The following is a 72,089-nucleotide window of genomic DNA, read 5'->3' on the forward strand; positions in this document are numbered from 1 at the left end:
GCTCATTATGATATGCATTACCGAGTGGGCCCAGTGATACCTCTCCGTCATCCGGAGTGACAAATCCCAGTCTTGATCCATGTCAACCCAACAGACACTTTCGGAGATACCCGTAGTATACCTTTATAGTCACCCAGTTACGTTGTGACGTTTGGTATACCCAAAGCACTCCTACGGTATCCGGGAGTTACACGATCTCATGGTCTAAGGAAAAGATACTTGACATTGGAAAACTCTAGCAAACGAACTATACGATCTTGTGCTATGTTTAGGATTGGGTCTTGTCCATCACATCATTCTCCTAATGATGTGATCTCATTATCAATGACATCCAATGTCCATAGTCAGGAAACCATGACTATCTATTGATCAACGAGCTAGTCAACTAGAGGCTTACTAGGGACATGTTGGTGTCTATTATTCACACATGTATTACGATTTCCGGATAACACAATTATAGCATGAATAAAGACAATTATCATGAACAAGGAAATATAATAATAATGCTTTTATTATTGCCTCTAGGGCATATTTCCAACAGTCTCCCACTTGCACTAGAGTCAATAATCTAGTTACATTGTGATGAATCGAACACCCATGGAATTCTGGTGTTGATCATGTTTTGCTCTAGGGAGAGGTTTAGTCAACGGATCTGCTACATTCAGGTTCGTATGTACTTTACAAATATCTATGTCTCCATTTTGAACATTTTCACGAATGGAGTTGAAGCGACGCCTGATGTGCCTTGTCTTCTTGTGAAACCTGGGCTCCTTGGCAAGAGCAATAGCTCCAGTGTTGTCACAGAAGAGCTTGATCGGCCCCGACGCATTGGGTATGACTCCTAGGTCGGTGATGAACTCCTTCACCCAAATTGCTTCATGCGCTGCCTCCGAGGCTGCCATGTACTCTGCTTCACATGTAGATCCCGCCACGATGCTCTGCTTGCAACTGCACCAGCTTACTGCCCCACCATTCAAAATATACACGTATCTGGTTTGTGACTTAGAGTCATCCAGATCTGTGTCGAAGCTAGCGTCGACGTAACCCTTTACGACGAGCTCTTCGTCACCTCCATAAACGAGAAACATTTCCTTAGTCCTTTTCAGGTACTTCAGGATATTCTTGACCGCTGTCCAGTGTTCCTTGCCGGGATTACTTTGGTACCTTCCTACCAAACTTACGGCAAGGTTTACATCAGGTCTGGTACACAGCATGGCATACATAATAGAACCTATGGTTGAGGCATAGGGGATGACACTCATCTCTTCTATATCTTCTGCCGTGGTCGGACATTGAGCCGAGCTCAATTTCACACCTTGCAACACAGGCAAGAACCCCTTCTTAGACTGATCCATATTGAACTTCTTCAATATCTTATCAAGGTATGTGCTTTGCAAAAGACCTATGAGGCGTCTTGATCTGTCTCTATAGATCTTGATGCCTAATATATAAGCAGCTTCTCCAAGGTCCTTCATTGAAAAACTCTTATTCAAGTAGGCCTTAATGTTGTCCAAGAGTTCTATATCATTTCCCATCAAAAGTATGTCATCTACATATAATATGAGAAATGCTACAGAGCTCCCACTCACTTTCTTGTAAACATAGGCTTCTCCATAAGTCTGCGTAAACCCAAACGCTTTGATCATCTCATCAAAGCGAATGTTCCAACTCCGAGATGCTTGCACCAGCCCATAAATCGAGTGTTGGAGCTTGCACACCTTGTCAGCATTCTTAGGATCGACAAAACCTTCCGGCTGCATCATATACAATTCTTCCTTAAGGAAACCATTAAGGAATGCCGTTTTGATGTCCATTTGCCATATTTCATAATCATAGAATGCGGCAATCGCTAACATGATTCGGACGGACTTCAGCTTCGCTACCGGTGAGAAAGTCTCATCGTAGTCAACCCCTTGAACTTGTCGATAACCCTTAGCGACAAGCCGAGCTTTATAGATGGTCACATTACCATCCGTGTCTGTCTTCTTCTTAAAGATCCATTTATTTTCTATGGCTCGCCGCTCAACGGGCAAGTCAGTCAAAGTCCATACTTCGTTTTCATACATGAATCCTATCTCGGATTTCATGGCTTCTAGCCATTTGTCGGAATCTGGGCCCGCCATCACTTCTTCATAGTTCGAAGGTTCACCGTTGTCTAACAACATGATATCCAAGACAGGGTTGCCGTACCACTCTGGTGCGGAACGTGGCCTTGTGGACCTTCGAATTTCAGTAGGAGCTTGATCAGAAGTATCTTGATCATCATCATTAACTTCCTCTCTAGTCGATGCAGGCACCTCAGGAACATTTTCTTGAGTTGCGCCATTTTCCGGTTCAAGAGGTAATACTTCATCAAGTTCCACTTTCCTCCCACTTACTTCTTTCGAGAGAAACTCTTTCTCTAGAAAGGACCCATTCTTGGCAACAAAGATCTTGCCTTCGGATCTGAGGTAGAAGGTATACCCAATAGTTTCTTTAGGGTATCCTATGAAGACGCATTTTTCCGACTTGGGTTCGAGCTTTTCAGGTTGAAGTTTCCTGACATAAGCATCGCATCCCCAAACTTTTAGAAACGACAGCTTAGGTTTCTTCCCAAACCATAATTCAAACGGTGTCGTCTCAACGGATTTCGACGGAGCCCTATTTAAAGTGAATGCGGCAGTCTCTAAAGCATACCCCCAAAAAGATAGCGGTAAATCAGCAAGAGACATCATAGATCGCACCATATCTAATAGAGTGCGATTACGACGTTCGGACACACCATTACGCTGAGGTGTTCTAGGCGGCGTGAGCTGTGAAACTATTCCACATTTTCTTAAGTGTGTGCCAAACTCGTGACTCAAGTATTCTCCTCCACGATCTGATCGTAGGAACTTGATTTTTCTGTCATGTTAATTCTCAACCTCACTCTGAAATTCCTTGAACTTTTCAAAGGTCTCAGACTTGTGTTTCATTAAGTAGACATACCCATATCTACTCAAGTCATCAGTGAGGGTGAGAACATAACGATAGCCACCGCGAGCCTCAACACTCATTGGACCGCACACATCAGTATGTATGATTTCCAATAAGTTGGTCGCTCGCTCCATTGTTCCTGAGAACGGAGTCTTGGTCATTTTACCCATGAGGCATGGTTCGCACGTGTCAAATGATTCATAATCAAGAGACTCTAAAAGTCCATCAGCATGGATCTTCTTCATGCGTTTGACACCTATGTGACCAAGGCGGCAGTGCCACAAGTATGTGGGACTATCATTATCAATCTTACATCTTTTGGTACTCACACTATGAATATGTGTAGCATTACGCTCGAGATTCATTAAGAATAAACCATTTACCATCGGAGCATGACCATAAAACATATCTCTCATATAAATAGAACAACCATTATTCTCGGATTTAAATGAGTAGCCATCTCGTATTAAACAAGATCCTGATACAATGTTCATGCTCAAACTTGGCACTAAATAACAATTATTGAGGTTCAAAACTAATCCCATAGGTAAATGTAGAGGTAGCGTGCCGACGGCGATCACATCGACCTTGGAACCATTCCCGACGCGCATCGTCACCTCGTCCTTCGCCAGTCTCCGCTTATTCCGCAGCTCCTGCTTTGAGTTACAAATGTGAGCAACTGCACCGGTATCAAATACCCAGGAGCTACTACGAGTACTGGTAAGGTACACATCAATTACATGTATATCACATATACCTTTCGTTTTGCCGGCCTTCTTGTCCGCTAAGTATTTGGGGCAGTTCCGCTTCCAGTGACCACTTTCCTTGCAATAAAAGCACTCAGTCTCGGGCTTGGGTCCATTCTTTGGCTTCTTCCTGGGAGCTTGCTTGCCGGGCACGACAACTCCCTTGCCGTCTTTCTTGAAGGTTTTCTTACCCTTGCCTTTCTTGAACTTAGTGGTTTTATTCACCATCAACACTTGATGTTCCTTTTTGACTTCCACCTCTGCTAATTTCAGCATTGCAAATACTTCAGGAATGGTCTTTCCCATCCCCTGCATATTGAAGTTCATCACAAAGCTCTTGTAGCTCGGTGGAAGCGACTGGAGGATTCTGTCAATGACCGCGTCATCCGGGAGATTAACTCCCAGATGAGTCAAGCGGTTATGTAACCCAGACATAGTGAGTATGTGCTCACTGACAGAACTGTTTTCCTCCATCTTACAGCTGAAGAATTTGTCAGAGACTTCATATCTCTCGACCCGGGCATGAGCTTGGAAAACCATTTTCAGCTCTTCGAACATCTCATATGCTCCGTGTCTCTCAAAACGTTTTTGGAGCCCCGGCTCTAAGCTGTAAATCATGCGGCACTGAACAAGGGAGTAGTCATCGGTACGTGCCTGCCAAGCGTTCATAACGTCTTGTTCTGCAGGGAGAACAAGTGCGTCACCTAGCGGTGCTTGTAGGACATAATCTTTCTTGGCAGCTATGAGGATGATCCTCAGGTTCCGGACCTAGTCCGTGTAGTTGCTGCCATCGTCTTTCAGCTTGGTTTTCTCTAGGAACGCGTTGAAGTTGAGGACTACGTTGGCCATTTGATCTACAAGACATATTGTAAATATTTTAGACTAAGTTCATGATAATTAAGTTCATCTAATCAAATTATAATGAACACCCACTTAGATAGACATCCCTCCAGTCATCTAAGTATAACATGATCCAAGTTAACTAGGCCGTGTCCGATCATCACGTGAGACGGACTAGTCAACGTCGGTGAACATCTTCATGTTGATCGTATCTTCTATACGACTCATGCTCGACCTTTCGGTCTTCTGTGTTCCGAGGCCATGTCTGTACATGCTAGGCTCGTCAAGTCAACCTAAGTGTTTTGCATGTGTAAATCTGTCTTACACCCGTTGTATGTGAACGTTCGAATCTATCACACCCGATCATCACGTGGTGCTTCGAAACAACGAACTGTCGCAACGGTGCACAGTTAGGGGGAACACTTTCTTGAAATTATTATGAGGGATCATCTTATTTACTATCGTCGTTCTAAGCAAACAAGATGCAAAAACATGATAAACATCACATGCAATCAAATAATAATAGTGACATGATATGGCCAATATCACATAGCTCCTTTGATCTCCATCTTGGGGCTCCATGATCATCTTGTCACCGGCATGACACCATGATCTCCATCATCATGATCTCCATCATTGTGTCTCCATGAAGTTCCTCGCCAACTATTACTTCTACTACTATGGCTAACGTGTTTAGCAATAAATTAAAGTAATTTACATGGCGTTTCTCAATGACACGCAGGTCATACAAAAAATAAAGACAACTCCTATGGCTCCTGCCGGTTGTCATACTCATCGACATGCAAGTCGTGATTCCTATTACAATAGCATGAACATCTCATACATCACATATATATCATTCATCATTCATCACAACTTTGGCCATATCATATCACAAAGCACTTGCTGCAAAAACAAGTTAGACGTCCTCTAATTGTTGTTGCAAGTTTTACGTGGCTGAAGTAGGGTTCTAGCAAGAGCGTTTTCTTACCTACGTGAAAGCCACAACGTGATTTGTCAACTTCTATTTACCCTTAATAAGGACCCTTTTCATCAAATCCGCTCCAACTAAAGTGGGAGAGACAGACACCCGCCAGCCACCTTATGCAACTAGTGCATGTTTGTCGGTGGAACCGGTCTCACGTAAGCGTACGTGTAAGGTTGGTCCGGGCCGCTTCATCCCACAATACCGTTGAAGCAAGATAAGACTAGTAGCGGCAAGAAAGTTGACAACATCAACGCCCACAACAAATTGTGTTCTACTCGTGCAAGAGAACTACGCATAGACCTAGCTCATGATGCCACTATAGGGGAACGTTGCAGAAAACAAAAATTTTCCTACGGTTTCACCAAGATCCATATAGGAGTTCATCTAGCAACGAATGATTGGATTGCATCTACATACCTTTGCAGATCAAGCGCGGAAGCGTTCAAAGAACGGGGATGAGGAAGGCGTACTCGACGTGATCCAAATCACCGGAGATCCTAGCGCCGAACGGACGGCACCTCCGCATTCAACACACGTACGGTCAGCGTAACGTCTCCTTCTTCTTGATCCAGCAAGGGGAAAGGAGAGGTTGAGGGAGATGGCTCCAACAGCAGCACGACGGCGTGGTGTTGATGGAGCTGCAGTACTCCGGCAGGGCTTCGCCAAGCACTATGGAGGAGGAGGAGGATGTGTTGGAGAGGGAGAGGGAGGCACCAAAGGCCAGGGTCAGAAGTCCTCCATCTCCCCACTATATATAGGAGGGCCAAGGGGGGGGCGCCAGCCCTAGGAGATCTAATCTCCTAGGGGGTGCGGCCAAGGGGAGGAATCCCTCCTCCCCATGGCACCTAGGAGGTGCCTTCCCCTCCTAGGACTCTTCCTTTAGGGTTTCCCCCACCCTAGGCGCATGGGCCTCTTGGGGCTGGTGCCCTTGGCCCATGTAGGCCAAGGCGCACCCCCTACAGCCCATATGGCCCCCCGGGACAGGTGGCCCCACCCGGTGGACCCCCGGGACCCTTCCGGTGGTCCCGGTACAATACCGGTGACCCCGAAACTTGTCCCGATGCCCGAAATAGCACTTCCTATATATGATTCTTTACCTCCGGACCATTCCGGAACTCCTCGTGATGTCCGGGATCTCATCCGGGACTCCGAACAACATTTGGGTTACTGCATATACATATCCCTACAACCCTAGCGTCACTGAACCTTAAGTGTGTAGACCCTACGGGTTCGGGAGACATGTAGACATGACCGAGACGACTCTCTGGTCAATAACCAACAGCGGGATCTGGATACCCATGTTGGCTCCCACATGCTCCTCGATGATCTCATCGGATGAACCACGATGTCGAGGATTCAAGCAACCCCGTATACAATTCCCTTTGTCAATCGGTATGTTACTTGCCCGAGATTCGATCGTCGGTATCCCAATACCTCGTTCAATCTCGTTACCGGCAAGTCACTTTACTCGTACTGTAATGCATGATCCCGTGACCAGACACTTGGTCACTTTGAGCTCATTATGATGATGCATTACCGAGTGGGCCCAGTGATACCTCTCCGTCATCCGGAGTGACAAATCCCAGTCTTGATCCATGTCAACCCAACAGACACTTTCGGAGATACCCGTAGTATACCTTTATAGTCACCCAGTTACGTTGTGACGTTTGGTATACCCAAAGCACTCCTACGGTATCCGGGAGTTACACGATCTCATGGTCTAAGGAAAAGATACTTGACATTGGAAAACTCTAGCAAACGAACTATACGATCTTGTGCTATGTTTAGGATTGGGTCTTGTCCATCACATCATTCTCCTAATGATGTGATCTCGTTATCAATGACATCCAATGTCCATAGTCAGGAAACCATGACTATATGTTGATCAACGAGCTAGTCAACTAGAGGCTTACTAGGGACATGTTGGTGTCTATTATTCACACATGTATTATGATTTCCGGATAACACAATTATAGCATGAATAAAGACAATTATCATGAACAAGGAAATATAATAATAATGCTTTTATTATTGCCTCTAGGGCATATTTCCAACATCACCGTATGTGCATGCTACGGGAATCACAAACTTTAACACAAGCATTTCTCAAATTCACAACTACTCAACTAGCATGACTCTAATATCACCATCCTCATATCTCAAAACAATTATCAAGCATCAATTTCTTCTTAGTATTCAACACACTCATACGAAAGTTTTATTATTAATCTTGCATACCAAGCATATTAGGATTTTAAGAAAATTACCATGCTATTAAGACTCTCAAAATAATCTAAGTGAAGCATGAGAGATCAATAGTTTCTATAAAAAAAAATCCACCACCGTGCTCTAAAAGATATAAGTGAAGCACTAGAGCAAAACTATAAAGCTCAAAAGATATAAGTGAAGTACATAGAGTATTCTATCAAATTCCAAATCATGTATGGCTCTCTCAAAAGGTGTGTACAGCAAGGATGATTGTGGTAAAATAATAAGTAAAGACTCAAATCATAAAATACGCTCCAAGCAAAACACACATCATGTGGTGAATAAAAATATAGCTCCAAGTAAAGTTACCGATAGAAGTAGAGGAAAGAGGGGATGCCTTCCGGGGCATCCCCAAGCTTTGGCTTTTAGGTGTCCTTAGATTATCTTTGGGGTGCCATGGTCATACCCAAGATTAGGCTCTTGCCACTCCTTGTTCCATAATCCATCAAATCTTCACCCAAAACTTGAAAACTTCACAACACAAAACTTAAGGTAGAAAACTCGTGAGCTCCGTTAGCGAAAGAAAACAAAAGACCACTTTAAGGTACTGTAATGAACTAATTATTTATTTATATTGGTGTTAAACCTACTGTATTCCAACTTCGCTATGGATTATAAACTATTTTACTAGCCATAGATTCATCAAAATAAGCAAACAACACACGAAAAACAAAATCTGTCAAAACCAGAAAAGTCTGTAGTAATCTGTAGCTAGCGCAAGATCTGGAACCCCAAAAATTCTAAAATAACTTGCTGGACGTGAGTAATTTATCTATTAATCATATGCAAAAATAATTAACTAAATAGCACTTTCCAAATAAAAATGACAGCAGTTCTCGTGAGCGCTAAAGTTTCTGTTTTTTACAGCAAGTTCAACAAGACTTTCCCCAAGTCTTCCGAACGGTTCTAGTTGGCACAAACACTAATTAAACACAAAAAACACAACCAAAACAGAGGCTAGATAATTTATTTATTACTAAACATGAGAAAAAAGCAAGGAATAAAAATAAAATTGGGTTGCCTCCCAACAAGCGCTATCATTTAACGCCCCTAGCTAGGCATAACAAGCAAGAATGGATCTAGGTATTGCCATCTTTGGTAGGCAATCCATAAGTGGCTCTCATGATAGATTAATATGGTAATTTTATTTTCTTTCTAGGGAAGTGTTCCATGCCCTTTTTAATGGAAATTGAAATCTAATATTCCCTTCCTTCATATCAATAATTGCACCAACCGTTCTAAGGAAAGGTCTACCAAAAATAATAGGGCAAGAAGGATTGCAATCTATATCAAGAACGATAAAATCTACAGGCACATAATTCCTATTAGCAACAATCAGAACATCATTAATTCTTCCCATAGGTTTCTTAATAGTGAAATCCGCAAGATGCAAGTTCAGAGAGCAATCATCAAAATCACGGAAATCTAGTAAATCACACAAAGTTTTGGGAATAGTAGAGACACTAGCACCCAAATCACACAAAGCATAAATCTCATAATTTTTAATTTTAATTTTAATAGTTGGTTCCCACTCATCATAAAGTTTTCTAGGGATAGAAACTTCCATTTCAAGTTTTTCTTCATAAGATTGCATCAAGGCATCAATGATATGTTTAGTAAACGCTTTATTTTGACTATAAGCGTGAGGAGAATTTAGCACGGATTGCAACAAGGAAATACAATCAAGCAAAGAGCAATTTTCATAGTTAAATTCCTTGAAATACATAATAGTGGGTTTAGCAACATCTAGGGTTTTAATTTCTTCAATCCCACTTTTATCAAATTTAGCATCAAGATCAACAAATTCCGAATTCTTAGAACGCCTTCTAGGTAAAGGTGGATCATATTCGGTCCCATCATTATCAAGATTCATATTGCAAAACAAAGATTTAATAGGGGACACATCAATAACTTTTAGATCTTCATCATTATTTTCATAGGAACTAGAAGAACACGCTTTTATAAAGGCATCTTTCTTAGCACGCATCCTAGCGGTTCTTTCTTTGCACTCGTCAATGGAAATTCTCATGGATTTGAGAGACTCATTGATATCATGCTTAGGTGGAATAGATCTAAGTTTCAAAGAATCAACATCAAGAGCAATTCTATCAACGTTCCTAGCCAAATCATCAATCTTAAGTAATTTTTCTTCGATCATAGCATTAAAATTCTTTTGCGAAGAAATAAATTCTTTAATATTAGATTCAAAATCAGAGGGCATATTATTATAATTTCCATAAGAATTGTTGTAGGAATTACCATAATTATTAGAGGTATTACTAGGGTAAGGCCTAGGATTGAAATTTCCTCTATACACGTTGTTACCAAAATTGTTCCTACCAACAAAATTCACATCCATTGATTAATTATTATTCTCAACCAAAGTAGACAAGGGCACATCATTAGGATCAGAAGAAACACTCTAGTTAGCAAATAATTTCATAAGCTCATTGTGTTGGAAATGATTCCAAGGTTGATATGATCACCATCGCACACTCCCTCTACCTTCGGGATTAGTGTTGAACCTAAACAAATGTTATTTGGTGTTAGCGTTGAGCATGAACATGATTAGATCGTGTTTATTGCAATACGTTTATTCATTTAAGTCGGAGAATAATTGTTGTTCTGTTTACATGAATAAAACCTTCTATGGTCATACAACCAATGTGAATGGTTTATTGAATCTCGATTGTAGTGATACACATATTCATAATATTGATGCCAAAAGATGCAAAGTTGATAATGATAGTGCAATATACTTGTAGCACTGCCGTTTAGGTCATATTGGTGTAAAGCGCATGAAGAAACTCCATGCAGATGGACTTTTTGAATCACTTGATTATGAATCATTTGATACTTGCGAACCATGCATCATAGGCAAGATGACTAAAAATCCATTCTTCGGAACAATGGAGCGAGCTAATGACTTATTGGAAATAATACATACCGATGTATGCGGTCCGATGAGTGTTGAAGCATGCAGCAAGTATCATTATTTTCTCACCTTCACAGATGATTTGAGTGTGTATGGATATATCTACTTGATGAAACACAAGTCTGAAACGTTTGAAAAGTTCAAAGAATTTTAGAGTGAATTAGAGAATCATCGTAACAAGAAAATAAAGTTTCTACGATCTGATCGTGGAGGCAAATATTTGAGTTACGAGTTTGGCCTTCATATAAAACAATGTCGAATAGTTTCACAACTCACGCCACCTGGAACACCACAGCGTAATGGTGTGTCCGAACGTTGTAACCATACTTTATTAAATATGGTGTGTTCTATGATGTCTCTTACCAATTTGCCACTATCGTTTTGGGGTTATGCATTAGAGACATCCGCATTCACATAGGGCACCGTCTAAATCCGTTGAGATGACATTGTATGAACTATTGTTTGGCAAGAAACCTAAACTGTCATTTCTTAAAAGCTTGGGGAAGCAATGCTTATGTCAAAAGGTTTCAGCCTAATAAGCTCGAACTCAAAGCGGAGAAGTGTGTCTTCATAGGATACCCTAAGGAAACAATTGGGTACACCTTCTACCACAGATCCGAAGGCAAGATCTTTGTTGCCAAGAATGGAACATTTCTAGAGGAGTTTCTCTCGAAAAAAGTGAGTGGGAGGAAAGTATTACTTGATGAGGTAATCGTACCTTCTCTCGAATTGAAAAGTAGCACAACAGAGAAATCCGTTCCCGTGATGCCTACACCAACTAGAGAGGAAGCAAATGATAATGATCATCAAACTTCAGATCAAGTTGCTACTGAACCTCGTAGGTTAACCAGAGCACGATCCGCACCAGGGTGGTACGGTAATCCTGTTCTGGAAGTCATGTTATTAGACCAAGGTGAACCTACGAACTATGAAGAAGCTATGATGAGCCCAGATTCCGACAGATGGCTTGAGGCCATCAAATCCGAGATAGGATCCATGTATGAGAACAAAGTATGGACTTTGGTGGACTTGCCCGATGATCGGCAAGCCATAGAGAATAAATGGATCTTCAAGAAGAAGACTCACGCTGATGGTATGTTAATGTCTACAAAGCTCGACTTGTCGCGAAAGGTTTTCGATAAGTTCAAGGGTTTGGCTACGATGAGACCTTCTCACCCGTAGCGATGCTTAAGTCATTCTGAATCATGTTAGCAAATGCCACATTTTATAATTATGAAATTTGGCAAATGGACGTCAAAATTGCATTTCTTAATGAATTTCTTAAAGAAGAGTTGTATATGATGCAACCAGAAGATTTTGTCAATCCTAAAGGTTCTAACAAAGTGTTTATTGTCTCCATGGTACAGGAGGTCAGCTGACAACCCAAGCTCTCCAAGTCCCAACAACCATATCTTCTGCTGCACACAGGAGGTTGTCCTGCGGGTTGATTAGAACGAAGTGTAGGGGGTATTTGCAAAAAAGCATGCGCTGACCGGATTGGGCCCGAGCACTCCAGTTGTCGAGCTCTGATTGGTTCAGGACCAAAGTTACACATTGGGTGTAAGCTATAGGACTGATTAGGATCATTTTGCAAGTTTTAGGACCAAATCATCACATCCTATCCTAAGCAAGTTTTAGGACCCCCAGTGCTTTTAACTCGTTTTAACCCAAACGGACGCGCGGAACGTAATGTGTTTTAACCCAAACGAACGCGCGGAACAGAATGCGTCGGCACCTTGGAGTTGCCCTTGTACTGTGTGGTAGAGTCTATTTTGTCTCGCACCTTAGCGTGGAAATGAACAAAACTGGCCCTTTTTCGAAAGTTCAACATAAAATGGCCTCATTCTGAAAATATTTCACAAAGTGGCCCTTTTGCATGACGCCCGGGCCTATGGCGTTATGCTAGATAGCATGACGCCCTGGACTAGGGCGTCATGCTATTTGGCATGACACCATAGCCCGGGGCGCCATGCTACATGTCACAACCATGACGCCTTAGGCCGGGGCGTCATGCTCTTTAGCACGACACCCTAGCCCCGGACGTCATGCAAAAGAGGGCCATTTTGTGAAATGTTTTTAGATTGAGGCCATTTTGTGTTTAACTATCGAAAATGGCCAGTTTTGTTCATTTTCACCACCTTAGCAGCCAGCATACAAAAGCCCAGGATCAGCGTGTGCCTTTTTTCTGCCTGTGGGGATTGCATTAGCCTCTGTGATCACGAGGCTGGGTTCTGTACTGGACAAAACATAAGCAACCAACAAGACAAGACAGCAATCCATAGCTCACATGCACTCAAGGACTCTTGGCTCTTCCTCCTTGGATAGAGGCAATCACAGCCTCAGAAGATCGATCCAAACTGGTACACGTGAACACAGGATTGATTGTACACTTGAGAGTCACAAGAGCTATAAACCATAGTAGCCGGAAACGGGGAATGGTAGGCCGTCCCTCGATCCTGATTCATCGACCCGGAATCGGATTCGGGAACGAGGTCGGATTCAGTACGATTCGATGAAGATTCGGCGTCTCCGCAGTCGGCTCCTCGATTCAGGTTCGAGGATCCAACAGCAAAAACGCAAGGCATAATTTACTCACGCCGTCGTTTCTTTTCTCAAGAACTCCTCGTTCTTCCTCCAGTCCATTAATTGCAAGGGATCCATTAACAGCAAGGAATGTTGACCGTCACGAAGTCGTCGTTCTTCAGGAACTGTGTTCCTCGATCCATGGTACCGTACCGGGTTCATCGTACCCAAACGGATTGGATCGCGTCCCCGCTATAAAAAAGTCATTCGAGAGATGTATACCCTCGTTGTATCCTATTTTTTCAGCCACCGACTCTCGTCCCTCGTTCCCGTTCCTCGTTCCCACCGTACCAGAAACATGGCAACTATGCTATAAACTGTCTGAAGAAAACAAGGGCCGAGCAAAAGGAGTTGCAACAAATGGCTGCATTCATGCAACAGAGGATATCGCATCCGATGCATCTACCTATGCAGCCTTTACTCAGCAACAGTAACAGTACAACATTAGCATAATACAAGATCTCAGCATTGATCCTAAGTATTTCATTGCTACCTCATTTCGAAAGAAAAATAAATTAATCAGTACCTCATTTGTTTCTAAGATCAGCGATTAGTGACCCTAGATAAGTACTCCTAGATTCCAGCCAAGGCAGCACGGCCAGGCGCGAGACTGGCAAAAAAAGTTATCACATTGCATGCCCATCCATTACAAGGTGTCCAATTCTTGAAGCAGCTCTTCCATGTTGGGTCTTTGCTCAGGGTTTTCACTCGTGCAGACCAATGCAATCTTTGCCAGTTTAGCCGCTTCGGTTGCCGAGTAACATCCTTTCATGTTGCCATCGATGAGGTCATGGACGTTTCCTGACTCGAAGGGCAGCTGCATCGTTTTACTTTTACCCGTCAGTATCTGAAACACAATTACCCCGAAAGCGTAAACATCGCTCTTCTCCGAGAACCGGCCGACGGTGGTGTACTCAGGGGCAAGGTACCCCATGGCGGCGCTCGCCTTGAGGGTCGAGAAGACCAGGTCGTCCACAAGGAGCTTGTGCAGGCCGGAACCAGAAATCAGGGGCTTGTAGGTGTAATCCACCAGAACTTTGTCCGCCGATATGTTTTGGTGAACCAAAGGGGGCTTGTTTGCTCTAGTACTGTGCAGATATCCAATTCCTGTAAAGTAAACATCGATAAGTAACCTTGCTTTTGCAAAAGCTAGAACAATTTGAGTAACAACTGCAAATTACAAGTATCAAAAGTTATTCATCAGTTTGGAGACACAGCCGACTCAACTACTAAACCTGCCCCCACTTACTAGTATATCGAACCTCTTTGGAAGCTGGTTGGGTGGGGTTACTTCAAAATTTAAGTCGCATATCGAGTGTGAGTTTGTGCTTTACTTTGGGCATTATTAAATTTCCGTAATAAGTGTGTTTTAAGAAAAATGCAAAGATACCAAAAATAATTGGAAGACAATTTCCTCATTTTCAAAAAAAAAACTTTCAGAGCTACATGATGAACTTGTACGTGGTCCTTACTTCACCATGTGGAAGCATAGGAGTTTATTGCATTTGGATGCAACCGATGAAAGACGGTACTCACTCCGTTCTTAAATACAAGTCTTTTTAGAAATTCCAATATGAACTACATATGGAGTAAAATAAGTGAATCTTTTTTTTTAGAAAAGGAGGATGACCCCCGGCCTCTACATCTGAACGATGCATGCGGCCACTTTATTAAGTATTCTCATAAGACCTTACAAAGTCATACAACAGCAAGACTAAAGCCACCGTCTAAGCAACAACTGTCGCTACACCTATCCAATTGATGAAGGGGCGCTGATAGTCTGGGCCTAATACCAAACAAACATCACAACCAAACCTAAACATCTAAAACATGAGGTCCCAACCAGGACGCCTGCCTGGTATGGGGCACCTACCAGTCCAGCGCACTCCTCAACCAGGACGCCTGCCGGGTATGAGGCCGCCGCAGCCACCTTCCACAAGTCCATCTTCAGAGTTGTACTGTTGCATCTACCGTGCCAGGTCTCTCTGCCATCGACACCACCACGACGCCAGACAGCGCCGTCCACCTGCGCGAGTCCATCCTCCCACATCAAACTCCGAATCTGCACTGCACCATGCTGTCAAGATCCGTCGCCATCAATGTGTAGGATGAAGCACCGCTCCACCAAAGAAGTCGTCCGCTGGTCCCGCGAAGCCGACTGCACCTCCAAGAATGCCGCCCCAAAGGGGGTTACGACACATGAATGCCGCCAAAATCCGATCAGCTGATCTAGGGTTTCCCCCGGAGGTAATGAGTGGAGTTGGGAGCTTCACCTTGATGATGCCTTCATGAAGGAAACGATGATAAGGGCATCGTCATCACCGGCTCCGGCCATCAACCGAAGACCAGGTTTTCACCCGGATCCGTCCCAAGAAATCCACCAAACAACCTGTGCACCGTCTCGACCGCCTTCAAAGCCCCAGATCCAGCCGCCTAGATCCGGCGACCAACCGCAACAACAGTGCCACCATGGGATCCCTGGCACACCGGCCACTTCCTGAGTGTGCCACCACTAGAGCCTAGGAGAAGGGCTCCCACCCCGCCTCGCCAAGCCGCGAGAGCCGCCGAGAAGGATCCCGCGCGTTCGTCACCGTCTCTGATCCGAACCAATCCAAAGCAAATCGCCGTCACAGATCCGCCTTGGACATGGACTGCACCACGCCATGCCGCCGCGGGAAGCCCTAGCTTCACCAGCCGCCACCCTCCAGGGCCGCCGCCCCAGGATCCAGACAGAACCTCACCGCTGCCACCGGCCAAGTTCCGCCACCGCCGACCGGCCACTGCGACCTCCGCCGCCATGCCGCCGACGGATCTGAGCGAGGATAGCCATCCTCCCCGAGGACACACGCCGCAGCCTCTTCTCCACGTACTCGCACGAGAAGCCACCGTGGCCGCATCCCCACCCCTCGCCGGATGCTGCGCACGTGCCGCCCCGCCGCCACGAGGAGACCTGCACGCAGCCGCCACACAGCTCGGCGTCGACCCATCAGCAGCCGCGCCATGGGCCCGCCGCCGTCAAGATCGTCACCGCCACGCCGCCAGGATCCGAGCGCCCCGGCACCTCCGCTCGGCCTGGCCGCTCCCGCAGGCCACGGACGCGAGGAGGGGAGAAGGCCCCCGCCGCCAGCCACCGCGGGGGCTTTGCCCCGGCGGCGGCGGGGAAGGGAAGGAGGAGGAGGGCTAGCGGCAAGGGGTGGCGGCGCCGCCCTTGTCGCCCGCGGGAGGAGCGACGCGGGGGCTTGGTTTACATCAAAATAAGTGAATCTACACTCTAAACTACGTCTATATACATCCGTATGTAGTTTATATTGAAATCTCTAAAAAGACTTATATTTAGGAACGGAGGGAGTAGCACGGGTTAGATTCAACCGGTTTGGATGATGGCATATGTTTCTAATTTATAGTGATCTAGGAGGTCTTATATTTCTTTACCTGATCTAAAAGATGTTATATTTCTTTACAGAGGGAGTACTTAGGATGATTTTGAGTGTTCTAGATGATGGTACTTATGTTCTACTCTTAGCATAAAAAAAAAGTCTTACGTTATGGGACGGAGGGAGTAATAAATATGGCTATGTGCATCACCATGATGATGATGGAGAGGGAAGGGGTTTTCCTCCTTTCTAAAGAAAAGCAAGCAGGGCTATGAGTACCTACAGCTACACAGTTCCGAATGTGACTACCGGAAACATGTGAACAACCAGGACAGTCCTAGTAGAGTATTGATGAACTGAGAAACTGATTGGGCATGTATGCATTCTGCCAAATGATGCATGCCAGCCTTGTGCTTCTCAGGCAGGGTTTTTTGACAGTACAGTACGAATGCAGAAATATTTGGTCGTTAGCACGCTAGCCCTAGCACTCTAGCAGTGTTTGATAACTGATAGCTAGACAGTGACAGAGAGGGACATACCTTTAGCAATGCCCTTGATGATGGACACCCTCGTGGACCACTCAAGGACGCGGCCGCCATGCCCGAGAGCACCGCCGCCGCCGTCTTCTCCTGCGACGTCCAAGAAGTGCGACAGGCTCCCGTTGGGCACGAAGTCGTGCACCAGGAAGCACTCTCCCCTGGCCCTGGAGCAGCAGAACCCCCTCAGCCCCACGATGTTGTCGTGCTGGAGCTCGGCGAGCAGCTTGAGGCCCTTGAGGAACTCCGCCTCCTCCTGCTTGCAGCAGGTCTTGCCCAGCCGGGTGACCACGACGGGCGTGCCGTCGCGCAGCGTGCCCCTGTACGTGGCCGCGAAGCTGCTTCCGGCGCCACCCTTGGACTTGGAGTTTTTCTTTCCCAGGAGATTCAGCTCCGAGAAGTACTGCGTCGCCGACTCCACCTCCTCCATGTTGAACCGGAGGCTCGGGGACACCTCCTGCGAGAACCCCACGCCGCTCCGCCCGTCGGCCAGCGGGTCCCAGCCGTTGGAGTACTCCAGACTCACCAGCGTTGACGACGCGCTCTTGCGGAACGATTCCTTGCTCTCCTCGCCCTCTGTGCTGCACCGGCCGCCCACGGTGGTCATCGGAGGTGCGCCTGCGGCCGTCCTCTGCTTGCGCCACCTGTGCCACGACAAGGCCAAGAGACCGGCCGCTGTCGCCGCCAGAAGGATCACCGCGACAACGACGACGGCCGCCAGCGCCTTGGTGGAAGGGGGGCAGTGGGTGCCGCTGCAATGCCCGCGGGCCCCGTCCGGCGTGATCTGCGGCGCGATACCAGCGCTGAACGGCTGGGGCCTGTCGGGGTCGATGAGGTCCGCCGGAGTGCACGGACGGAGATCGGGGAGCCCGATGCCGCACAGATCACTGTTGTTCCCGTACTGGAATCCACCCTCCAGCTTGGCCAGTTCTGGGAAGCGACCAAATCAAACTGACTCCTTACTGACTGAGACTGAGCGGAGCAGGCATTAATTGTTCAAAGAATGGACTCGTAGATTACTTACCGGAGGGCACGCTGCCGGTGAGCGAGTTGTTCCTAACATCGAGAGCGGCGAGCTGAGGCAGCCTGGCCAGCCTCACTGGGATGGAGCCGAAGAGGTGGTTGAAGCTCAAGTCCAGCCGCCTCAGCTCCGGCAGGTCGCCGAGGCTGGCAGGGATGGCGCCGTTCAGGTGGTTGGACTGCAGAGCCAACACGGTGAGCCTGTTCGGTAGCCCCAGCTGCGTGGGGATGCTCCCGGTCAGCTGATTGTAGCACAGCTGCAGCACTTTTTTTTTGTTTTCGACACATCAACATTAACAGCAGTTAGAGGGGGCAAACAAACCAAGAAGTGCAGTAAATCAATCGATGACCAAATCATATAGCACTATAGCAGTACTAGATATCAGCCAAGAAGCGTCAATCAAATCCAAGAACTCGTTTTAGGATCATGGGACGCTAGGCAGCAGAGGAGACTGGACTGGAATACAACGGAACGAATCGAATCAATCCAAGCAATAATGTAGCCGCGGCAATGGCAGAGTCCACGCCCCACGGCGCCACATGCAACTAGCTAGGCAAGCAAGAATCGAAAAGGGAAGACGCGGAGCTCTGACTTGGCTCACCTTGCAGCGAGGCCATGGCGCCGATCTCGGCCGGGATGGGCCCGGACAAGTTGTTGACGTTGAGGTAGACATCGGTGAGCCGTGTGAGCCTGGCGAGCTCCCGGGGCACGCCGCCGCGGAGCGCGTTGTAGTGGAGGTACAGGCCGGTGAGCGCGCGGAGGCCGGCAACGGCCGGGGAGAGCGTCCCGGCCAGGCCCTTCCCCTGCAGCGAGACGTTGGCGACGGCGCCGCTGCCGTCGCACGCGACGCCCTCGAACCCGCCCCGGGCGCAAGGGTCCCGCCCGGGCGCCCACGACGGCAGCAGGCGCCCCGTCGGGTCCAGCGCCGCCTTGAGCTCCAGCAGCGCCCGCACTTCTCCGTCGTCCGCCGCGGAGGCCAGGCCCAACAGAGAGCGGCACACGACTGCCAATGCCGCGAGGGCTACGAGGCGGGCGGAGGCCATTGCCGGCCGCGCAGGTGCTCTCGCGGAGAGGGGAGGGAGGGGAGGGTGGAGGAGACAAGAGCGTGCAGGGGTGAGGGGTCCGAGGAGATGAGTGAACAAGTAAAATAGGCCGAAATCACTGTTCTGACCTTATCAGCATTTATAGTCACAAACTGAACTCGATGAGAAAATATTTTGTGATTTGACCATTTTAAAAACGCCAGGATCCGCGGCATTTCCACCTAACATAGAAACGCCAAACAAGCTAGCGTTTCAAGCCAACATGCAAACGCCGAGGCAGCTAGCGTTTCTGACCTGGCCCACAGTCAGTCTGAACCCGCTGTTTTCGCTGACGTGGCACGCTTAAAACGCCAAGGTCCTTGGCGTTTCTGACCAGGATTAAGTAACACGCGCGGGCTGCGAGGGCCTAACCCAGCCCACTCCCCCGGTCGAGCAGTTCCTTCTCGATGACGAACTGGCGGCCGCCCCCTCCCTCTTCTTCACCAAATCTTCCCCAGATCTGCTATTTTAATCATCAAAACAAGGAGATCGGAGCATTCCCGAGTTGCTTGAGGTATTCTCCTCCCAATCCTCCATTTATTTTCAGTCAAGATTGGCTATTGTAGATGTATTTTTTCAAACATGGTGGAACCCTAAGATGAGTTATTAATGATTTGTTTGATGAATATTTTGGTTACATTATGTTTAGAAAGAAGACATATACTCCTTGTGTTTAAGTATTCTTAGTTAACTTGTTTATTATTGGATTTAGAGAGAGACCATTTTTTGGATTAGGTTGAGCCTATTATTTGTTAATAATTAGTTGTGATAGATTCTTTAGGATAAAATAGGTTGAAAAGAATTGGTGTTGGTAATGTATCTTTGGGATAATTTGTAGTAGTTCTCACACGATTTTGTATATGATGTGGTCATAATTTTAAGCATATATTATAATAAATCCATTGACCTTATTTTGTAGGATGTTTGAGCCGGATAAATATCCCGGCCTTGATGATTATTACGAGGAGAAGCATCGTGCTGTGCTAGTGGAAAGAGGGGAGGTAATTATGTATCTACATTGTTGATTCTCATATTGTGAGTAGTTTAGAGAAGTATATAAATTGTGCGTGTGTTATTTGTAGGTTCCTCCAGTACTTCGTTTGAGAGGCCACAACCCACGTGAGTCCTTGAGGTATGACCGTCGCTACGAGCCTTATTTTAGAAGAATGGATCTTCTCTAGTTTGTGCTCAACTTTAAAGGCACACCACCATGGCTGAACTCGACGGCCATTACCACCCTTACGGACCGTTGGAGACCGGAGATGCACTCTTTTCACCTTGCTCTTGGTGAGATGACCGTTACTTTGGAGGATATTGCGATGATCTCCGGTCTTCCGATCGAGGGCAGGGCTCTTACCGGGAAGGTGAGGTCTGAGGGGTGGCGACAAAGGGTTGCAGGTTTGGTTGGTGTTGAACCTCCCCCGTGGATTCATGAAACAAAGAAGGATCCTAGGCCATCTGGTGTTTTGTTCTCGTGGCTACAAGAACATTTTTACGAGTGCCCAGAGAATGCCAGTCCGGCTGTTGTGGAGAGGTACGCCAGGGCTTGCTTATGGAATCTTTTAACCCAAGTGGCGTTTCCTGACGGCACGGGAGACACAGCCTCGTGGATGTTCTCGGACCCTCTTCGTAACTGGGATGTCAAGTGGAGTTGGGGGTCGGCGGCACTAGCCTTCTTGTACCGTCAGGTAATGATAATTTGATGCATTCTCATTATATGAAAGAATTTTTTTCCTGTGATTGTTTAATGTGTGTACAAATGTGCAGTTGGACGGAGCATGTATGAGGAGTAAGCCGAAATCTTGTCTTGGTGGTTTTGTTTGGGCCCTACAGATTTGGATGTGGGAGCGTATCCCTGTGGGCCGTAACTTCACCATTGCTCCGGAAGAACCTTGGGAGTGGCCTTTTGATGGGGATGAGGAGCGATATCCCACTATCGCATACACTTGGGCTAATGTCCAAGTGTCGAGTATCGCCGCCATGGGCGGTATAAGGCATACATAAGGAAGCTTGACATGCTTACTTACAACCAGGTAATTATCAAATCCCTTGCCATCATTACAGTTTTTTTTGTTGTGCATGAGCTAGTGACATGTTGTGATGTAGGTTAACTGGAGGCCGTACATGGTACTTAGGCAGTTCCCTTTGAGCAATATGTGCCTTCGTGACCAACATCTTTGGCGTGTGCGTTGCCCCATGATATGCTTTTTTGCGGTGGAGTGGCATCTTCCACATCGTGTTTCGAAGCAATTTGGAGTACAACAACGCACCCCGCCGGAGTATGTTAAGACAAGTGTGGTGCTACATAGGTGAGAGTTTCTTGTACCATATGTTGATCAATGTGTAACCACGGAAAAATGAAAATGATGCCGATACTTCTCATACTTTGTAGGACGAGCCGGCAACACAACAAGAATGTCATTAATTGGGAGGATCACCATCTTATGTGGGTAGACATGTGGAATGCTCAGAGGAATGCCCGAGTTGAAGATGATCACACACCTGACAATGACGAGGGGGCATATTTAAGGCATTTGGAGTGGCTTCACAAAGAGTACAGAGTTATCCTTAAGGGTGCTTGGACTCGTGTCGATTGCTTGGAAGTAATGCCAAGTGAGGCTGCTAATGGTGCATTCAACAACTCTATTAGGGAGACCATTGGAGCGCACCTAGATTATGGCCCTCTGCATGACCGAGTGGTATGTCTTTTTGTCTCTTTTTTGAACATGTGACATTTCTTCATGAGTGGTGTGTCACTTAAATTTTATTCAGGGCACGGAGCTATGGAGATGTATCAATGATAGTAATGTGGTGCTTGGCCGCGCACCTGGTAGAGAAACAGACATTTGTAGGATCTAGAAGTAGATGTGTCTAGAGGGGGGGGGGGTGATTAGACACTTAGTGCTAAAGTTGCAATTTTTAAGCCTTTTTCGGTTTAAGTGGAGTTTAGGCACAATTTCAACACACACAATACATATCAAGCAAGCATGCAAAAAGTATATGAGCAGCGGAATGTAAAGCATGCAACTTGCAAGAATATAAAGAGAAGGGTTTGGAGAAATCAAACGCAATTGGAGACACAAATGTTTTTCCCGTGGTTTGGATAGGTGGTGCTATCCTACATCCACGTTGATGGAGACTTCAACCCACGAAGGGTAACGGTTGCGCGAGTCCACATAGGGCTCCACCCAAGGGTAACGGTTGCGCGAGTCCACGCAGGGCTCCACCCACGAAGGGTCCATGAAGAAGCAACCACCCACAAAGGGTCCACGAAGAAGCAACCTTGTCTATCCCACCATGGCCATCGCCCACACAGGACTTGCCTCACTAGCGGTAGATCTTCACAAAGTAGGCGATCTCCTTGCCCTTACAAACTCCTTGGTTCAACTCCACAATCTTGTCGGAGGCTCCCAAGTGACACCTAGCCAATCTAGGAGACACCACTCTCCAAGAAGTAACAAATGGTGTGTAGGTAATGAACTCCTTGCTCTTGTGCTTCAAATGATAGTCTCCCCAACACTCAACTCTCTCTCATAGGATTTGGATTTGGTGGAAAGAGGATTTGAGTGGAAAGCAACTTGGGAAGGCTAGAGATCAAGATTCATATGGTAGGAATGGAATGTCTTGGTCTCAACACATGAGTAGGTGGTTCTTTCTCAGAACATATGAGTTGGAATGATGTGTGTGTTCTGATGGCTCTCTCATCGAATGAGAAGAAGGTGGAGGGGTATATATATAGCCTCCACACAAAATCCAACCGTTACACAGTTTTCCAATCTCGGTGGGGCCGAATCAATAAACTCGGTCGGACCGAAAATGAAAACCTAGTGACCGTTAGTGATTTCGGTGGGACCGACTGGATCAACTCGGTGGGACCGATGTGCTAGGGTTAGGGTAAATCCAAAACTCGGTTTGACCGATTACTCAAACTCGGTGGGACCGATTTGGGTAATAAGTGAAACTGAGATTTGGTCAAGCAAACTCGGTGGGACCGATTTGGGTAATAAGTGAAACTGAGATTTGGTCAAGCAAACTCGGTGGGACTGATTGCATATCTCGGTGGGACCGAGAATATTGCAATGGGTAACAGAGAGTTTGCAAGCCCATCTCGGTGAGACCGAGATCCCATCGGTGAGACCGAACTGATTAGGGTTTGGCAGTGGCTTATGACAAGTGAAACTCGATGGCGCCGGGTAGGAAGAATCGGTAGGACCGAGTTTGGCTTAGGGTTTAGGTCATATGTGGAAGTGGGAAAGTAGCTGAGGATTTTGGAGCATACCATTAAGCACATGAAGCAAGAGGCTCATTAAGTAACACCTCATCCCTCCTTGATAGTATTGGCTTTTCCTATGGACTCAATGTGATCTTGGATCACTAAAATGTAAAATGAAGAGTCTTGAGCTTGAAGCTTTAGCCAATCCTTTGTCCTTAGCATCTTGAAGGAGTTCCCACAATCTTTAGTCCATGCCACTCCATTGTTGAACTTATCTGAAACATGCTAGATAGAAGTGTTAGTCCAACAAGAGATATGTTGTTATCAATTATCAAAACCACCTAGGGAGCGCTTGTGCTTTCAACATTCTCATTAGGAGTACTCTACAGGTTAGAGGCCCTCTTAATATGAACATGTGTCATGTGAACTATTTTTGCATATTTACATATCAATGTCTTTGCCTCTGCAGAAGGTTGTGAATCGTTGCCGAACACTAGCCGCTTTACTTTCTTGCCATGGCGGTTCATCCACGGATGTGCGTGCACGTGCTCAGTATAGAATGGATGTGCTGTCTTCCGCTCGTCCATCTTCGAGCCAAGCACGCGCTTCGTCCGCTCGTCCATCTTCCAACCGAGCAGGTGCTTCTTCGAGCCGAGCACGGATTGATGAACAGGAAGATGAAGAGGAGGAGACAGACTACGATGCGGATCCGGACTATGTGGAGCTTGCAGCTTCGCAGATGGAAGATGCTCCACCGCCAACTCAACCTTCTCAGCCTTCTGAAGAAGCACGCCGAGTTAGCTCAAGAACCATCCGACTTCCTAGATGGCAGAACACTCCAGAGAGCTACGTCAACAGGGGAAGATGGCTGCAAAAAGAGGCAATAAGTGAAGTGATGACTAATGCGAACTTGTTAGTTCTATATGTGGTGAACTAGAAATGTAGTGAGCGTTTCAGATGGAGCAAACTTGTTAGTTCTATATGTGATGAACTTCTTATGTTTTATGTCTGATGGACTTCTTAGTTCTATGTTAGCAAGACTTGGTAATTATTATGTAAGCTGGATCATGTTAAGTTCGTTGCCTAAAAATATGTCTCATTGCTATACTATTGCTGTACTTGGCATTATATTGTGAAAACTGTTGTTGTACCTTTGCTATCTGTGATGGAATGGACATGGGCAGCCGGGTTTGCTGTGTTCTGCATAACAGGGAAGAAACGCCAAGGACAACGACGTTTAACTGTGGCTCGGAAACGCCAAGGACAATGGCGTTTCAGGTGTGAGCGGCAACGTTTCGTGAACATGGCCCAACCAGTCTCTGTCTTAAAGAAACGCCAACCCACGGAGGGTGTTTTGTTGTAGGGTGGAAACGCCATGGACATTGGCGTTTCAGGTGTGAGCGGCAACGTTTCGTGAACATGGCCCAACCAGCCTCTGTCTTAAAGAAACGCCATCCCACGGAGGGCGTTTTGTTGTAGGGTGGAAACGCCATGGACATTGGCGTTTCTGGGGTGAGCGGCAACGTTTAGTGAACATGTCCCAGCCAGCCTCTGTCTTCCAGAAACGCCAAGCCAGGCAGAGCGTTTCGTTGTAGGGTGGAAACGCCAGGGTAGTTGGCGTTTCGGGTGTATATAGAAACACCCATTTGTTTGGCGTTGCTGTCATAATAGGGTGTCAAAACAAACTCCAAAGCCTTTTGTGGAGTAAACATAGAGGAGTCCAAAGCAATTGTGACATCACATAAAGGAGTATACATAGAGAAGTCCAAAGCAATTGTGACATCACATAGTTCAACACATAAAGGAGTACACATAGAGGAGTCCAAAGCAATTTAGAGTACACATAGTTCACCACATAAAGGAGTCTAGGAAACAAGAAGGTTCAAGATGAAATGCACACGAAGGTCCAAAGCATGGCACAGTTCACATCATTGCTCTATTGTGTAGAGCAAGGCCCCTTTCCCTTATTCTTCTTCCTCTCTTCTTCTTCTTCCTCCTCCCTTTTCCTTATGAGGTGAGCCTCCTTGACCACCCTCTCCATGAATATCTGATTCTCCCTCTCTTTTTTTTCATCTGCAATTGCCCAAAGCTTCAAGGTTTTTTCTACAAAATCCTTTTGATGCTTTTTCTGTGCCTCCTCATATTTCCTCACCAACGCTTGCTCCCTAGCATACATCGCATTTCTCGCTCTCTCTAATTCTTTCCTCTTCTTCTCAAGTTCCTCTTCCTTCTTCTTCTTTAGCTTGGCTGCATCCTCCTCTCTAAGCTTCTTCGCAGCCTTCTCCCACCATCCCGCCATCTCACCTTCGCCATCCTCAAGCCCCTTCATTGTTGCCTTGTTGGGTTGAGAAGCCGCCATACCTATGAAAAATTGCAAGACATTAGTTAGTAAGGACAAAAACAACATGAAAGTAATATTGGGAGACATGAAAATAATTATGAAATGTAGCCACGTACGGAAATGGTCCATCTAGGTATCCAAACATTCCTCTAGCATTACCACGGCCTCTACCCATGAAACCTCCTCTACCACCACGCGAACCTCTACCCCTACCACGAGCACCATCACCGGTAATTTGTCCTCGACCACGACCACCCCTGGATCCTCGGCCACCACCGGAACCTCGGCCACCGGAACCTCGGCCACCACCAAGGCCATCACCGGAACCTCGGCCACCACCAAGGCCACCACCGGAACCTCGGCCACCACTAAGGCCACCACCGGAACCTCGGCCACCACCAAGTCCATCACCGGAACCTCGGCCACCACCAAGGCCATCACCGGAACCTCGGCCACCACTTGAAGAAGCATTGTGCCCTTTTGAAGTTTTGTTTGTTTTGCAAGTCCTTTTGTTGTGTGTCGTTTCATTGCAACCACCGCATTGGTTCCTATCACGTGGCTCCATGAAATGTCCACTACCAAATTCTCTGGTGCTCATGAGGTCATCCATATCATTCCTGTATCGCTTTGTTCTCCTTCTACCCTTGGGTTGCACCATCATCTCCGGATCGGGCCTAATATTAGGACCGTGATACTCTGGCCACTGCGATGCGTCCAGAAAAGGGTGGAATCTAGACGCTCATGTTAACTTATGAGTTTGCAAATTGAATTCATGCAACCTTGCAACTACTCCATCGGAGATATCCACATTCCTGATGCGGGCCGCCGACATCATGTGCGAGCATGGCCAGTGGTACTTACTAGGCCGCTCACAAGTGCAATGTCTTGTCCTAAGAGCCACCGTAAATGAGCGACCACCATATGATTGTCCATCTCTAGTTGTCCCACCTGGCTCATTCACTTGGTATTTCATTTCTACATTATCGAAACAAGTGACTCGCTGGATGGCTGACTTGTCTCTCTGAAACTCTAGCCACTCAGCAACCTTCTTTGGATAAATTTCATTGGGAGGCTTCTCACTATCAGCAATCAACTTGTCGATTTCGTCGGAGTGCTTCAAAAAATACTCATTCAGCTTGTAAAAGGTATATTCCGCTATTGCCGTCACCGGCAACTAACGTGCACCCTTCAAGACAAAGTTGAAGCACTCAACTAGATTGCTTGTCATGTCACCATATCTCATGCCTCCTTCGTCACATGCCTGTGACCACTTGTGTCTCTCATCAATATTCCTTTCTAAGAAATCTTTCCCACCTTCGTTTGCCTTCTCATAGATTTTGTTCAAGCTTGTCGTGAATGACTTAATGGAGAAGGCTACACATGCAGAGTTAAGATCCTTGCAAAGATCCTTGTTCTTACAAGCCCTGTAAAAGTTTGCAACGAAGTGCCTCATACACCATCGGTGGTGAAGACTCTCATGACCTGGAATATGAATATCCACGACCTTCAATATGCCTTGGTGCCGATCGGATATGATGCATACCTCCCTATTCGGAGGAATGACCGTGCTCCTAACAAGTCTCATGAACCATTCCCAGTTGTCTTGGTTCTCCATGGAGACCAAAGCAAATGCCACAGGCAACACCTGATCGTTAGCATCATGTGACATTGCTATCATGAGTGTGCCCTTGTATTTCCCTGTCAAGAATGTCCCATCTATAGACAAAACCGATCGACAATGCTCAAAAGCTGCAATGCATGGGCCAAACGTCCAAAAGGCATGACGGAACACTCCTTCAATATCTTGGACATAGTGGTACATTCCTGGGTTTCTGTACGACATCGCTCCCAGCAACCTGGGTAGCATGTTGTAAGCCTCTTCCCATCCACCATACAACATTCTGAGAGCGACTTGCTTTGCCTTCCATGTCTTTCCGTACTTGACCTTATATCCAAATTTATCTTCAATCCAACTCATCAACAACTTCACTTTAATGGTTGGATCCTCGGCTATATGTTTCTGGTATTTATAACCAATGAATTCTGATGTTAGTTGACGGTGTGTCTTCCATGCTTCTACGGTCGGCGGTGTGCATTGGTGAGTGGCTTTGCAACTAGTTATCTTCCACCAACCATCTTTCATGAGTCTTCCATTGACTTTCCGTTTGCATCTTTCTACCTCACATTTCACGGTGTATCGCTTGTTGCAGTCCGAGTGAACAACTATGAAAGGCCTGTGGTGTTTGACAGCATACTCACACAACCACATCCTGAATTCTAGCATGTGCTCGAACATCAAACCTTTCCTCACGTATGGCATCGAAATTGCGTCGGGTGTACTACTTGGGAACTGTCTAGCCTCAATTGTCTTGCTCATGCCACCGTCGACTATAGCCTTATCTGCAAGGCTAACATCACAAAACAAGGGAACTTTGTGATCCCTACCGGTGATTTTTGTGTACCACTCTGCTTCTTTCGCAGTCAAGCCATCCTCGTCCAACTCATTCACCAGGCCTTCATCATCCGAGTCATCCACACAAGCACGCTGATAGATAATGTCAGGATCCATGTCCTGATGCCTTACTTCAGCCTCTACATCACCAACAATGTTGTGGTGCCTCTCATACTCTTCGCCGGAGTCATCGCCATCATCTTTCATCGGTGCACTACCTCCGAACTCATATTGGGGATACTCATTGGCTTCCGCTTCAACTTTATACTCAACAATAGGCGGCACACTACTAACCGGGTTCACATCATCTACTAAGGTTTGGTTCAAGTCAACATGAAAGAGAGGAGCCTTGACCACCTTACTTGCAAAGACTTCGAGTGACTTGACTTCTGAGGATGCAACAACCTCCTTATATGCAGCCCAATGCAAATTGGACTTGATAGGCATTGTCTTCATTCGACACTTATGTGCCGACCCAACATCATATCTTCCTACTAATTCAACTTGATCACTTGCATCCACCCACTTTAATCTTATCCGTGTTTCTTCCACAATCTCTTCATAACTAGGTGTCTCAAGAAATATCAACACTTCCTCATACTTGTCAACAATATCCACATTCATGAATGCCTCTTTGTCAACATAATGAATATTCACAATCTTGTCCATCTAAAAAAATGGTAACATAAGTATAAGAAATGTACAATGCTAAATATACCACATTGCTAATAGAACACCTAACCCTAACCCTAAATCTTAACATTGGCCATAACCCTAACCCTAAATCTTAACATTAGCCATAACCCACATAAGGTATGCTCAACAACATCAAAATGCAACACTATTGGAACAACAATACTCAAAACATCACATTATAGATCCATGCTCAAAACTAGGGTTAGGAACAACAAGAACAAATCAATCCAAATGGACAAATCCAACCAATACAAATTTGTGAGATGAAGGAGGTTACCTCAACGAACGGAAATGACACCGGATCCACGGACCAACCCAATCGATTTGCAAGGATTTGTGAGGGACTAAGTGAGGGACACAAAGGGGGAAAAGGGCAAGAGCTCGAGATAGGCCAATGGGGGAGAAGAGAGTGAGTGGTGAGTGGTGGGTGAAAGCCCCACGGCCACCTAAAATATCTGCACCAGAAACGCCATTGATTATGGCGTTTCCAGAAACGCTAGCCGGGTCGGCGTTTCCAGCCTGCCATGTCAGCAGCCAACGCGTCCTCGGCCTGGCAGTGGGCCAGGGCAGAAACGCTAGCTTGCTCGGCGTTTCTATGTTGGGTGGAAATGCCGCGGACCCTGGCGTTTCTAAAAGGGTCAAATCGCGAAATACTTTCTCGTCGAGTTCAGTTTGTGACTATAAATGCTGACAATGTCAGAACAGTGATTTCGGCCAGTAAAATAACCCCGAGAGGGTTGGTCAGAGGCATGCACCGAGCTGGGTTGTGTGTGTGAGGATGAATCGTGGGCGTCACATGTCAGTTCACGTAGCTGGGCACTGGAACCTGAAGTGGATTGGCTACGTACACCCAGGCCAGTTAACCATCAAGTTGCACCAACTGAACATTTTGCGTCCACCTAGTCCAGTCCGCAGGGTGTTTGCAATCCACCTGCAATGCTAAATGCTTACGAAGTTGTTTAGAAAAATAAATTGGGTTTTTTAAAAACATCATTGCTTATGTAATACAAAGAAGAAATGTCTAATTAAACGTCTATCCTTTACAAATAAGTATTAGTGCTTAAAAAAGACTGATTTATTTCTCCAAGCACCCTTCTAAGCGTCTTGCATTACACAAGGCCTAAACACGCCGTCCGTGTATCACCGTTGTCGAGCATGATATACGGGACACATGTCGGAGTAGCCTCGTCATACTAGCATTGTAGGGTGTTTGCAAATGAACACATAATAGCATAGCCAGAAATAATTTGTAAAGCCTGGCAAACTTGATCTAAATGTCTAATCTGGAAATCAAATCAAGTGTTTGGATACACAACCTAAAAAAAGAGTCCTAAACTTTCTAACAAGACAGTCGCATGAATAATGAAGTAAAAATATAAGCATAACTAAACCTATTAAGCGTAGGGAGAAGGGCGGCCAACCAGCTATGCCATGTGGCACAAGCTGGTTGGGCGCGGTGAGAAAACTTTTGGAATATGTTTTTTATATGGAGGTGATGATTTTTTTAAATGTTTTTTTAAGAAGAAGGTGAGGGTCCTACATATTTTTTTAATGGGGGGTAATGAAAAATGGCGCTCGTTGGTAGGCTACAGTGGTAAAAAAAATTATATCTTTTTTGGATAGAGGTGAGGATTTTTTTTCTGAGATGTTTTTTAGATGGAGGCGAAGACCCATGTATTTTTTAAATAAAAACATGCACACAACTTCCTCTTAAACAGGGCCGGCTCTCCAACCACTAGCAGTCATACAATGTAACTTTAAAGTGAGCTAGTATATAATCAATCGGTTTTGACTCTCGGGAGCATTTGCTCCCAGATGAACAATACCTCAAAAATGTCACAAAATGTCTTCAGAAAATTCTGAAATTTTTTATGGTTGTTCGTGTTAGTGTCGTAAGCATACTTGACAACTTTTATGTGAAACAAAGCAATAGTGTTTTGTCGTGAAAAAACCAAATTTAGGGTGACATTTTTGGGTAATATTTGGTGTTTAATTATTATTTTGGCACAAGCCAAAATGCTTAACCTTTTTGTCTCAAACTTCGCAGATGGAATTTGGATGTGACTATGAAAACATAAAAGAATATTTTGGCATTTATTTGACATTTCAAAAATCATTTTCCTCGCGCGGGATCACGTGCTCCCGGAAGCCAAATTGGATTTCCACTCCGTTCGCTATTGTAAGATGTTCTAATTTTTTTTTCTTATTCTGATTTACAAGGATGCATTTTAGTGTGTTTGTTTACACATTTCAGTTTGTATGTAATTCATATTAAAATATTTAAAATATCTTTTTTTTGTGAACATAGGGAGTACTATACAAATATTTAGTTTCATAGACAAAATAAAGTCGAGACTTGACAACAGAAGCCATAGAACTAGGTCATGCATAGAACCAAACTCGTCATGTTGCCAACAAAATTATAAATTAAGGCACTATAAGGTAAAAAAACATATTTGTAATTCACAAAATTGAAGTGTCATTATTTATGAATATATTCAAACTAGAGAGCTTGCAAGAATAAAAATGGTCTGATGATACATAGCAGAGAGATCGTCCTTCAATGAAGCTGGCGACGGGTCAGATGGCCCGCCAAATCGGCGATGAAGTCTAAGGAGCCAAAACAGATGCCTTGGCCTGGAGCGAAGATGTCGGACTCAAACAAGAAAACCATATAGATCTGATCGTGAAAAATTTTGTGTGCACAACCTCTACCCAATACACCAACTCTTGATTTAAAGATCAAGAAATAATAAACAGATGGTGGTGTACTGATTGAGAATTTAGATGAATGCATACGAGACGGGAATTATACCTTGGTTCAGGCCATCAGAGAGAGATAATACCATACTTCTTGCCATTGTGTATTGTATTGCTCGTATGGAGGGTGCAAGCCTTGAGGGATGATCTCGAGGATGCTAGGATTTGGTGTATACACGTTAGCTTAGGGTTGCGTCATCTCAAATTATGTGGGGTGTACCAAAACATACCTCTGGTTCATTTTTTGAAGAACCTCATCGCGAAGGCAAGGGGCTGCATTTCCTTAAAGAGAAAAGAGATGGTCTAATTTATAAGGGAAACCGGACCTAAGAAACTAACATTTCACAATTAATTAGGGAAAACCAAGTAAAAGCACACACAAAACAAGAAAAAGACACTAGAGCTTGGGAGGGTAGACCTAAACGCAACATCAAGAGACATCGTCTGATCCACACACAAGAGGCCCAAAACCATTAGGCATGGCTCAAGTGCAACCGAACTGACCACCAAGCGCTCAACATAGCTCATCCATATCAAGCCTCGGCACCGCCTCTGCATGGAAGCATCATGGGCTAACATTATCTTGTGAGAAATATCCTGCAAGGTCTAGCTTTGACTTCCCGGCAATGCTTGCCAAAGTGCTCAATGTCGCGATCACTTGCGCCGAAAGCGATCTTTTCTACATGTCCAGGTAGGCTTTCATGTTTTGCTCAGCAACCTCCACTTTGCTCACCTCTCGCAACTCATCAAAAACTTCCAATAACCTATACTCTGCACTTTTGCCGTTGGGATGTTGGACGTGATGTTCTTCTTTTCCAGGCGCCCCACTACGCCACTCAGGGTGAGAGGTATCATCCTTCTCCTTATGCAAAGGCTTTGGAGTCCCATGCAGAGGGGATGGGACCACACGAGTAAACCTACTAAGAGCATCTACAGCCGACCTCCTCAAATCCTCTTTAAACATCCGTGGACGCGTCTGATCAGTGACCAGACAGGAGAGAGATGGGAGAAAGTGACTCAACCAAACCCTTCATATCATCCCTACATGCCCGGGCTGTCCGCAAACCCTCATATGTTGGGGAACGTAGTAATTTCAAAATTTTCCTACGCACACGCAAGATCATGGTGATGCATAGCAACGAGAGGGGAGAGTGTTGTCCATGTACCCTCGTAGACCGAAAGCGGAAGCGATAGCACAACGCGGTTGATGTAGTCGTACGTCTTCACGATCCGACCGACCAAGTACCGAACGCACGACACCTCTGAGTTCTGCACACGTTCAACTCGATGACGTCCCTCGAACTCCGATCTAGCCGAGTGTTGAGGGAGAGTTTCGTCAGCACGATGGCGCAGTGATGATGATGATGTTCTACCGACGCAGGGCTTTGCCTAAGCACCGCTACGATATGATCGAGATGGATTATGGTGGAGGGAGGCACCGCATAGGACTAAGAGATCAAGAGATCAATTGTTGTGTCTATGGGATGCCCCCTGGCCACGTATATAAAGGAGTGGCGGAGGGGAGGGGCCGACCCTCTCTATGGCGCACCCTAGGAGAGTCCTACTCCCACCGGGAGTAGGATTCCCCCTTTCCTAGTAGAACTAGGAGCCCTTCCAAGTAGTAGGAGTAGGAGGGAAGGAAAGGGAAGGGAAAACGAGAAGGAGTGAAGGGGGCGCCCCCCTCCCTAGTCCAATTCGGACCAGCCCATGGGGAGGGGTGCGACCACCCTTTGAGGCCTTTCTCTCCTTTCCTGTATGGCCCATTAAGGCCCAATATGAATTCCCGTAACTCCCTGGTACTCCCGAAAATACCCGAATCACTCGAAACCTTTCCGATGTCCGAATATAGTCGTCCAATATATCGATCTTTACGTCTCGACCATTTCGAGACTCCTCATCATGTCCCCGATCTCATCCGGGACTCCGAACTCCTTCAGTACATCAAAACACATAAAATCATAATATAACCGTCATCGAACTTTAAGCGTGCGGACCCTACGGGTTCGAGAACTATGTAGACATGACCGAAACACGTCTCCGGTCAATAACCAATAGCGGAACCTAGATGCTCATATTGGCTTCTACATATTCTACAAAGATCTTTATTGGTCAAACCGCATAACAACATACGTTGTTCCTTTTGTCATCGGTATGTTACTTGCCCGAGATTCGATCGTCGGTATCTCAATACCTAGTTCAATCTCATTACCGGCAAGTCTCTTTACTCGTTCTGTAATACATCATCCCGCAACTAACTCATTAGTTGCAAGGCTTAAGTGATGTGTATTACCGAGAGGGCCCAGAGATACCTCTCCGACAATCGGAGTGACAAATCCTAATCTCGAAATACGTCAACCCAACAAGTACCTTCGGAGACACCTGTAGAGCACCTTTATAATCACCCAGTTAACTTGTGACGTTTGGTAGCACACAAAGTGTTCCTCCGGTAAACGGGAGTTGCATAATCTCATAGTCATAGGAACATGTATAAGTCATGAAGAAAACAATAGCAACAAACTAAACGATCAAGTGCTAAGATAACGGAATGGGTCAAGTCAATCACATCATTCTCCTAATGATGTGATCCCGTTAATCAAATGACAACTCATGTCTATGGTTAGGAAACATAACCATCTTTGATCAACGAGCTAGTCAAGTAGAGGCATACTAGTGACATACTGTTTGTCTATGTATTCACACATGTATTATGTTTCTGGTTAATACAATTCTAGCATGAATAATAAACATTTATCATGATATAAGGAAATAAATAATAACTTTATTATTGCCTCTAGGGCATATTTCCTCCAGTCTCCCACTTGCACTAGAGTCAATAATCTAGTTCACATCACCATGTGATTTAATACCAATAGTTCACATCACCATGTGATTAACACCCATAGTTCACATCGACATGTGACCAACACCCAAAGGGTTTACTAGAGTCAATAATCTAGTTCACATCGCTATGTGATTAACACCCAAAGAGTACTAAGGTGTGATCATGTTTTGCTTGTGAGAGAAGTTTAGTCAACGGGTCTGCCACATTCAGATCCGTAAGTATTTTGCAAATTTCTATGTCAACAATGCTCTGCATGGAGCTACTCTAGCTAATTGCTCCCACTTTCAATATGTATCCAGATTGAGATTTAGAGTCATCTGGATCAGTGTCAAAATTTGCATCGACGTAACCCTTTACGACGAACCTTTTTGTCACCTCCATAATCGAGAAACATATCCTTATTCCACTAAGGATAATTTTGACCAATGTCCAGTGATCTACTCCTAGATCACTATTGTACTCCCTTGCCAAACTCAGGGCAGGGTATACAATAGGTCTGGTACACAGCATGGCATACTTTATAGAACCTATGGCCAAGGCATAGGGAATGACTTTCATTCTCTTTCTATCTTTTGTCGTGGTCGGGCTTTGAGTCTTACTCAGTTTCACACCTTGTAACACAGGGCAAGAACTCTTTCTTTGACTGTTCCATTTTGAACTACTTCAAAATCTTGTGAAGGTATGTACTCATTGAAAAACTTATCAAGCGTCTTGATCTATCTCTATAGATCTTGATGCTCAATATGTAAGCAGCTTCACCGAGGTCTTTCTTTGAAAAACTCCTTTCAAACACTCCTTTATGCTTTGCAGAATAATTCTACACTATCTCTGATCAACAATATGTCATTCACATATACTTATCAGAAATGTTGTAGTGCTCCCACTCACTTTCTTGTAAATACAGGCTTCACCACAAGTCTGTATAAAACTATATGCTTTGATCAACTTATCAAAGCGTATATTCCAACTCCGAGATGCTTGCACCAGTCCATAGATGGATCGCTGGAGCTTGCATATTTTGTTAGCACCTTTAGGATTGACAAAACTTTCTTGTTGCATCATATACAACTCTTCTTTAATAAATCCATTAAGGAATGTAGTTTTGTTTATCCATTTGCCAGATTTCATAAAATGTGGCAATTGCTAACATGATTCGGATAGACTTAAGCATAGATACGAGTGAGAAACTCTCATCGTAGTCAACACCTTGAACTTGTGGAAAACCTTTTGCGACAATTCTAGCTTTGTAGATAGTAACACTACTATCAGCGTCCGTCTTCCTCTTGAAGATCCATTTAATCTCAATTTCTTGCCGATCAATGGGCAAGTCAACCAAAGTCCACACTTTGTTCTCATACATGGATCCCATCTCAGATTTCATGGTCTCAAGCCATTTCGCGGAATATAGGCTCATCATCGCTTCCTCATAGTTCGTAGATTCGTCATGGTCAAGTAACATGAACTCCATAGTAGGATTACCACACCACTCTGGTGCGGATCTCACTCTGGTTTACCTACGAGGTTCGATAGTAACTTGATCTGTGATCATCATCATTAGCTTCCTCACTAATTGGTGCAGTAGTCACATGAACAGATTTCTGTGATAAACTACTTTACAATAAGGGAGCAGGTACAGTTACCTCATCAAGTTCTACTTTCCTCCCACTCACTTCTTTCGAGAGAAACTCCTTCTCTAGAAAGGATCCATTCTCAGCAACGAATATCTTGCCTTCGGATCTGTGATAGAAGGTGGACCCAACATTTTCTTTTGGGTATCCTATGAAGAAGCACTTCGCCAATTTGGGTTTGAGCTTATCAGGTTGAAACTTTTTCACATAAGCATTGCAACCTCAAACTTTAAGAAATGACAGCTTAGGTTTCTTACCAAAGCATAGTTCATACGGTGTCGTCTCAACGGATTTAGATGGTGCCCTATTTAACATGAATGTAGCTGTCTCTAATGCATAACCCCAAAACGATAGTGGTAAATTGGTAAGATACATCATAGATCGCACCATATCTAATAAAGTACAGTTACGATGTTTGGAAACACCATTACACTGTGGTGTTCCAGGTGGCGTGAGTAGTGAAACTATTTCACATTTTTGAACTGAAGGCCAAACTCGTAACTCAAATATTTTATTTCTGCGATCATATCGTAGAAACTTTTATTTTTGTTACGATGATTCTCCACTTCACTCTGAAATTCTTTGAACTTTTCAACTGTTTCAGACTTGTGTTTGATTAAGTAGATATACCAATATCTGCTCAAATCATCTGTGAAGGTCAGAAAATAACGATACTTGCCGTGATCCTTAACACTCATCGGACCGCATACATCAGTATGTATTATTTCCAATAAGTCAGTTGCTCGCTCCATTGTTCCGGAGAACGGAGTCTTAGTCATCTTGCCCATGAGGCATGGTTCGCAAGCATCAAGTGATTCATAATCAAGTGATTCCAAAAGTCCATCAGCATGGAGTTTCTTCATGCGCTTTACACCAATATGACCTAAGCGGTAGTGGCACAAATAAGTTGCACTATCATTATTAATTTTGCATCTTTTGGTTTCAATATTAAGAATATGTGTATCACTACGATCGAGATCCAACGAACCATTTTCATTGGGTGTGTAACCATATAAGGTTTCATTCATGTAAACAGAACAACAATTTATTCTCTTACTTAAATGAATAACCGTATTGCAATAAACATGATCAAATCATATTCATGCTCAACGCAAACACCAAATAACACTTATTTAGGTTCAACACTAATCCCAAAAGTATAGGGAGTGTGCGATGATGATCATATCAATCTTGGAACCACTTCCAACACACATCGTCACTTCACCCTTAACTAGTCTCTGTTCATTCTGCAACTCCCGTTTCGAGTTACTACTCTTAGCAACTAAACCAGTATCAAATACCAAGGGGTTGCTACGAACACTAGTAAAATACACATCAATAATCTGTATATCAAATATACCTTTGTTCACTTTGCCATCCTTCTTATCCGCCAAATACTTGGGGCAGTTCCGCTTCCAGTGACCAGTCCCTTTGAAGTAGAAGTACTTAGTCTCAGGCTTAGGACCAGACTTGGGCTTCTTCACTTGAGAAGTAACTTGCTTGTCGTTCTTCTTGAAGTTCCCCTTCTTCCCTTTGCCTTTTTCTTGAAACTAGTGGTCTTGTCTACCATCAACACTTGATATTTTTCTTGATTTCTACCTTCGTTGATTTCAGCATTACGAAGAGCTTGGGAATCGTTTTCGTTATCCCTTGCATATCATAGTTCATCACGAAGTTCTACTAACTTGGTGATGGTGACTAGAGAATTCTTTCAATCACTATCTTATCTGGAAGATTAATTCCCACTTGATTCAAGCGATTGTAGTACCCAGACAATCTGAGTACATGCTCACTTCTTGAGCTATTCTCCTCCATCTTTTTAGCTATAGAACTTGTTGGAGACTTCATATCTCTCAACTCGGGTATTTGCTTGAAATATTAACTTCAACTCCTGGAACATCTCATATGGTTGTCACGCCCTCGATGCGGCTATAGCTCCCAAGTGTCGAGGCATGACTTAGAGACATAACCGCATTGAAAGCAATGTCGCAAGTTAGGCAATCTTCACAACATCCCATGTAATATAAATAATAAAAGGGGAGATACATAGTTGGCTTACACTCGCCACGTCAATCAAGTACATAAATAGCATTACAACATTCAAACACTCATGGCCCGACTATGGTGCCAAAATAAAAGAACAACCCAACATGCGACACGGTCCCCATCACCCTAACTGGGCACCACTACTGATCATCAGGGAAAGACACGTAGTATCGTTGAGAGTCCTCGTCGAACTCCTACTTGAGCTCAAGCGCGTCATCTGGAACGGAATCATCAGGCCCTACATCTGGTTTGGAAGTAATCTGTGAGCCACAGGGACTCAGCAATCTCGCACCCTCGCGATCAAGACTATTTAAGCTTAATAGGTAAGGCAAGGAAAAATATATGTGGAGCTGCAGCAAGCGACTAGCATATATGGTGGCTATCCTGTTCGCAAAAGAGAGCGAGAAGAGGAGGCAAAGCTCGAGCGAGTAACTAGAGGGCATCCTGCGGCAAGCATTACTCCAACACCGTGTTCACTTCCTGGATTCCGCCGAGAAGAGACCATCACGGTAACTCACACAGTTGATTCATTTTAATTAAGTTAAGGTTCAAGTTATCTATAACCGGACATTAACAAATTCCCATCTGCCCATAACCGTGGGCATGACTTTCGAAAGTTCAAATCCCTGCAGGGGAGTCCCAACATAGCCCATGAAAAGCTCTCACGGTCAACGAAGGAATAGACCTCCTCCCGAGACGATCCATCAGACTCGGTATTCCGGTTCTTTAAGACACTTCGACAAGTTAAAACAAATCCAGCAACACCGCCCGAATGTGCCGACAAATCCCGATAGGAGCTGCACATATCTCGTTCTCAGGGCACACTCAGATGAGCGCTCCATACAACTAAAACCAAACCTCGAGTTTCCCTGAGGGGGCGCTGCACAGGACTCTAGTTTGGACCAACACTCAGAGGAGCACTGGCCCAGGGGGGGCTTAAAATAAGATGACCCTCGGGCTCCGGAAACCCAAGGGAAAAAGAGGCTAGGTGGCAAATGGTAAAACCAAGGTTGGGCATTGCTGGAAAATCTTTAATCAAGACGAACTATCAAGGGGTTCCCATTATAACCCAACCGCGTAAGGAACGCAAAATCCGGGAACATAACACCGATATGACGGAAACTAGGGCGGCAAGAGTGGAACAAAACACTAGGCGAGAGGCCGAGCCTTCCACCCTTTACCAAGTATATAGATGCATTAAGATAACAAGGCAATATAATGATATCCCAACAAGTAAATAATGTTCCAACAAGGAACGGTCTCCAATCTTCACCTGCAACTAACAACGCTATAAGAGGGGCTGAGCAAAGCGGTAACATAGCCAATCAACAGTTTGCTAGGACAATGGTGGGTTAGAGGTTTGACATGGCAATTTGGAAGGCATGATAATCAAGTGGTAGGCATCGTAGCATAGGCATAGCAAAAGAGTGAGCATCTAGCATAGCAAAGATAGTAGTGATTTCGAGGGTATGATCATCTTGCCTACAAAGTTGTCAGAGTTGACTGGATTCTCGAAAGCAAACTCAACGGGCTCCTCGTTAGCGAACTCGTCTCCCGGCTCTACCCAAACAATACAAACAAGCAACAAGGACACAATCAACCACGTGCAAACTCAAACAACATGATGCAAGGATGGTATGCTATGCGGGATGCAATATGTGATGCATCTGCAAGATTTGACAAGGAATGAATGAACCTGGCCTCAACTTGGAAATCCAAGTGTGCCACTGGAAAGGTGAGATGAAATCGCTTGAAAACGATATAAAGATCGCCGGAATCGGAGTTACGGTTTGGAAATGGCAAGCAATACAAATATGACACCGGTCTGCGATTTACAGCAAGTAGCCATCTAAATGCAACAAGATGAACATGCTACAGCACCCAAACATGACAAAAAAATACATGGCAGGGATCCATTCATGATGCTTAACAAAATACTAGCACTGAGCTACGGCCAATTCATCCATTAACAGGTTCAAACAAGCATGGCAAAAATGCATTTGGCAAACAGATCTCAGACTTAGTGAAATTAACACTTGTCTGGAATTTCAGATTAGATAGCACTCTTTGGAGCAAGAAAATAATATTCTACAGGATCTGAACATGACAAAGTAAAGCATGGCATGGAGCTACTAAAAAAGCTTAACAAAAGTCCCTTAGTGACCTTGAGCCAAAAGGGATCAGAAAATACATATGCAAGCATGTGAACATGGCAAAAACATAATCAGATCACAGACTTGGTGAAAATTGGAGCATGCTGAAACAGATATCAAGTAGGCATGTTTACGAGCTCGATGCACTCACTACGGAGCAAGTCATGACAATCTAAGCATACATCCGTCAAGAATACACAAAATGCAAGCTAGACATGGCAAGAACAATAACATCGCATGCACGGATCAACTACAACATCCTCGGCAAAATCGCTAACAAGTAGACAATCTGCCCAGATTCACGAAATAGCAAAAGTAGAGCTCTATTGACTCAAGCTAGGGTACTCCATAATTGCAAACAAAGACATGGATGGATAGAGCACTACAAGATAAACAAAACATCCTTACTGATCATCCTCAAAAGAGGCACGGATCACTAGGAAACAACATGAACATATGGCAATATGAGATAAACAGGTCAAGGACTTAGTGGAAATGCTAAGTCCCTGAAATCAGCATTAACGAATGCTCCACTTTGCAAGCTTGTGCTAGTCACCACACACATCACAAAAATACATGAGTTGCACCTCTGGATAGATGGAAAAACATATAACAAAACTCATGAAGAGCTCAGGGGCATAACATGCACACATTAATCATGGCAAAAATGACAAATATCTAATTGGAGCAGCAGATCTGACAATTATCTCAAATAGCATTCTTCTAACAGCATTTTGGGCATCAAGATGAACTCAAATGAAAATGATGCAATGAGATGAAATGATGTGCTCTCTGAGACGAACATTTTGATATGCTATATGCCCAAAACGGAGCTATGGATGAGGAGTTATCACAGGTCAAAGTATGCAAAATAATCTGGGAACTTAGTAGAAAAAGGTCAACTCCTAGGGTTTCAGATCCAGATCTGGCACGGTTCCCGATGCGCTCGCCGGAGTTACTGTAGCTCGGAGGTCGCCGTAGATGGTGGTGGTGGCTGGAGTTCGTCGGAGAGGGACGCGGGGTCGCCGGACTTGGTGCGGTTGACGAGGGCGACGAGGCGGAGGCGCGCCGGGGCCCGGTGGCCGGAGCGATGGCCGGCGACGAGGGGCCCGGGCAGAGGAGCGCGGCGGCCGCCGGCGAAGGTGCGGGGCAGCGCGGGCCGCCGGAGTTGGAGGCGAGGGGCGGCGATGTGGCGGCGGGGAGGCGTCCTGGCGGTGCGCGGCGGATGGGCCTCGGGGGCCCGGTGTGGGCTTCCCGGGCCGGTGGTGGAGGGAGTGGCGGCGCCGCCACTTGGCGCCACACGATTGGTGCGAAGGCGGCGGCGGACGCTGTCCGGCCGGGGACGGACGTGTCCGGCGCGGCGCGAGGGGTGGATCTAGGGTTAGGGATGGAGGGGATCCGAGATTTGAAATGGGGGGTTCTTTATATAGGCATAGGAGGAGTTAGGAGAGTCTAAATGAGGTGCGGTTTTCGGCCACGCGATCGTGATCGAACGCTCTAGATGATGGAGAGGGTTTTGGTGGGTTTTGGGCCAAATTGGAGGGGTGTTGGGCTGCAACACACACGAGGCCTTTTCGGTCCCTCGATTAACCGTTGGAGCATCAAACGAAGTCCAAATGGTACGAAACTTGACAGGCGGTCTACCGGTAGTAAACCAAGGCCGCTTGGCAAATCTCGGTCCAATCTGGAAATGTTTAATCCCCACACACGAAAGAAAGGTAGAAATGACCACCGGAGGAGAACGGAGCGCCGGAATGCAAAACGGACAACGGGGAAAAAGCTCGAATGCATGAGACGAACACGTATGCAAATGCAATGCGCATGATGACATGATATGAGATGCATGACAACGACAACAACACACGGAGACAAAAACCCGAACCTGAGAAAATAAAATAACTTAAAGCCGGAAACGGCAAGAGTTGGATTACATATTGGGTAAATCATATCCGGGGTGTTACAATGGTCCATGACATTCAAAACGTCTTTGAAGTCCCGATTCTAAGCCGTTAAGCATGGTGCACTAAACTATCAAGTAGTCATCATATTGAGCTAGCCAAATGTTCATAACGTCTGCATCTACTCCTGCAATAGGTCTGTCACCTAGCGGTGCATCAAAAACATAATTCTTCTGTGCAACAATGAGGATAATCCTCAGATCACGGATCCAATCCACATCATTGCTACTAACATTTTTCAATATAATTTTTCTCTAGGAACACAATAAACTGGGAGCAACATCGCGAGCTATTGATCTACAACATAGATATGCTAATACTACCAGGACTAAGTTCATGATAAATTAAAGTTCAATCAATTAATCATATTACTTAAGAACTCCCACTTAGACAGACATCCCTCTAATCTTCTAAGTGATCACGTGATCCATATCAACTAAACCATGTCCGATCATCACGTGAGATGGAGTAGTTTCAATGGTGAACATCACTATGTTGATCATATCTACTATATGATTCACGCTCGACCTTTCGGTCTCCGTGTTCCGAGGCCATATCTGTTATATGCTAGGCTCATCAAGTTTAACCTGAGTATTCCGCGTGTGCAACTATTTTGCACCCGTTGTATATGAACGTAGAGCCTATCACACCCGATCATCACGTGGTGTCTCAGCACGAAGAACTTTCGCAACGATGCATACTCAGGGAGAACACTTGTACCTTGATAATTAGTGAGAGATCATCTTATAAAGCTACCGTCGAACTAGCAAAATAAGATGTATAAAAGATAAACATCATATGCAATCAAAATATGTGACATGATATGGCCATCATCATCTTGTGCCTTTGATCTCCATCTCCAAAGTATCGTCATGATCTCCATCGTCACCGGCATGACACCATGATCTCCATCATCTTGATCTATATCAATGTGTCGTCACATGGTTGTCTCGCCAACAATTGCTCTTACAACTATTGCTATCGCATAGCGATAAAGTAAAGCAATTATTTGGTGCTTGCATCTTATGCAATAGAGAGATAACCATAATGCTTTTGCCTGTTGCCGAGAACTTCAACAAAACATGATCATCTCATACAACAACTTATATCTCATCACGTCTTGACCATATCACATCACAACATTCCCTGCAAAAACAAGTTAGACGTCCTCTACTTTGTTGTTGCAAGTTTTACGTGGCTGCTACGGGCTGAGCAAGAACCGTTCTTACCTACGTATCAAAACCACAATGATAGTTTGTCAAGTTGGTGTTGTTTTAACCTTCGCAAGGACCGGGCGTAGCCACACTCGGTTCAACTAAAGTTGGAGAAACTGACACCCGCCAGCCACCTATGTGCAAAGCACGTCGGTGGAACCAGTCTCGCGTAAGCGTACACGTAATGTCGGTCCGGGCCACTTCATCCAACAATACCGCCGAACCAAAGTATGACATGCTGGTAAGCAGTATGACTTATATCGCCCACAACTCACTTGTGTTCTACTCGTGCATTGACATCTACGCATAAAACCTGGCTCGGATGCCACTGTTGGGGAACGTAGTAATTTCAAAATTTTCCTACGCACACGCAAGATCATGGTGATGCATAGCAACGAGAGGGGAGAGTGTTGTCCACGTACCCTCGTAGACCGAAAGCGGAAGCGTTAGCACAACGCGGTTGATGTAGTCGTACGTCTTCACGATCCGACCGATCAAGTACCGAACGCACGACACCTCCGAGTTCTGCACACGTTCAACTCGATGACGCCCCTCGAACTCCGATCCAGCCGAGTGTTGAGGGAGAGTTTCGTCAGCACGATGGCGTGGTGACGATGATGATGTTCTATCGACGCAGGGCTTCGCCTAAGCACCGCTACGATATGATCGAGGTGGATTATGGTGGAGGGGGGCACCACACACGACTAAGAGATCAAGAGATCAATTGTTGTGTCTATGGGATGCCCCCTGGCCACGTATATAAAGGAGTGGCGGAGGGGAGGGGCCGACCCTCTCTATGGCGCACCCTAGGAGAGTCCTACTCCCACCGGGAGTAGGATTCCCCCTTTCCTAGTAGAACTAGGAGCCCTTCCAAGTAGTAGGAGTAGGAGGGAAGGAAAGGGAAGGGAAAACGAGAAGGAGTGAAGGGGGCGCCCCCCTCCCTAGTCCAATTCGGACCAGCCCATGGGGAGGGGTGCGACCACCCTTTGAGGCCTTTCTCTCTTTTCCCGTATGGCCCATTAAGGCCCAATACGAATTTCCGTAACTCCCCGGTACTCCCGAAAATACCCGAATCACTCGGAACCTTTCCGATGTCCTAATATAGTCGTCCAATATATCGATCTTTACGTCTCGACCATTTCGAGACTCCTCGTCATGTCCCCGATCTCATCCGGGACTCCGAACTCCTTCGGTACATCAAAACACATAAACTCGTAATTTAACCGTCATCGAACTTTAAGCGTGCAGACCCTACGGGTTCGAGAACTATGTAGACATGACCGAGACACATCTCCGGTCAATAACCAATAGCGGAACCTGGATGCTCATATTGGCTCCTACATATTCTACGAAGATCTTTATCGGTCAAACCGCATAACAACATACGTTGTTCCCTTTGTCATCGGTATGTTACTTGCCCGAGATTCAATTGTCGGTATCTCAATACCTAGTTTAATCTCATTACCGACAAGTCTCTTTACTCGTTCTGTAATACATCATCCCGCAACTAACTCATTAGTTGCAAGGCTTAAGTGATGTGCATTACCGAGAGGGCCCAGAAATACCTCTCCGACAATCGGAGTGTCAAATCCTAATCTCGAAATACGTCAACCCAACAAGTACCTTCGGAGACACCTGTAGAGCACCTTTATAACCACCTAGTTACGTTGTGACGTTTGGTAGCACACAAAGTGTTCCTCCGGTAAACGGGAGTTGCATAATCTCATAGTCATAGGAACATGTATAAGTCATGAAGAAAGCAATAGCAACAAACTAAACGATCAAGTGCTAAGCTAACGGAATGGGTCAAGTCAATCACATCATTCTTCTAATGATGTGATCCCGTTAATCAAATGACAACTCATGTCTATGGTTAGGAAACATAACCATCTTTGATCAACGAGCTAGTCAAGTAGAGGCATACTAGTGACATACTGTTTGTCTATGTATTCACACATGTATTATGTTTCCGGTTAATACAATTCTAGCATGAATAATAAACATTTATCACGATATAAGGAAATAAATAATAACTTTATTATTGCCTCTAGGGCATATTTCCTTCATCATATTGTTACCAAATATGGGGAAGATATGAGGGCTCACGGACGTACCTGGTAATGACCCCCACGTAGGATGCGACCCACTCAGGATCACCTTTTCTCTTTCTTTATTTTTGTCTTTCTCGCTCTTTATTTCTACTAATCACATGTAAGTGACAGGACATATAAAGAAGAAAATGAGAAGTATGATTGTATGCACGGAAAAGTAGGGGCTCAAAACGGACACATCTGGGCACTAACTGGACGCGTGTGTGAACGTCTAGTGAGGTGGATTTGCTAAGTCGGGCTGTAAACGTTCTAAGAACACCTCTGAATTTACCACCTTTAGAATTTTGCATGTTGTTTGTGTTTCCACACCCAGCTAAGCTTCGGTCGGGAAGAAAAGCTTTTGATGCCTTATGCCATATGCTTGTCCGTTAAAGCCAGGGAGTTATTTTGACTCCGTCCAGATTAGCTAGCAAAGTAGGGAGAAAGACGGATCACGTGGACAGAAAGAGACACACACACATAGTTAACTATTACGAGTATAATAAAGTTTGAGAGAGGATTCGCTCCCTGGCTGTTTGTGCATGTGTTGACAATTTTGTTTCGGGCGCATGATACTAGTTTACGGTTCTGAAGTACATCTGAGACACATTACGCGGTGTGGTGCATTGTTAGCTCCAGCACTCCTTGGATCCTGCTGCAAGAAATTCATCGTAAAGACATAAGTAAGAGTTTTGGCAGGGTTCATCCATGGTTACTGTGTGCTTAACTAGTTAAATTAACCTTCCCGCGGCATTCTTTAATGTTGGCATCTTGTCGGTGAGATTAAGTCACATGCATCAAACGTTACTAGACATCACTAAGTCCTGCCAGCTGTTATTTTTTTAACACTGCCAGGTGTTTTGTTATCGTACATATGATAGTAGTGATACTAGCATTATAGTAGTACCATAGATTTATCTTTTATGACTTCATTTATTATTTTTATGCCCATGTTAGTATTTTTTTATATGATTAGTAATTGTGTGCGTGCAATGCATGTTAATATTAAGCAAGATATTGATTATATTGCACGCTAATATCAGGCAAGATATAAGTTGCGTGTTAATACTAGGTATGATGTAATTATTTGGTTAACGTTGACAATTATAAATGATATTTTTAGGGAAGGGTTCTAAACATATTTAACGGTAAACACTGGAGCGATGTAGATCATTGCATAGACATGATTGAACGGGTGAGATTTGTTAGATCTCCACAACTCACTCATTTTGTATTGGTACTAGGGTATATGCTTGTGCGTTGCCGCGAGACCAAATATTTTGTTTTTAACACAACAAGAGGATCATACGGGACAAATCTTGATGCAAAGTAAATAGACAAAATAAGATTACGATTGGTAATAAAGTATAGATTTTCCATTTAGCATTTTTTTAAATTGATAAAATAGGCATGTGCCCATTAATCTGCTTTATTTGGTTACCAAATAGAAGTAGTTGATTGATATTTATTTTCTTCTAAGTCGTGAATTTATTTCTATTTATTGGGTTACCAAAGAGTTTGACATATACTAGATTTATCATCAGAAAAATTCACTTACTAGCCATGAATTTATTGCTATATCATAGGTTGATATTGTTTATTGGGTTACCAAATATTGGTTTGATGAAAACTAGAAGGATGAAAAACAAGAAAAAATTGATGAAGGATGGGAGATTGGACAAAGGGGTGGTGAGAAAAAAAGGGAGTGAAAGATGGATCTTAGATTCTTTTAGGCAACAGAGATAAATAAATATAGGTATAGATACATATTTCCTCATTAACTACCATAAGAACTCAACAATAACTCAACAGTATGCTTAGTTGGCATGTACTAGGCTGGTCGTAGTGGGGAGTGTCATATACTAGTATCATGTATATGATACTAGTGTATGATACTACATTCGTAGTGCATTGTATCATATGTTGGTATCATAGATAACTTCATGTATTGTCACGCATGACACATAGTGACACATAATTTAATATGATATGGTACTACCCCCCTTTCGGTTTAGGCTACATGTAATGGGTACTATCATAAGTCAGAGCATACATATAATACTAGTGTGTGATACTATCTCCGTAATGCATAGTATCATACTATACTAGTATTACTTTATTTATTGCCATGCATGATACATAGTAGCATAACATTTATTATGATACGGTATCATGATATGATACTCCACCATCCATTTCTTCATTTAATTCCATGCCACCTCATCAAAATTTCCTAATTGGCAATGCATGATACTAGCTATGATACTTCCATTACAACCAACCTTATAGGTCTTATCACAAAAAATTATTTTCCCATTTTATAGGTCTCAATTTTATTGCTCTCTGTCACATGCTCAGATTATTAAGGTGCATTAAATTATTGCACGCAAAGTTTAAAAGAAAACTCACCTTGCATGTAAAAGTTCTTGATCATTTATTGGTCACATGCATGCGTTTCAATTAATGCATTGATAAACATTTTTCAGTACTACAAACGCATTAATGGAGTACTATTGCAAACTACAAGAAATGTTCCATCATTCACCATCTATCTTGGTTGATGAGATTTTTGAATTGAGCCCTGTAAACCGGAAGAGAGGGAGTATCATGATATGATACTCAACTCTCTCTTTGTTCATTTAATTCTATGTCACATCATCAAATTGCTTAGTTGACATGCTCATACTACATGTTGTCTTAGGATGCATGATATTTGTAATTATACCACCACTACGAGAGGCCCCACAACAAACTGACTCAGTACATATTACTTCCCTCCGGATTTATTAGTCCCCATTATATTTTGGGTCAAACTGTGACCACATATTTGAATAATAAAATGTTAATGCATGTTACCAAATATTGTACCGCTGAATTCATATTTGTATGTAGTTTATAATAATATTATTGTTGCTATGTATCACTTATATTTTATTAGTTAAGTTTATCATCAAAAGATGGCCCAAAATACAAGAGGGGCTAATAAATCCAGATAGAGGAAGTATCTAAAAAAATTGCCTCCGCGTAAATGGATCAATTTTTTTTGATGGGTAGTATTAGGTGTTGGCAAATTTGCGCATGAAATGCGGAGTAAAACGTCAACCCTTGCCTCTCCCCAGCAAATAAAAAACCTTGCTATGATTTTTCTTGGCGAATCCCTCTGATCTTTTTGGTAGGCAGACTTCTTGATGTACTCCTGTCCCTAAGAGTCAAGCCGGACACCAGCTCTCTCCCTTCTACATAGAGCTTTTTGTGAATTTTTTATCTGGCATTGTCTATGGTTGTAACTCTAGCTATAATGAAAACGCTCATGTTGGTTTTTGGCTATCATTACTTTTCCGCTTTTGTTATATAGCAGGCGCCAAAAAATTCTTCCTGTTCATTGTATCCGTTGATTTCACATGTTTTGAGATATATACTGCGTTGTGAGATTGGCTTCCAGATATCTTCTTGTGTGTGCTATTTATGTGTGTATTATGTGCTTGCTGACTTGTGTATGTGTGTGTTGCATGCATGTGTGTTTGCGGTGTGTACTTGTTTCATGTGTGTGCACGCTCGTGTGTGGTGGGGCTTGCAAGCACAGGTGTGTGTACGTTTGAGTGCCCGTGTGCGCGCACGTGCATCGATGTGTGTGCGCAAGTGGATGTTGCAAATCATAATATTATTCGAAATTGAACTACCATATGCTTATCTTTTCCATATTATAATGTGGAACAGGTGATGAGATGATCAACTGCATGAGAAGGGGCTCAAATTGTCCTGGTGATGTTTAGGGCGCATTATATGGACATAAACCTTTGTGTCATTGTCGGTGTCAAAACCGACCGATCTCGGATAGGGGGTCCCGAACTGTGCGTCTGAGGATCGAAGGTAACAGGGGACACAGGGAACAAGATGTTTAACCAGGTTCGGGCCCTCTTAATGGAGGTAAAACCCTACGTCCTGCTTGATTGTATTTGACGAGTATAGGGGTTACAAGAGTCGATCTACCTCGAGATCGTAATGGCTAAACCCTAGATGTCTAGCCTATATGAATTTTGATGATCTCTATGGACTGACCCGTCTGGTTTATATAGACACCGGAGGGGCCTAGAGTTGTACAGAGTCGGTTTATAGAAGATGGAAACTACACATCTGGACGTCAATCTTGCCATCCACCCAAAGGAGAGTCCCATCCGGACACGGGGGAAGGCCTTCTACCTTGTATCTTCACGGCCCATCAGTCCGACCCATAACACACAGGCCGGACACTCGAGGACCCCTTAATCCTGGACTCCCTCAGTAGCCCCTGAACTAGTCTTCAATGACGATATGTCTGGCGCGCAGGTTGTCTTCGGCATTGCAAGACGGGTTCTTCCTCTGAATACTTCAAAGCAATCTTCTGAATAAAAGAGATGTATCCGACTCTGTATAATAGTCACAACCCTCAACCACGAAGGCAAAATACTTAATCAAAGTAAGGTTTGTCAACTGAAAACTTTTTTCGGCGAAACGCCATGCCTGGCCTCTTTATCATTTAGAACCGTTTTTGACCTCCTGCTTCGCGTTTCAAGGCACAGCCTCTATTGACACGTCTTGTCAAAGTAGAGAGCTTGTCCTCTTATTGCGGGATCCTCATCAATACGGGTTTGGGTAATCCAACCGTGCTATTCGCACGACCCCTTGGGAACAGGCGAGTTTTAATGCTTGAGGGGGGCTCTTGATATTCACTGCCTATATAAGTGGATAAAGATCCCTTCTTTTACCCCACACTTTCTCCCTTCCTCTGCTTTCCCATCCTCGAGCTCCAGTGCCCAAGCTTCGATCTTTCCCACCGCCACCAACCTCTCCAGCCATGTCCGGATCCAGCTCACAGGGCAAGTGGATGGCCTCCTCCGTCACGGAGAAGGACGTCAAGGAGCTCCGGGAGGCGGGGTACCCGACTGTGGACATCGCGCATAGGCTCCCTGCCAAAAAGCAAGTCATCCCCACTCTGGAGCCCGGCGAAAGAGTGGTGTTTATCCCCCACTTTCTCCGTGGACTAGGGTTTCCCCTCCACCCCTTTGTCCGTGGCCTCATGTTCTATTACGGGCTAGATTTATGATCTAGCCCCAAATTCCTTCCTCCGCATCTCGGCGTTTATCGTCGTGTGCGAGGCGCTTCTCCGCATCCCCCCACACTTTGGCCTATGGCTCAAGGTCTTCAATGTGAAGCCGAAGGTGGTCGACGGGAAGCATGTGGACTGCGGTAGTGCCATGGTGAGCAAGCTCGCCAACACCACCTGGCCCAAAGGAGCCTTCGTGGAGATCGTCAAGGTATGGCAGCAAAAGTGGTTCTACATCACCGAACGCCGCGGCGCTAGATGGGTGGCCGCTCCTGAGTTCAGATCCGGTCCCACTATGCGGCTCACTTCGTGGACCAACAAGGGTCTGGACTGGGGATCGACCGATGAAGTGATGATGCTGCAAAAGCGCATCAAAAATATGATAGGTAAGAACACCAGTCTCACTGATGTGATTCAGGTGATGCTTTTCCGCTGGACCCTCCCCTGCCAGCGTCGGCCTCTCCATATGTGGGAGTTCAATCCGGAAGGGCCGTGGATCCTGCAGTGATTCTTCGGCACAATGCACGAAGAGATCTGGAAGTTGCTCTTCAAGGCCCAGAAGACGTGGCCGAAGAAGACCGACGACATCAGCCTCGACAGCGCGAATCCGCCCACTCCGGTAAGTATTTTGTTTCCGAACATAACTTCGGTTCACAAATCAAAGGGTATACTGAGTTTTGCATTCCTCATTCAGGGCTGGACAACAAAGGCGGAGCGGATCAAGTGTCCGGCTCCGCTACCCGAAGACCCATCCATTCCTCTGTTAATGAGGATGCTGGTCCCGGCGCCATATCAAGCACCGGAAAATAAGACCAAGAAGAAGAGAAAGGAGGCCAAGGGTGGCCTCCGCCGTAAAGGTACTTTGGACGCAGTGTCCGGAGATATTGAAGCTCTCTCCTCCCACAAGGGAGATGAAGACGAAGAGGAGGAGGAGGCAGAAAGTGATTCTCCCCTTAAGGGGAGGAAGAAGAAAAGGGCCGCCTCCATAGAACCGGAGGCGGGGGTGTCCAAGAGGGGGAAGATAACCCTCTCGGATGATTCAGACACGGATGCCGAACACTCTCCCAAGAGGCGCCCCAGGGAAAAGGCCTAGCCACATCGTAAGTGCCAAAGGATACTTTATTGATATCCAGTCTTTTATGATTGTAATATAACATATTATACACTGTGTTTAAGTCCGGCTTGCGACCTCCCCCAACCATCATCATCTGACGGGAACTCTTTGGCACCAGAGATGGTGGAGAGCGAGACGCATCCGCGAGCCTCTCGGCCAACCACCGTGGATAACACCGAGGTGTTGTCCCGAAGGGCTTCTCCGGGCCATGGAGAGGTGCAAGAGGCCACTAAGATGGCGCCAGAGGGTAATGCCTCAACTGCCAAGAACATGGGGGTGCAACCCCCATGGAGACTAACGACGGGGGCCCTAACCAGTACGGCCCCCAGCTGAACACCGTTCCGAAGACCCATGGGGCTCCGGAATCAAGTGAGCAACCCGTTTCAAAGGAGGGGGGAGCGCCAACTCCGGTGGCGACCTCCACTAATCCGGAGGCGCCGAACACTCTGGTGGAGGCACTGCGATGTGCTTCCATCATGGAGGAGCACCACACCCTGATGGGTGTGGTGGTTGAGAAGGTTCAGTCCGCCAAGAGTGGGCTGAACGAAGCCTTCACCAGCCTGCTAACAGGCTTCGAGGTATGCGATGTAATATCCTTTAGCCGCTTTACATATGAAAAATATGTGAAAGTGCGTTATATCGACTAGAGGGGGGGTGAATAGGCGATTTTTATGAAAGTCTTCAAAACTTGGGAGTTCTGAAGACAAACAGTGAAGATTATGCCTATTACTATGCAACGGAAGTTAGATTACACAAGGCAAGCCATGGTCAAGTATTCAATATAGTGAAAACACAGTGACAAATAGCTTCAGTGTAATAAGGATCAGGTAGGAAGAAGTTATGAAGCCAAACAACTCATACAGTCACGTTGTGAAGACAAAAGATAGATCAAGCATGCAATGGCTTCACAATGAATAACAGTAAGTCAAAGGAAGTGAAGATGAAACCAGTGACACGTTGAAGACAATGATTTGTTGGACCAGTTCCAGTTGCTGTGACAACTGTACGTATGGTTGGAGCGGCTAGGTATTTAAACCAAAGGACACACAGTCCCGGACACCCAGTCCTGAACACGCAGCTCAGGACACCCAGTCCTCACCGTTTTCTCCTTGAGCTAAGGTCACTTAGTCCTCGCCCAATCACTCTGGTAAGTCTTTAAGGTAGACTCCCAAACCTTCACAGACTTCGTTCACTGGCAATCCACAATTTCTCTTGGATGCTCAGAACGCGACGCCTAACCGTCTGGAGGATGCACAGTCCTCAAGTGTAATAAGTCTTCAGATCACTCAGACACGAAGACTTAAGTGATGCCCAATTTACTCTGGCACTGGGTGGTTAGGGCTTTTCTCCTCGCTAGGACTTTTCTCTCAAAGGCTTCGAGGTGGGTTGCTCTCAAACGACAAAAGCCGTGCACTGAAATCTGAGCAGCCAACCGTTTATGGTTGTGGGGGTGGGCTATTTATAGCCACTTGGCAACCCGACCTGATTTGTCCGAAATGACCCTGGGTCACTAAGGAACTGACACGTGTCTCAACGGTCAGATTTCGAACTCTCATGGAAACTTTACTTGGGCTACAAGAAAAGCTGACTTGTCCGGCTCTGGACAAGATTCGCTCTCATTGTCTTCACTCGAAGACATAGGTTTTTGATTTAGGCATCACTTCAGTCATTCTGACTGGTTTTCCTGGACCCCACTTAACAGTACGGTGGTTCCTATGACTCAACAAGAATAAAAAGAACTACGAAGAAACTAAGTCTTCGAGTTCCATAGGCTTCATAACGTGTCTTCTGTTGTCATAGTCTTCAATGTGAATATCTTCATATACCACCTTTGTCTTCAATGTCTTCATACATTTTTAGGGGTCATCTCTGGTAGTAAAACCGAATCAATGAGGGACTTCTACCTGTGTTTTCCTGCAATTCTCACAAACACATTAGTCCCTCAACTAGGTTTGTCGTCAATACTCCAAAACCAACTAGGGGTGGCACTAGATGCACTTACAATCTCCCCCTTTTTGGTTATTGATGACAAACTAGTTGAAGTTTTCAACGGGGAATATAAAGTGTGAAGTTTGTAAAGGAATTGTCTTCATAAGTTGCAAGAGCTCCCCCTGAAGATGTGCATATAAGTTAATTTGCTTTTGGAATGCAAATGCACATGGCAGGTTGTACTTGTGGAGATCAGCTTCAGCTTATGATGACAATCCACTATGCATGTGAAAGTATATGAAGATAATGACATGCATAATGGAAAATGGACGTCTGTAGAATGAGATGAGTGCGGAATTTATCTTCGCAAAAGGAGTGGTAAAACAAGTAGCAGACGACCATCGAGTTTTTGTGTTTACAACTCAAAAGAACCAAATGAAGCAAAACAAGAGTTGCAAACACGAAGCAAGTATAACAAAACAAGGCACCCGCCCATATTGACCCGCTTGAAGACTATAAACATCATATGCTTCTCCCCCTTTTGTCAGGAATGACCAAAAAGGTTTGAAGACATAGAGTTTTCTATGCGTTCCCAGGCGCAGCAGGGTCGGTGGAGTTGTTTGGCGGTGCTGAGCTTTGAGGTGCTGAAGCGGGTGGTGGTGAAGTAGCATCATCATCTTCATCAATGATCCTCGCAGTGACGGTGGCAGCAGATGAGGAATACTCAGAGTCTTCAAGTGACGGTGTGTTGCGCATCACAGCCCTCCTAGGAGGTGTGGTGTCAAATTTGAAGCGCTCTGTGAAGCCATCCTCTTCAAGTTCAGCTTCAGTGCAGATCATTGAGAGGCCTTTCCAAGTGCGGCGACAGGTTTCGTGTGCGACGAATGCATTCTTGGTTGCCAGATTTCTGATGCGATTGACGTCTTTCATGATGCTTCTCATCTGCCTCTTGAGCCAGTCGTGATGCCTATCTTGCTTTTGGTGAAGAGCCACAAGAAGCTCTCGGTCATTGAGTGCACGAGCGCGCTTCTTGGGTCTTGGAGCGTTTGTGCTATCTGTGGCTTCAGTTGATGCTGGTGCACGTGTAGTGCCAGCCATCGGATAGACCCTGGACATGGCTTCAACACCTTCAACATTCTGCGTGAAGCTCTAGTGTTCGGCATTCTGAAGACTTATTGGTTGCTTGGCAGGCTCAGGGTATATTGCTTCAGCAGAGGTGTCCACATCTGGCAAGAAGATCCGATGGTTGCGGGCTGAGGGCTGATATGAAGTTGCAGAGTGAATCTTGATCAGCCTCATAACCCAAGGAGCATAAAACTTCAAACCAAGGAGATCTGAGCCGGATGCTGCAAGTTGGCGTATAAAGAGATACTGTGCGTTGAAGCATTTGCCATGCAGAATACAGAAGATGAGAGTCTTCATTGCACCTTCAACCTTGGCATATGGAGAGTGCCCCTTAATGGGCCATAGAGTCCGCCTGACGATGTGATATATGGTTCTGGGTAGGTACTCTAAGTCTTCAACGAAGAACTCAGTTGGATAGGGTGCATCATGAGGCAATGGCTTCATCATTGAGAGCATCTGACTCATATTGGGTTCAGGTCTCTGAAATATGCTCTCAATAGCTTCAGAAAGAAGTTGACACCCTTCCTCGAAGAATTCGCCTAGAGTGGGCAGGCCAGTGAGCTCAATGATATTTAATGCATTGGCTTCATGATGGACATTTCCGGTCATCCACTCCAGGATCCAAGTCTTAGGATCTCTGTTGTAGCCTTTGATGTGGAGAGTGGCATAAAACTGGAGCAGAAGCTCTTCATTCCAGTGCTCTTCATCGGTGATAAACGGCAGCAGACCCACTTGCTTGAAGCAATCCAGTGCGTCTTCCAGGCTAGGCAGGCCAGCAACAGCTTCAACCTCAAGGCGCTTGTGAGGAAAGATGCGGCCTTGGTTGTATAGGATGCATGAATAATAGCTGCGCTGTTGATAGCTCCAGAACCTATCTGATACCATCCGTTCCCTTGAATAAGGGTTCTTGGAGCTGTTGAAAAACGTGTTGTCTGCCCTGAAGCTGTTTACATCAAAGGAGCCAGGTGCTGATGCAGGACTTGGGAACCTTGGAAGCCTTGGGACTGGCTTCTGGACCTGGGGCCTGTGCGCAACATGATAGTTGAATTGGGGACCGGCAGCAGACTCAGGCACAGAAGGTTCAGGAGCAGTAGCTTCAGTTTCTTCTGAAGCTGTTGTTGGGGAGGGCTCCACATTTGCTTTGGCGTTGTTTGTGGCAGCCTCAACATTTGCAGCCTCCACACGTGTAGTGGGAGGGACGAACTCAGGCACGTTCTCCTGGAGAACTGCTTCTTGTTGGTGCGGCGGAGTTGGAGCTTGTGGTATTTCTGCATGCTCTTCGGCTGATGCAGCCGGAATGTCGTCAGCAGCCTGAGCCCTTGGCCCTTTGCGAAGCCTACGGAATGTAGGCGACGCCGGTGGAGTTGCAGTGGGCTGGGGCTCATTATCTTCCTCCTGTGGGCGATCTGCCCACGATGCATCTTGTGTGATTGGCGTCAATGGACGACCAATGCTGATCAGTTCGCTTGTCTCAAGCTGAGGAAGGGCTGCATCACCTTGGACATTGTCTTGGAGACCAATGTCTTCAGCAGCGTCGGGGTCGGCTGCTGGAATGTCTTCAGCGTGCGGAGCCTCTATGGAAGCAGGCTCATGCACTGTTAACTGACGATCTGCGTCAGGATAGCGGACGGAGAGGGGTTCAACTATCAAGGGCTCTGTGGTAGCAGCCCGAGATTTCTTGGTCTTGTGCTTCTTGATGGTGGGGTCAGAAGGAGAGGCTTCAGAGTGTTTCCTCTTCCTAGCTTCAGCCTCTGCAGTCCGTGTCTTCTTGAGCTCTGAGGCGGTTGATCGACTCTTTGGCTTCGAGCCAGTCGTTGCAGCGGGGAAGACAATCGGAGCAGTTTCTGACCTTGGCGCCTCTGGTTCAGGCACAGCAGGCTTCTTTTTCTTCTTCGCGGCCATCTTGGGGTCGATGCCTGGACGCCCAAGTGCCTTGCGCTTTTCAGCCTCGTTGTAGGCTTGAACACATTTGTCAGCCAATGACTTCATCCTTTCACGCGAGCCTTGAGCTTCAGCACGCTTCTTCAGAAAGTTTTCTTTGAGATCATGCAGCATGATTTTGAAACTTCTCACTTCCTGCACGCTGAGACTAGCCATGTGCTTCTTGAACTGAGCTTTTTCGTAATCAATTTTCTGCTTCAGCTCAACGATGCGCTGAGCAATGGCCAGTTCTGAAGCAATTGCGCCTTGGAAGGCGACGCTGAGTCCGACAGGCAGCTACAGATCATTGAAGCTTATATCTGGTGTGTCAAACCATTCATCGATGAAGCTGTGGATGATGGCGACATCAAAGAGAGGCAGATTGTTGAAGATTTCCGCTTCCTCATTGCTTTTGATGAGCTGTTCAAGTGCGTCATCGCCCAGATCTTCATCGCTTGATAGATCAATGGTTTCGCAGCGCAGAATGGCAGCAGCTGTGAGCTCTTTGCCTGTGTGTGGCTAAGGCTTCTTGGCTTCTTGGGGCTTGGAGACTCGTGATAAGTCTTCAGACTGCACACTAGCTTCAGGAGGTGCAGTTGCCAATGGCTTCGCTCTTGAGATTTTGGGAGAAGCGGTTGGCTTTGAAGCTTTTGGCTTCTTCTGCTTTGGCTTCGGCGCAGCAGGGGCGTCATCAGACTCAGTATCTGCTGGAGGGTCATTCACGGTAGTCCCTTGGACTAGGATGCGGGTGATGAGACCTGCAAGATTGGCATACGGCCCGGTGATATTGGGATCAGCGTCGCGTGTGCCATCTGCCCTTGGTTCAGAGGGACCAGGGTTGAAGTCTAATCCCAGCTTCTTCTTGTTTTGCTTTACAGAGTTCTGAGCAAATTGGAAGTTGCGCTTGAACAGATTGTCATCGCGACACCAGAGAAGTGATGACGGATGTGCTTCAGCTGGCTGTGGTCCTCTCACCATGCATGGATAGAAGCCTTGAGCAATGGCTTCGTCTCTGGACCTGGGTACGAGATTTTTGTATAATACGTCTCCCCACGGTCTCTTGATGGCGCACTTTTCGGCATACTCCTGAGTGACGAAGCGGTATTGAAACCATTGCTCTGCCCAATATCTTCGAATCCATTGGATTCGTGTCTTGCGCTGACCATAGCTTTCTTCAGGATCAGTTTTGTACATCTCTGCCAATTCATCAGGAAGATCTTTGGACGTTCCCCCACATCTCTGTCTGCCTCCCTTCCTTGCTGCTGTTTCTGAAGCCATGAATCTTAACTTGGAAGGCTTCAAGATGTTCAAAGTCTTCAAAGGCTTCCTTTTGCTTGACCAACAAGAACTGGCTTCAGGAGAGTTGATGTGATGCTGCAAGTACTCTGCAAATGAATGCAGACTATGAGAACCAAAGGATTCTCCCACGGACATGTACCTGTGACAGCATTAAGGTGCGAGGGAAGGGGAAGAGGTCATATGCATTCTCAGAAGATTTTGAAGATAAATCGGTTTAGAAGACATTGACCTCATTGTGCGAAGACATTCACTTATAGATAACAAGTTGGTTCCAGATTTGTACGAACCCATAGATCAGTACAAGTGAGGAATCTAACTACTTTATGAAGCACAAGTGAATATACTAGGCATGTTATGAGATGCAGCGAGAGATCTAACTGGTGTGAAGAGAAACTTCTTATGGTTGAAAGTGACAGAACCAAGAGATCAAAAGAGGCTGTAAAAAGAAGTTTTATTTACCACACTGGAACTGCTAGACGGAAGGAAGTTGATGCCGAGCAGTTCAGTCCTCCGTGCCCTAACTTGGCGACGGAAAACACCTACGGCAACGGCGGAGAGGACGATGTCCGCGGTCGGCGTGAGGACGGCGTTGGAGAGGTTGCGGCAGCGAAGCGCTTCGTCTCCGGCATCGTCGAGTGCTTGCGGTGGCGCTAGGGTTCGTGCGAGGATGGAAGAAGGAGATAATGACTGCGGTAAGTGTGAATTTATAGACTCAGAGGCGGCACTGTGCTATTACGCAGGTGCCCCTGGCGGTTCGCATTTGAGGCACGCGTGGCCAGTTAGCGGAAGTTTGGGGTTTGTTCCACGTCCCACGCACGCCTAAATTGTCGGGCGGTCGTTCCTGCTTCTACGGATCTTATGTGGAGGAATGAGCATTAAAAACGGACTTTTATGGTTGTCTCTATGTCTTCAGCTGACAAGGATGCAGAGAAGACATTCGACAGTTTCAACAGAATGCATATGACTTGGAGAGATAGAGTTTGAGATAGAAAGCATAGAGTGGTTAGGGTCCGATCACATTCACTTAGTTCAAAAGATTCAACCAAGAAGACATAGCTATAAGTGAATGCTGTAGAGGACAGAACACCAGTACATATATATATATATATATCTATATAATCAACGCAGTGAAGATAATCATGAAGACATATTGAGATTGAAGCCAAACCAAATGTGAAGACATTGCGAGGTAACGCCATGAGTGAAACACTTCAAAATAGAACGTTTGGTGGTGGCGTTACCCACCGTATAGGAAGTATTAGACCCAGACACGGCGCACAATTATCGTGGCGCTCCGAAGTCAAATTCCACATTAATCTATTCACACTTAGAATGTATGTCTTCATTGATTGAAGATATACGTTACTTTGTGCGTTGCACATCTAAGTCATCAATATGCATAAGTGTTAGGATGTGTGCCTGATCACAGGACATTTGAGGATTCCAAGATATTTAGCTCACACCGTAACTTGCAAAACTTCTTCTCATCCAAGGGCTTGGTGAAGATATCTGCCAATTGCTCTTCAGTGTTGACGTGTATGATATCAATGTCTTCCTTCACAACACGATCTCTGAGAAAGTGATGACGAATTTCAATGTGCTTTGTCTTCGAGTGCTGAACTGGGTTGTTGGCAATCTTGATGGCGCTTTCGTTGTCGCAGTAAAGTGGCACTTGCTTCAGATGAATGCCATAATCCTTGAGTGTTTGCTTCATCCACAGAAGCTGAGCGCAGCAAGATCCAGCAGCAATGTATTCAGATTCAGCAGTGGAGAGAGATACATAGTTCTGCCTCTTTGAAGACCAACATACAAGTGATCGTCCCAGAAAGTGACATGTGCCTGATGTAGACTTGCGATCAACTTTGTCACCAGCATAATCAGCATCCGAAAATCCAACCAAATCAAACTCTGAGCCCTTTGGATACCATAATCCTAGAGTTGGGGTGTGAGCTAAATATCGAAGAATTCGCTTCACAGCTAAGTGATGCGACTCCTTTGGTGCCGCTTGAAATCGAGCACACATGCAAACACTAAGCATGATATCTGGCCTAGATGCACATAAATAAAGCAAAGACCCAATCATGGAGCGGTATACCTTTTGATCGAACTCTTTACCATTGTCGTCAGGACCTAGATGATGTTTGGCTGGCATTGGTGTTGTGAAGCCTTTGCAGTCTTGCATACCGAACTTCTTCAGGCAATCTTTGAGATACTTCTCTTGAGATATGAAGATGCCATTGCGCTGTTGTCGGATTTGAAGACCAAGAAAGAACTTTAGCTCCCCCATCATGGACATCTGATATTGCTCTTGCATCATATATCCAAACTCTTCACTGTACTTCGGATTGGTGCAGCCGAAGATAATGTCATCCACATATATTTGGCACACAAACAGTTGACCATTGTATGTCTTCGTGAAAAGAGTGGGATCCAGGGAACCAGGTATGAAGCCTTTGCTCTTCAGAAAGTACTTGAGTGTATCATACCAGGCCCTAGGGGCTTGTTTGAGGCCATACAGTGCCTTGTTGAGCTTGTATACCATATCAGGATGTTTTGGATTTTCAAAGCCAGGTGGTTGTGCAACATACACTTCTTCTTCAATCTTGCCATTGAGAAAGGCACTTTTCACATCCATTTGATATAGAAGTATGTTATGATGATTTGCATAGGCCAGCAGTATGCGTATGGCTTCAAGCCTAGCCACAGGAGCAAATGTTTCATCGAAGTCAATGCCCTCCACTTGAGTATATCCTTGAGCAACGAGACAAGCTTTGTTTCTGACAACTTGACCATGCTCATCTTGCTTGTTGCGGTATATCCATTTGGTGCCTATTATGTTGTGCTTCCGTGGATCAGGACGCTTAACCAGTTCCCATACATTATTCAGCTCAAACTGTTGAAGCTCTTCTTGCATAGCTTGAATCCATTCAGGTTCCATGAAGGCTTCTTCAACTTTCTTGGGTTCTGATATTGAGACGAATGCGAAATGCCCACAGAAGTTTGCTAGCTGAGTTGCCCTTGAACGAGTGAGTGGACCAGGTGCATTGATGCTGTCAAGTATTCTGTCAATCTGTACTTCATTTGCAACACGAGGATGTATAGGGCGAAGACTTTGCTCTTGCTGATCTGCGTTGTTGTTTGGAGGAATGTCTTCATGTTCAGCATTGTCTTCATGTTGATCAGGTGCTGAGATGATGAGTTCTTCTTCAGGATGAGCTTCAGAAGGCATAATCTCTCCAGTTCCCATAAGCTTGATTGATTCACTAGCCGGGACTTCATCTAGCACATTTGGCAGTTGCTCTCTTTGTGAACCATTTGTTTCATCAAACCGTACATCCACTGTTTTGACTACTTTGTGATTGAAGAGATTGAAGACTCTGTAGGAGTGTGAATCCTTTCCATATCCAAGCATGAAGCCCTCATGTGCTTTTGGTGCAAACTTTGAGGTGTGATGTGAGTCCTTGATCCAGCACTTTGCGCCAAATACTCTGAAGTAACTGACAGTTGGCTTCTTGCCAGTTAGGAGTTCATAAGATGTCTTGTTCAGAAGCTTGTGAAGATAAACACGATTGATTGTATGGCATGCAGTATCAATGGCTTCAGTCCAGAATTTTCTTGGAGTCTTGTATTCATCTAGCATTGTTCTGGCCATTTCAATGAGTGTTCTGTTCTTGCATTCGACGACGCCATTCTGCTGTGGCGTGTACGGAGCTGAGAATTCATGTGTGATGCCCAAGGTATCAAGATATGTATCAAGGCCAGTGTTCTTGAATTCAGTGCCATTGTCACTTCTAATGTGCTTTATCTTGGCGCCAAAATTGTTCATAACTCGATTTGCGAAGCGTCTGAAGGCATCTTGCACTTCAGTCTTGTAAAGGATTATGTGTACCCAAGTATATCTAGATTAATCATCAACAATGATGAAGCCATAGAGGCAAGCAGTAGTAGTAAAAGTTGAGTAGTGAGTGGGACCGAAAAGATCCATGTGGAGCAGTTCGAAGGGTTGTGTAGTAGTCATGATTGTCTTCGAAGGATGTTTTGCCCTTGTCATCTTCCCTGCTTCACAGGCACCGCATAAATGATCTTTCTTGAACTTGACGCCCTTGATGCCTATGACGTGCTTTTTCTTCGCAAGGGTGTGGAGGTTCCTCATGCCAGCATGCCCAAGCCTTCGATGCCAAAGCCAGCATTCTGAAGCTTTTGCAAGAAGACATACTGCAAGTTGTGGTCCTGCTGAGAAATCTACCACGTACAAATCACCTTTCCGATACCCTTCAAACACTAGAGATTTGTCAGATTCCATTAGCACCAGGCAACGATATTTTCCAAACATTACAATCATATTCAAATCGCAAAGCATTGAGACAGACATTAAGTTGAAGCCAAGGGATTCAACAAGCATGACTTTATCCATGTGTTGATCCTTTGAGATTGCAACTCTACCTAGACCCAATACCTTACTTTTACCAGTGTCAGCAAATGTGATGTGGCTCTTGTCGGATGGACGTAAAGTTGAGTTCATAAGAAGGCTTCTTCTGCCAGTCATATGATTTGTACACCCACTGTCAATAATCCATTCTGAAGACTTTGAAGTCGCTGGTGTCGTACCCTACATTGCAGTTAGGGGGATAGGCTTCACGAAGAGAATTGTGAAGCATAAACATTTGACGAACCAGTGGGTTATGAAAACTTAGATCCAGATTAGGACTAATAGGGAGAGTAGCATGCGTTTCAGGAGCAAAGTACATAATGATGCCATTCGGGCATTTTATCTTGCGCCCTACAAGATTTTTAAGGTCCCCAGCAATAGCATCAGAAGATTTTGTTTTTCTGCTGGAGACCTTTCCCTGCAAAAGAGAGTTAAGCTTTCTTAACCACCCACATCTTCAAGGGTGGCTTAGAAGCAATAAGTCTAAGTGCAGCATCTGAGAACTTTGGCTTTGGAGCCCTAGCAAACAGTCTAGCAGGGGGACAATAGTAATCATAAGAATAGGCAGAATAGTTCTTATTCATATGAACATGGCGGTTTGATGAACCGTTCTCATTTTCATATGCCTGATTATGGTTTCCCTGCAAAACATTTGCGTTAGTGCGACTCTGGTGAGTCCTCTGTCTGTATGAAGCCTTTGGACCATATGAAGCCTTTGGTCTGAGGTTTGTCTTCTTCAAGTGAGGTGTCAAGAAGACATTCACAGGAAGATTTTCCAGACATGTTTTCGGAACCCAGATCTTCTTCAAAGGCGGTCCATTCCTGCAGTTAGTACCAATGTACCTGGCAAATACTTCACCATTCTGACTCTTAAACAATTTGTAGTTTGCATCAAAGGATTCATCAATGATAATGGGGTTAGCACAAGTGAAGCCAGATAGATTGGATGGATCTGCTGAGGATTCCTTTGCAGCAACCCATGTGGTTTTGGGGTACTGCTCAGGTTTCCAGTAAGAGCCATCTGCATTAATTTTCCTCACGAACCCAACACCCTCTTTCCTAGGGTTTCGGTTCAGAATCTGCTTCTTAAGGACATCACATAGTGTCTGATGCCCTTTCAGACTTTTGTACATCCCTATTTCAAGCAATGTCTTCAACCTAGCATTCTCATCAGCAATAGCAGTGGTATCCTCAGCAGAGGGGTTAGTTACCACGTCAACAGTTGAAGATATTGCAACAGCAGTAGCAATGGAACATTCAGCAACAGAATTAGTATTATCATGCTCAATGCATTTAAGACATGGTGGTTCAAATCCTTCCTGAGCGGAACTGATCTATTCGGCTCGAAGTGACTCATTTTCCTTTTGAAGATCTTCATGATCCGCTCTCAACTTCTCAAGATCTTGCTTCTTTTGAAGATAATCATAGGAAAGCTTTTCATGAGTAGTTGAGAGAGTCTCAAGACGATCTTCAAGTTCCTGATACTTAGCGTGAAGATTTTTTATGTCTTCAATTAAGGATTCAGAACGAGTCATTTCAGCACCCAACAGATCATCGCTTCTGTCTAACAGTTTTTGAATATGTTCCATAGCTTTCTGTCGTTCAGTTGCAATTTTAGCAAGTGTTTTGTAGCTAGGTTTTGAATCACATTCGGAGTCATCGTCACTAGACGTTTCATAGCGAGTAGTACGTGTGTTTACCTTGGCACCGCGTGCCATGAAGCAGTAGGTAGGGGTAGAGTCGTTCTTGTCATTTGCGTCGGTGTCGGTGATGCAGTCATTGTCTTCAGTGTTGAAGATGGACTTGGCGACGTATGCTGTAGCCAGACTCGCAATGCCAGAATCAGACTCCTCCTCAGACTCCACCTCTGCCTCCTCAGATGCGGACTCCTCCTCTGAATCCATCTCCTTTCCAACAAACGCACGTGCCTTGCCAGATGAGCTCTTCTTGTGTGATGAAGACTTTGATGAAGACTTGGAAGAAGACTTTGAGTATTTCTTCTTCTTCTTGTCGTCAGAATCATATTCCTTGCTCTTCTTCTTCCTTCTATTCTCATTGTCCCACTGAGGACACTCAGAGATGAAGTGTCCAGTTTTCTTGCACTTGTGACATGTTTTCTTCTTGTAGTCATGAGCAGAAGCTTCATCATTCCTTGAGCTTGATCGTGAAGATTTTCTGAAGCCTTTCTTCTTGGTGAATTTTTGGAACTTCTTCACTAGCATTGCAAGTTCTCTTCCAATGTCTTCAGGATCATCAGAACTGCAGTCAGATTCTTCTTCAGATGAGGAGACAGCTTTTGCCTTCAAGGCGCGAGTTCGCCCATAGTTTGGACCGTAGATATCTCTTTTCTTAGAAAGCTGAAACTCATGTGTGTTGAGCCTCTCAAGTATGTCAGATGGATCGAGTGTCTTGAAATCAGGACGTTCTTGAATCATCAGGGCCAGGATGTCAAACGAACTATCAAGTGATCTCAGCAGCGTCTTGATGATTTCATGTTTGGTGATCTCAGTGGCGCCGAGGGCTTGAAGCTCGTTTGTGATGTCAGTGAGTCTGTCAAATGTGTGCTGGACATTCTCATTGTCATTTCGCTTGAAGCGGTTGAAGAGATTGCGAAGGACACTGATTCTTTGATCTATCTGGGTTGAGATGCCTTCATTAACTTTGGAGAGCCAGTCCCAGACCAGTTTGGATGTCTTCAAGGCACTCACATGGCCATACTGTCCTTTGGTCAGATGACCACAGATGATGTTCTTGGCAGTAGAGTCCAGTTGAACGAATTTCTTGACATCAGCAGCAGTGACACCTTCTCCAGCCTTGGGAACGCCGTTCTCGACGACATACCATAGGTCGACGTCAATGGCTTCAAGATGCATGCGCATCTTATTCTTCCAGTAGGGATATTCAGTTCCATCGAAGACGGGGCACGCAGCGGAGACTTTGATTATCCCTGCAGTCGACATAGCTAAAACTCCAGGTGGTTAAACCGAATCACACAGAACAAGGGAGCACCTTGCTCTGATACCAATTGAAAGTGCGTTATATCGACTAGAGGGGGGGTGAATAGGCGATTTTTATGAAAGTCTTCAAAACTTGGGAGTTCTAAAGACAAACAGTGAAGATTATGCCTATTACTATGCAGCGGAAGTTAGATTACACAAGGCAAGCCATGGTCAAGTATTCAATATAGTGAAAACACAGTGACAAACAGCTTCAGTGTAATAAGGATCAGGTAGGAAGAAGTTATGAAGCCAAACAACTCATACAGTAACGTTGTGAAGACAAAAGATAGAGCAAGCATGCAATGGCTTCACAATGAATAACAGTAAGTCAAAGGAAGTGAAGATGAAACCAGTGACACGTTGAAGACAATGATTTGTTGGACCAGTTCCAGTTGCTGTGACAACTGTACGTCTGGTTGGAGCGGCTAGGTATTTAAACCAAAGGACACACAGTCCCGGACACCCAGTCCTGAACACGCAGCTCAGGACACCCAGTCCTCACCGTTTTCTCCTTGAGCTAAGGTCACTTAGTCCTCGCCCAATCACTCTGGTAAGTCTTTAAGGTAGACTCCCAAACCTTCACAGACTTCGTTCACTGGCAATCCACAATTTCTCTTGGATGCTCAGAACGCGACGCCTAACCGTCTGGAGGATGCACAGTCCTCAAGTGTAATAAGTCTTCAGATCACTCAGACACGAAGACTTAAGTGATGCCCAATTTACTCTGGCACTGGGTGGTTAGGGCTTTTCTCCTCGCTAGGACTTTTCTCTCAAAGGCTTCGAGGTGGGTTGCTCTCAAACGACAAAAGCCGTGCACTGAAATCTGAGCAGCCAACCGTTTATGGTTGTGGGGGTGGGCTATTTATAGCCACTTGGCAACCCGACCTGATTTGTCCGAAATGACCCTGGGTCACTAAGGAACTGACACGTGTCTCAACGGTCAGATTTCGAACTCTCATGGAAACTTTACTTGGGCTACAAGAAAAGCTGACTTGTCCGGCTCTGGACAAGATTCGCTCTCATTGTCTTCACTCGAAGACATAGGTTTTTGATTTAGGCATCACTTCAGTCATTCTGACTGGTTTTCCTGGACCCCACTTAACAGTACGGTGGTTCCTATGACTCAACAAGAATAAAAAGAACTACGAAGAAACTAAGTCTTCGAGTTCCATAGGCTTCATAACGTGTCTTCTGTTGTCATAGTCTTCAATGTGAATATCTTCATATACCACCTTTGTCTTCAATGTCTTCATACATTTTTAGGGGTCATCTCTGGTAGTAAAACCGAATCAATGAGGGACTTCTACCTGTGTTTTCCTGCAATTCTCACAAACACATTAGTCCCTCAACTAGGTTTGTCGTCAATACTCCAAAACCAACTAGGGGTGGCACTAGATGCACTTACAATATGCATGTGTATAGATAGTAGCCCCTGAGACTCTGTTCGGTGTTTAAAAAACGGACAGACAGAGGATCAAGTAACAATCACAGGAGGTAACACACTTGTCTATTGGTAAACAGGCTTCCCTGTTGGCGGTGACCGCGCATGCCGCTGAAGTATCCGAACTCAAGCGGAAGCTGAAGCTGGCCGATGATGATATCGACCACATTAACAAGCGGTTCGATGAGGCGCAAGGTATGTTTTAAAAGATTGTTTTATGCGCCTGAAGTGATATTCAAATGTGGAGTTTAAGCTCATGCGCTGCCATGAATATGATTACAGGTAGCGCGGCTGTGGTCGAGACCCTCAAGAGTGCCCTTGCGCAGGCCAAAGAGCAGGCGAGGGCAAGCAAAGCGGCCGCAGACAAAGAGGCTGTGGATTTAAAGGCCGAGCGGGTCGCCCGCTGCCAGTATGAGGAGAGGGTGACTGAGGTGGAGCAAGAGCTCAAGGACGCCACCGACAAGTGCGAGGCCTTGGAGGAAAAGAATACGGCCCAAGCGGTCGATCTCGCCAAGGCCCTCCAAGAGGCCAAGGAGGTGCAGACCGAATCCCGGGCGGCTCGCAAAGAGATCCGGCAGGCCGGACAGATAGCGGCTGGTAAGCCATTTCTTTTGCAGAGTAAATTTGGCAGTCATAAATATGCCTTGATCATTCGACTATGGAGTTCCCCATACGCCTCGTCGGATCTTCCGAAGAGCGCTGACGATGCCGCGCAGTTTTTCCGGGCCCAAGAGGGAAACACGGCGGAGAAGCTCTTCTAGTCACAGTACCTGGCGCCGGAGCGTCCGACGCTGTTGAACAACCAGATGATGCAGCTGGCGGAGCTGCATAGGATATCCGGCTTGGCCGTGAAGGACATCATAGTCTGGCTGTGGCCAGCCGAACCCATTCCTAGTAGCTATTTCGGCCTGGTGAAGCGACTCGCCGACGCCCTGCCCCGAGTCGAAGCTGTAAAGCGCTCAACGTGCATAGAGGGTGCGCGGATGGCCTTTTCCCATGTCAAGATGCACTGGGCGAAGATGAAGGCCACCGTCATGGCGACCGAGGGCCCACCTGAAGGCAAGGACCACCGCAAGCCGGAGCGATATTTCGACGATGTCCTGGAGGGTGCCCGGATAGTAGATGGCCAATCTTCAAAGGATATCATGTTCGAGTAGATGTATCCGGGTTGTCCAGACCTTGTTTTGTGAACCAAGGCTTTGTAATATATTTATGCCTTTATCTGAAATTACTTTCCTCATGTGCGACCATTTTTATTTCTGATAGTTTACCAGTCATCGGCTTCAGCCCCCACGTATATGCTATGGGGGTGTTCGGAATAGCGCACGATCACACTTGACCCAATGTCTTGGTCCGTAAAGGAAGTGTCTGTGCATCGAACTAGGCAATCAGACTATGCGGCTTTATCACTTTCACTTAGACATAGGAGTTTGAGAATGACACTAGGAACAATCCCCTGGTGCGTATGCGGCTATCTGAATTGGGATGCCTTAGGCACGTGACTGGACAAAGGCCAATCCTTCGTATAATATGGAAGAAATCGCAAGAGATTTTTAGTAGGTCACCGAATTGCCGACCAGCTCTCGCCTTGTCACGAAAATCAGTTTTCGGCTTTCTCTACTGAGGTGTTTGACCGGACGAACCAGAAACACAATCGCAGTAGTTCTCCCTTTACTACCCTAGACAAATGAGCAAAACGTAAGGTAGTAATCACAGGAGCCGGGCAACCCAACTATTGACCAAAGACATGATTTGGAGCTGATGCATATAATGCAAAATTCGGGACGCCGAAGTATGCTTAAAAGTGTTCGGGCTTTAAAAATATATGTGTGGCCGAATAGAGCCCCTGGCGTTTAGGCCGTACCAAAATATGTGTATGGCAATCTTAGCACAAAGGAGGAATACAGATTATGAAATAAACCAATGCCGAATAAGGGTTGGTGAAAAAAAACTGTTTCCATTATAATCTGTTTGATATGTCAAAACGTGCTATTACAAATAATGCCATAATCATCAAGGCTATTTTACATGCCGAGAATTTGTAAACAAGGGAAAGTTGTATACATGGCCTAAGAAGAGGAAGGTAGGCTTGAAGATCCCTCGGACGCCTTGCCGCATGTCTGCGCCGCTTTTCGCATTGGTGCGAGATCCTGGAGAGGAGTAATCGACGATCGTCTATGTAAAAGGGGCCTGTGAAAGGAGCCCTTGTACGACCATAAAGTTACTAGGTTTTAACGAACCCGTTATATAAGAAGAAAAAGGGAAGGGAAAAGGATTAAGGTCCAAATAGGGTCGAACCGCACTATGAACATCATCCGAAATGTGCCTCCGTCGTTGCCCAAGGTATTTTGAGTGCATAGTTATGCACACACGGTACATATGCCATGGTTAAATGGGGCGATCGATGGAGGAAGAACTACTAGTCCAGATCTGGATTGATCAGGCTGTCGTTCTGCAGGGTGGGCCGGACGCGTTTAACAGTGTCCGAAGGCTTGATGGCCGATGAAGTGTTCGGCTTGATGAGGCCGCTCTGTACCTCGGCCGCAAGGGCCGCGATGTGCTATTCAGTACGAAGGGAGCGCTCCATGTTACCATTGACTATGATAACGCCACGCAGTCCAGGCATCTTGAGCTTTAAGTAAGCATAATGCGAGACTGCATTGAAGCGGGCGAAGTCGGTTCGTCTGAGTAGTGCGTGATAGCCATTGCGGAAGGGGACGATGTCGAAGATCAAGTCTTCGCTCTGGAAGTTATCTGGTGAACCGAAGACTACTTCCAATGTTAATGAGCCCATGCAGCGGGCCTCGACGCCGAGTATCACTCCTTTAAAGGTGGTGTTACTAGGCTTGATTCTTGATGGGTCAATACCCATTTTACGGACAGTGTTTTGATAGATCAGGTTGAGACAACTGCCGCCGTCCATAAGGAGCCAGGTGAGATGGTATCCGTCGATGATTGCATCAAGGACTAGAGCTGCTGAACCTCCGTGACGGATACTGGTTGGGTGGTCCCTGCGATCGAAGGTGATCGGACAAGCCGACCACGGGTTGAATTTAGGGGTGACAGGCTCTACGGCGTAGATGTCCCTTAGCGCGCGCCTGCGCTACCTTTTGGGGATATTCACTGTTTTCACATCAGGGGGGAATTTCTTTTGTCCCCCTGTGTTCGGTGAGCGGGGCTCCTCATCGTCCTTGGTTGGCGGCCCTTTCCCCTTATGTTCAGTATTTAACTTACCAGCATGTTTAAAGACCCAACAATTTCTGTTGGAATGATTGGCAGGGGTGCCATGAATCTGGCAAGGCCGATCAAGTATTTTGTCTAAATTGGATGGACCATCTTTATTTCCTTTGAATGGCTTCTTCCGCTGACCGGATTTAAGGCCACTGAATCTGGCGTTAACCGTTGTGTCTTCGGTTTCTTCATTGTTGTTTTGACGCTTGTGTTTGTTGTGTCATGGCTTGCCATTGCCATCCCTGGCTTCGGAGGTGCCAGGGTCGCTGGTGTTGTTGCTTCTACGGTCCAACCGGCTGTCCTCTCCCGCGTAGAAGCGGGTCATGAGTGCGGTAAGAGCTGCCATAGACTTCGGCTTTTCCTGACCGAGGTGTCGGGTGAGCCATTCATCGCGGACGCTATGTTTGAAGGCCGCGAGGGCTTCGATGTCCAAACAATCGACGATTTGATTCTTTTTAATTAAGAACCTAGTCCGGACTTTGTGGACTGACTCTCCGGGTTGCTGGACTATATGAGTAAGGTCATCGCATCCGGAGGCCGGACATAGGTGCATTGGAAATTGTCTTTAAAGGCGTCCTCCAGATCTTCCCAGCTGCCAATGGAGTTCTCTGGCAGGCTGTTTAACCAGTGCCGTGCAGGTCCTTTCAGCTTTAGGGGGAGGTATTTGATGGCGTGTAGATTGTCACCGCGAGCCATGTGAATATGGAGAAGAAAATCCTCAATCCATACCGCGGGATCTGTCGTTCCATCGTATGATTCAATGTTTACGGGTTTAAACCCTTTCTGGAAACTGGTGCTGCATTACCTTGTCGTTAAAGCATAAGGGGTGTGTGGCGCCTCTGTATCGGGCAATGTCACGACGGAGTTCGAATGACATCTGTGTTCGGTTTTCAGCTCGGGTGAGGTTATGCCTATCGCACCAAGCTTGATGGCTGTCATCTCGTGTGGGGGAACGCCCCCTTGATCCATAGATTGATCTAGCCCGACCGGCTCTATTGTCCAAGTCCTGGCATAAGTCGTAGGTGTATCCGGGAGCCGTCGCCTCCTTGCCTTTACGGTGAGGTGGCGCTGTTTGGTGTTCGGAGTAAGCAGCCGCTTTGTCTCGCCCACGGGGTGGTCGGTCTCGTTCATTATCACGGTCATATATTGATGGTATTGGCTCAAGGGCCTCGTCGTCGAATTGTGGCAGTAGCCGGCGCTTCGGATAACTCTTTGTTGGGCGCTCGAGGCCATATTCCTCGGCGGCTAGGACCTGGGTCCATCTGTCATTGAGTGTATCCTGTTCGGCCTGAAGCCTTTGCTATTTCTTTTTAGGCTCCTCGCAGTTGCAATGAGCTGTCGCTTGAAGTGTTCCTGTTCGAGGGGTTGCTCTGGCACGATGAAGTCTTCGTCGCCGAGGCTAACTTCCTCCTCGGCGATCGGTATATAGTTACTATCCTTCGAATCCTCGTTCTCGGCAAGTTCGTCTGGATTGACTTGTCCGTCTTCCTGATCATCCCGCTCCATGGAGGGCTCGATGGGGTTGTCAGAGTCTTCGGCATTCTCCGGAGTGTCATTGTCTTTGGTGCCGGTATTACTTTCCTTTTCGCGACGCGACTTTGAGCGGCGCCACTGACGTCGACGTTTTGGTGGTGCCTCGGTAGGCTTGTCCTCAATTGGGTCCTTACTACCATCGTCGTCGTCCTTTTTAGGTGTATCCACCATATACACATCGTATGTGGAGGTGGCCGTCCAACGCCCGATGACGGGTGGATTCTGGCCTGATACGTCTCCGGCATCGTCATCCATACCGTCGATG

General features: G+C 45.6%; 2 protein-coding genes across 2 annotated transcripts; one reads left to right on the top strand and one right to left on the bottom strand.

Annotated features, from left to right (window-relative positions):
- Window positions 1-13,702: 13,702 nt before the first annotated feature.
- On the bottom strand, window positions 13,703-19,381 carry LOC125543858 (leucine-rich repeat receptor protein kinase EMS1-like). The gene is made up of 4 exons (XM_048707351.1): window positions 18,848-19,381; window positions 18,250-18,510; window positions 17,229-18,155; window positions 13,703-14,422 (listed from the first exon to the last, which is right to left on the bottom strand). The coding sequence occupies exons 1-4, from the start codon at window positions 19,287-19,289 to the stop codon at window positions 13,962-13,964; spliced, it is 2,091 nt and encodes a 696-aa protein (XP_048563308.1). The 5' UTR covers window positions 19,290-19,381; the 3' UTR covers window positions 13,703-13,961.
- Window positions 19,382-20,250: 869 nt separating this feature from the next.
- LOC125546810 (protein MAIN-LIKE 1-like) lies at window positions 20,251-21,332 on the top strand. Its single transcript, XM_048710935.1, has 3 exons — window positions 20,251-20,329; window positions 20,411-21,016; window positions 21,096-21,332. The coding sequence occupies exons 2-3, from the start codon at window positions 20,591-20,593 to the stop codon at window positions 21,330-21,332; spliced, it is 663 nt and encodes a 220-aa protein (XP_048566892.1). The 5' UTR covers window positions 20,251-20,329; window positions 20,411-20,590.
- The last annotated feature ends 50,757 nt before the right edge of the window (window positions 21,333-72,089 follow it).

This window comes from Triticum urartu, chromosome 3 (genome assembly GCF_003073215.2).
Source record: "Triticum urartu cultivar G1812 chromosome 3, Tu2.1, whole genome shotgun sequence".
In the NCBI taxonomy this organism is placed as follows: Eukaryota; Viridiplantae; Streptophyta; class Magnoliopsida; order Poales; family Poaceae; genus Triticum; species Triticum urartu.

Coding starts and splice junctions, on each gene's coding strand:
- LOC125543858 (XM_048707351.1), bottom strand. CDS start 19,289: ATGGCCTCCGCCCGCCTCGTAGCCCTCGCGGCATTGGCAGTCGTGTGC. Junction 18,511..18,847: donor CGCCATGGCCTCGCTGCAAG/GTGAGCCAAGTC, acceptor ACAAAAAAAAAG/TGCTGCAGCTGTGCTACAAT. Junction 14,423..17,228: donor CATCAAGGGCATTGCTAAAG/GTATGTCCCTCT, acceptor TTTACTTTACAG/GAATTGGATATCTGCACAGT.
- LOC125546810 (XM_048710935.1), top strand. CDS start 20,591: ATGCACTCTTTTCACCTTGCTCTTGGTGAGATGACCGTTACTTTGGAG. Junction 21,017..21,095: donor TAGCCTTCTTGTACCGTCAG/GTAATGATAATT, acceptor ACAAATGTGCAG/TTGGACGGAGCATGTATGAG.